This window comes from Elephas maximus, chromosome 18 (assembly GCF_024166365.1).
Source record: "Elephas maximus indicus isolate mEleMax1 chromosome 18, mEleMax1 primary haplotype, whole genome shotgun sequence".
NCBI classification, from domain to species: Eukaryota; Metazoa; Chordata; class Mammalia; order Proboscidea; family Elephantidae; genus Elephas; species Elephas maximus.
In genome coordinates, this window is record NC_064836.1 from 360464 (window position 1) to 429823 (window position 69360).

Sequence of the window (69360 nt, forward strand, 5' to 3'; positions counted from 1 at the left end):
GCTTTGGCAAGTGCCAATTGACCGCATTTGGGCAGAAAGAAAAGAGAATAGCAAGAGGCCTTTTCTCCCCGGCTGCTCTGCCAAGCCCTTCCAGCTAAAACTATGTCGTTGCTCCTCTGGAAGGATCCCTGCACCGTGACGTAGTTTTTCAGAAGAAGCCTTGCGTTTGCAAGAGCAAATGAGGAATTCGTTGCAGGAAAGAGGAAGGAAAGAAAGTTTCTCTCCTTCTGCCTGCTTTGCTCAGAGGACTGGATGAAGTCAGGGAGTTCTCCCTTTCACTGAGAAACGTGCAGGCTGCTGTTGCCTGGGCGCTCTCTTCTTTGCAAAAGAGTCTGCAGTTCCACGCTTTGAACCGTGGAAAGGCGCCGGGCTCTGCTAAGATTTCCCCCGGCGCTTCGTTTGCCCAGGGCCAAAGCGAGCCTTCACATTAGCTGAACGCTAACACTGCATACTCGTTCCACTTCCAGAACAGGGCTACCGCGAGGCAGTTCTCCGGGGGAAAACGGCCCTTCGCGAAGGGCAGATCTGTCGAGCTCATTGCGGGAAAGCGAAAGCAAAGGACGCTTTTCTCCCTCTAACTGCTTTCATCAGAGGAACGGGGGAAGTCACAGTGTTCTTTCTCTCACTGAAATACACACAATCTGACGTTGCATCTGAGCTCCGTTGCTGGCAAAGAACTGAAACGGACATACATTCCTGTGGGGAAACACAGGGCTTTGCTAGGATTTCTCTAGGCAGTCTGTTTTCCCTGGCCCTCACTGTAGCAACACTATCTCGCCAGGGCAACACTGCATGGGATTTCCTCTGCCAGGAGAGAGCTCCTGCTTTGTAGTTTGTGCTGGGAAACCTTGCTTTAGCAAGTGCCAAATGACCGCATTCGGGCAGAAAGAAAAGAGAATAGCAAGAGGCCTTTTCTCCCCGGCTGCTTTCCCAAGCCCTTCCAGCTAAAACTATGTCGTTGCTCCTCTGGAAGGATCCCTGCACCGTGACGTAGTTTTTCAGAAGAAGCCTTGCGTTTGCAAGAGCAAATGAGGAATTCGTTGCAGGAAAGAGGAAGGAAAGAAAGTTTCTCTCCTTCTGCCTGCTTTGCTCAGAGGACTGGATGAAGTCAGGGAGTTCTCCCTTTCACTGAGAAACGTGCAGGCTGCTGTTGCCTGTGCGCTCTCTTCTTTGCAAAAGAGTCTGCAGTTCCACGCTTTGAACCGTGGAAAGGCGCCGGGCTCTGCTAAGATTTCCCCCGGCGCTTCGTTTGCCCTGGGCCAAAGCGAGCCTTCACATTAGCTGAACGCTAACACTGCATACTCGTTCCACTTCCAGAACAGGGCTACCGCGAGGCAGTTCTCCGGGGGAAAACGGCCCTTCGCGAAGGGCAGATCTGTCGAGCTCATTGCGGGAAAGCGAAAGCAAAGGACGCTTTTCTCCCTCTAACTGCTTTCGTCAGAGGAACGGGGGAAGTCACAGTGTTCTTTCTCTCACTGAGATACACACAATCTGACGTTGCCTCTGAGCTCCGTTGCTGGCAAAGAACTGAAACGGACATACATTCCTGTGGGGAAACACAGGGCTTTGCTAGGATTTGTCTAGGCAGTGTGTTTTCCCTGGGCCTCACTGTAGCAACACTATCTCGCCAGGGCAACACTGCATGGGATTTCCTCTGCCAGGAGAGAGCTGCTGGTTTGTAGTTTCTGCTGGGAAACCTTGCTTTGGCAAGTGCCAATTGACCGCATTCAGGCAGAAAGAAAAGAGAACAGCAAGAGGCCTTTTTTCCCCGGCTGCTTTCCCAAGCCCTTCCAGCTCAAACTATGTCGTTGCTCCTCTGGAAGGATCCTTGCACCGCGACGTAGTTTTTCAGAAGAAGCCCTGCTTTTGCAAGAGCAAATGAGGAATTCGTTGCAGGAAAGAGGAAGGAAAGAAAGTTTCTCTCCCTCTGCCTGCTTTGCTCAGAGAACTGGATGAAGTCAGGGAGTTCTCCCTTTCACTGAGAAACGTGCGGGCTGCTTTTGCCTGTGCGCTCTCTTCTTTGCAAAAGAGTCTGCAGTTCCACGCTTTGAACCGTGGAAAGGCGCCGGGCTCTGCTAAGACTTCCCCCGGCGTTTCGTTTGCCCTGGGCCAAAGCGAGCCTTCACAATAGCTGAACGCTAACACTGCATACTCGTTCCACTTCCAGAACAGGGCTACCGCGAGGCAGTTCTCCGGGGGAAAACAGCCCTTCGCGAAGGGCAGATCTGCCGAGCTCATTGCGGGAAAGCGAAAGCAAAGGACGCTTTTCTCCCTCTAACCGCTTTCGTCAGAGGAACGGGGGAAGTCACAGTGTTCTTTCTCTCACTGAGATACACACAATCTGCCGTTGCCTCTGAGCTCCGTTGCTGGCAAAGAACTGAAACTGACATACATTCCTGTGGGGAAACACAGGGCTTTGCTAGGATTTCTCTAGGCAGTGTGATTTCCCTGGGCCTCACTGTAGCAACACTATCTCGCCAGGGCAACACTGCGTGGGATTTCCTCTTCCAAGAGAGCTGCTGCTTTGTAGTTTGTGCTGGGAAACCTTACTTTGGCAAGTGCGAATTGACCGCATTCAGGCAGAAAGACAAGAGAACAGCAAGAGGCCTTTTTTCCCCGGCTGCTTTCCCAAGCCCTTCCAGCTCAAACTATGTCGTTGCTCCTCTGGAAGGATCCTTGCACCGCGACGTAGTTTTTCAGAAGAAGCCCTGCGTTTGCAAGAGCAAAGGAGCAATTCGTTGCAGGAAAGAGGAAGGAAAGAGTTTCTCTCCCTCTGCCTGCTTTGCTCAGAGAACTGGATGAAGTCAGGGAGTTCTCCCTTTCACTGAGAAACGTGCGGGCGGCTGTTGCCTGTGCGCTCTCTTCTTTGCAAAAGAGTCTGCAGTTCCACGCTTTGAACCGTGGAAAGGCGCCGGGCTCTGCTAAGACTTCCCCCGGCGCTTCGTTTGCCCTGGGCCAAAGCGAGCCTTCACAATAGCTGAACGCTAACACTGCATACTCGTTCCACTTCCAGAACAGGGCTACCGCGAGGCAGTTCTCCGGGGGAAAACGGCCCTTCGCGAAGGGCAGATCTGCCGAGCTCATTGCGGGAAAGCGAAAGCAAAGGACGCTTTTCTCCCTCTAACCGCTTTCGTCAGAGGAACGGGGGAAGTCACAGTGTTCTTTCTCTCACTGAGATACACACAATCTGCCGTTGCCTCTGAGCTCCGTTGCTGGCAAAGAACTGAAACTGACATACATTCCTGTGGGGAAACACAGGGCTTTGCTAGGATTTCTCTAGGCAGTGTGATTTCCCTGGGCCTCACTGCAGCAACACTATCTCGCCAGGGCAACACTGCGTGGGATTTCCTCTTCCAAGAGAGCTGCTGCTTTGTAGTTTGTGCTGGGAAACCTTACTTTGGCAAGTGCGAATGGACCGCATTCAGGCAGAAAGAAAAGAGAACAGCAAGAGGCCTTTTTTCCCCGGCTGCTTTCCCAAGCCCTTCCAGCTCAAACTATGTCGTTGCTCCTCTGGAAGGATCCTTGCACCGCGACGTAGTTTTTCAGAAGAAGCCCTGCGTTTGCAAGAGCAAAGGAGCAATTCGTTGCAGGAAAGAGGAAGGAAAGAAAGTTTCTCTCCCTCTGCCTGCTTTGCTCAGAGAACTGGATGAAGTCAGGGAGTTCTCCCTTTCACTGAGAAATTTGCAGGCTGCTGTTGCCTGTGCGCTCTCTTCTTTGCAAAAGAGTCTGCAGTTCCACGCTTTGAACCGTGGAAAGGCGCCGGGCTCTGCTAAGATTTCCCCCGGCGCTTCGTTTGCCCTGGGCCAAAGCGAGCCTTCACATTAGCTGAACGCTAACACTGCATACTCGTTCCACTTCCAGAACAGGGCTACCGCGAGGCAGTTCTCCGGGGGAAAACGGCCCTTCGCGAAGGGCAGATCTGTCGAGCTCATTGCGGGAAAGCGAAAGCAAAGGACGCTTTTCTCCCTCTAACTGCTTTCGTCAGAGGAACGGGGGAAGTCACAGTGTTCTTTCTCTCACTGAGATACACACAATCTGACGTTGCATCTGAGCTCCGTTGCTGGCAAAGAACTGAAACGGACATACATTCCTGTGGGGAAACACAGGGCTTTGCTAGGATTTCTCTAGGCAGTCTGTTTTCCCTGGGCCTCACTGTAGCAACACTATCTCGCCAGGGCAACACTGCATGGGATTTCCTCTGCCAGGAGAGAGCTCCTGCTTTGTAGTTTGTGCTGGGAAACCTTGCTTTGGCAAGTGCCAATTGACCGCATTCGGGCAGAAAGAAAAGAGAATAGCAAGAGGCCTTTTCTCCCCAGCTGCTTTCCCAAGCCCTTCCACCTAAAACTATGTCGTTGCTCCTCTGGAAGGATCCCTGCACCGTGACGTAGTTTTTCAGAAGAAGCCTTGCGTTTGCAAGAGCAAATGAGGAATTCGTTGCAGGAAAGAGGAAGGAAAGAAAGTTTCTCTCCTTCTGCCTGCTTTGCTCAGAGGACTGGATGAAGTCAGGGAGTTCTCCCTTTCACTGAGAAACGTGCAGGCTGCTGTTGCCTGGGCGCTCTCTTCTTTGCAATAGAGTCTGCAGTTCCACGCTTTGAACCTTGGAAAGGCGCCGGGCTCTGCTAAGATTTCCCCCGGCGCTTCGTTTGCCCTGGGCCAAAGCGAGCCTTCACATTAGCTGAACGCTAACACTGCATACTCGTTCCACTTCCAGAACAGGGCTACCGCGAGGCAGTTCTCCGGGGGAAAACGGCCCTTCGCGAAGGGCAGATCTGTCGAGCTCATTGCGGGAAAGCGAAAGCAAAGGACGCTTTTCTCCCTCTAACTGCTTTCGTCAGAGGAACGGGGGAAGTCACAGTGTTCTTTCTCTCACTGAGATACACACAATCTGACGTTGCCTCTGAGCTCCGTTGCTGGCAAAGAACTGAAACGGACATACATTCCTGTGGGGAAACACAGGGCTTTGCTAGGATTTCTCTAGGCAGTGTGTTTTCCCTGGGCCTCACTGTAGCAACACTATCTTGCCAGGGCAACACTGCATGGGATTTCCTCTGCCAGGAGAGAGCTGCTGCTTTGTAGTTTGTGCTGGGAAACCTTGCTTTGGCAAGTGCCAATTGACCGCATTTGGGCAGAAAGAAAAGAGAATAGCAAGAGGCCTTTTCTCCCCGGCTGCTCTGCCAAGCCCTTCCAGCTAAAACTATGTCGTTGCTCCTCTGGAAGGATCCCTGCACCGTGACGTAGTTTTTCAGAAGAAGCCTTGCGTTTGCAAGAGCAAATGAGGAATTCGTTGCAGGAAAGAGGAAGGAAAGAAAGTTTCTCTCCTTCTGCCTGCTTTGCTCAGACGACTGGATGAAGTCAGGGAGTTCTCCCTTTCACTGAGAAATCTGCAGGCTTCTGTTGCCTGGGCGCTCTCTTCTTTGCAAAAGAGTCTGCAGTTCCACGCTTTGAACCGTGGAAAGGCGCCGGGCTCTGCTAAGATTTCCCCTGGCGCTTCGTTTGCCCTGGGCCAAAGCGAGCCTTCACATTAGCTGAACGCTAACACTGCATACTCGTTCCACTTCCAGAACAGGGCTACCGCGAGGCAGTTCTCCGGGGGAAAACGGCCCTTCGCGAAGGGCAGATCTGTCGAGCTCATTGCGGGAAAGCGAAAGCAAAGGACGCTTTTCTCCCTCTAACTGCTTTCGTCAGAGGAACGGGGGAAGTCACAGTGTTCTTTCTCTCACTGAGATACACACAATCTGACGTTGCCTCTGAGCTCCGTTGCTGGCAAAGAACTGAAACGGACATACATTCCTGTGGGGAAACACAGGGCTTTGCTAGGATTTCCCTAGGCAGTCTTTTTTCCCTGGGCCTCACTGTAGCAACACTATCTCGCCAGGGCAACACTGCATGGGATTTCCTCTGCCAGGAGAGAGCTGCTGCTTTGTAGTTTGTGCTGGGAAACCTTGCTTTGGCAAGTGCCAATTGACCGCATTTGGGCAGAAAGAAAAGAGAATAGCAAGAGGCCTTTTCTCCCCGGCTGCTCTGCCAAGCCCTTCCAGCTAAAACTATGTCGTTGCTCCTCTGGAAGGATCCCTGCACCGTGACGTAGTTTTTCAGAAGAAGCCTTGCGTTTGCAAGAGCAAATGAGGAATTCGTTGCAGGAAAGAGGAAGGAAAGAAAGTTTCTCTCCTTCTGCCTGCTTTGCTCAGAGGACTGGATGAAGTCAGGGAGTTCTCCCTTTCACTGAGAAATCTGCAGGCTGCTGTTGCCTGGGCGCTCTCTTCTTTGCAAAAGAGTCTGCAGTTCCACGCTTTGAACCGTGGAAAGGCGCCGGGCTCTGCTAAGATTTCCCCTGGCGCTTCGTTTGCCCTGGGCCAAAGCGAGCCTTCACATTAGCTGAACGCTAACACTGCATACTCGTTCCACTTCCAGAACAGGGCTACCGCGAGGCAGTTCTCCGGGGGAAAACGGCCCTTCGCGAAGGGCAGATCTGTCGAGCTCATTGCGGGAAAGCGAAAGCAAAGGACGCTTTTCTCCCTCTAACTGCTTTCGTCAGAGGAACGGGGGAAGTCACAGTGTTCTTTCTCTCACTGAGATACACACAATCTGACGTTGCCTCTGAGCTCCGTTGCTGGCAAAGAACTGAAACGGACATACATTCCTGTGGGGAAACACAGGGCTTTGCTAGGATTTCCCTAGGCAGTCTTTTTTCCCTGGGCCTCACTGTAGCAACACTATCTCGCCAGGGCAACACTGCATGGGATTTCCTCTGCCAGGAGAGAGCTGCTGCTTTGTAGTTTGTGCTGGGAAACCTTGCTTTGGCAAGTGCCAATTGACCGCATTTGGGCAGAAAGAAAAGAGAATAGCAAGAGGCCTTTTCTCCCCGGCTGCTCTGCCAAGCCCTTCCAGCTAAAACTATGTCGTTGCTCCTCTGGAAGGATCCCTGCACCGTGACGTAGTTTTTCAGAAGAAGCCTTGCGTTTGCAAGAGCAAATGAGGAATTCGTTGCAGGAAAGAGGAAGGAAAGAAAGTTTCTCTCCTTCTGCCTGCTTTGCTCAGAGGACTGGATGAAGTCAGGGAGTTCTCCCTTTCACTGAGAAATCTGCAGGCTGCTGTTGCCTGGGCGCTCTCTTCTTTGCAAAAGAGTCTGCAGTTCCACGCTTTGAACCGTGGAAAGGCGCCGGGCTCTGCTAAGATTTCCCCTGGCGCTTCGTTTGCCCTGGGCCAAAGCGAGCCTTCACATTAGCTGAACGCTAACACTGCATACTCGTTCCACTTCCAGAACAGGGCTACCGCGAGGCAGTTCTCCGGGGGAAAACGGCCCTTCGCGAAGGGCAGATCTGTCGAGCTCATTGCGGGAAAGCGAAAGCAAAGGACGCTTTTCTCCCTCTAACTGCTTTCGTCAGAGGAACGGGGGAAGTCACAGTGTTCTTTCTCTCACTGAGATACACACAATCTGACGTTGCCTCTGAGCTCCGTTGCTGGCAAAGAACTGAAACGGACATACATTCCTGTGGGGAAACACAGGGCTTTGCTAGGATTTCTCTAGGCAGTGTGTTTTCCCTGGGCCTCACTGTAGCAACACTATCTCGCCAGGGCAACACTGCATGGGATGTCCTCTGCCAGGAGAGAGCTGCTGCTGTGTAGTTTGTGCTGGGAAACCTTGCTTTGGCAAGTGCCAATTGACCGCATTTGGGCAGAAAGAAAAGAGAATAGCAAGAGGCCTTTTCTCCCCGGCTGCTCTGCCAAGCCCTTCCAGCTAAAACTATGTCGTTGCTCCTCTGGAAGGATCCCTGCACCGTGACGTAGTTTTTCAGAAGAAGCCTTGCGTTTGCAAGAGCAAATGAGGAATTCGTTGCAGGAAAGAGGAAGGAAAGAAAGTTTCTCTCCTTCTGCCTGCTTTGCTCAGAGGACTGGATGAAGTCAGGGAGTTCTCCCTTTCACTGAGAAATCTGCAGGCTGCTGTTGCCTGGGCGCTCTCTTCTTTGCAAAAGAGTCTGCAGTTCCACGCTTTGAACCGTGGAAAGGCGCCGGGCTCTGCTAAGATTTCCCCTGGCGCTTCGTTTGCCCTGGGCCAAAGCGAGCCTTCAGATTAGCTGAACGCTAACACTGCATACTCGTTCCACTTCCAGAACAGGGCTACCGCGAGGCAGTTCTCCGGGGGAAAACGGCCCTTCGCGAAGGGCAGATCTGTCGAGCTCATTGCGGGAAAGCGAAAGCAAAGGACGCTTTTCTCCCTCTAACTGCTTTCGTCAGAGGAACGGGGGAAGTCACAGTGTTCTTTCTCTCACTGAGATACACACAATCTGACGTTGCCTCTGAGCTCCGTTGCTGGCAAAGAACTGAAACGGACATACATTCCTGTGGGGAAACACAGGGCTTTGCTAGGATTTCTCTAGGCAGTGTGTTTTCCCTGGGCCTCACTGTAGCAACACTATCTCGCCAGGGCAACACTGCATGGGATTTCCTCTGCCAGGAGAGAGCTGCTGCTTTGTAGTTTGTGCTGGGAAACCTTGCTTTGGCAAGTGCCAATTGACCGCATTTGGGCAGAAAGAAAAGAGAATAGCAAGAGGCCTTTTCTCCCCGGCTGCTCTGCCAAGCCCTTCCAGCTAAAACTATGTCGTTGCTCCTCTGGAAGGATCCCTGCACCGTGACGTAGTTTTTCAGAAGAAGCCTTGCGTTTGCAAGAGCAAATGAGGAATTCGTTGCAGGAAAGAGGAAGGAAAGAAAGTTTCTCTCCTTCTGCCTGCTTTGCTCAGAGGACTGGATGAAGTCAGGGAGTTCTCCCTTTCACTGAGAAATCTGCAGGCTGCTGTTGCCTGGGCGCTCTCTTCTTTGCAAAAGAGTCTGCAGTTCCACGCTTTGAACCGTGGAAAGGCGCCGGGCTCTGCTAAGATTTCCCCTGGCGCTTCGTTTGCCCTGGGCCAAAGCGAGCCTTCACAATAGCTGAACGCTAACACTGCATACTCGTTCCACTTCCAGAATAGGGCTACCGCGAGGCAGTTCTTCGGGGGAAAACGGCCCTTCACGAAGGGCAGATCTGTCGAGCTCATTGCGGGAAAGCGAAAGCAAAGGACGCTTTTCTCCCTCTAACTGCTTTCGTCAGAGGAACGGGGGAAGTCACAGTGTTCTTTCTCTCACTGAGATACACACAATCTGACGTTGCCTCTGAGCTCCGTTGCTGGCAAAGAACTGAAACGGACATACATTCCTGTGGGGAAACACAGGGCTTTGCTAGGATTTCTCTAGGCAGTGTGTTTTCCCTGGGCCTCACTGTAGCAACACTATCTCGCCAGGGCAACACTGCATGGGATTTCCTCTGCCAGGAGAGAGCTGCTGCTTTGTAGTTTGTGCTGGGAAACCTTGCTTTGGCAAGTGCCAATTGACCGCATTCGGGCAGAAAGAAAAGAGAATAGCAAGAGGCCTTTTCTCCCCGGCTGCTCTGCCAAGCCCTTCCAGCTAAAACTATGTCGTTGCTCCTCTGGAAGGATCCCTGCACCGTGACGTAGTTTTTCAGAAGAAGCCTTGCGTTTGCAAGAGCAAATGAGGAATTCGTTGCAGGAAAGAGGAAGGAAAGAAAGTTTCTCTCCTTCTGCCTGCTTTGCTCAGAGGACTGGATGAAGTCAGGGAGTTCTCCCTTTCACTGAGAAATCTGCAGGCTGCTGTTGCCTTGGCGCTCTCTTCTTTGCAAAAGAGTCTGCAGTTCCACGCTTTGAACCGTGGAAAGGCGCCGGGCTCTGCTAAGATTTCCCCTGGCGCTTCGTTTGCCCTGGGCCAAAGCGAGCCTTCACATTAGCTGAACGCTAACACTGCATACTCGTTCCACTTCCAGAACAGGGCTACCGCGAGGCAGTTCTCCGGGGGAAAACGGCCCTTCGCGAAGGGCAGATCTGTCGAGCTCATTGCGGGAAAGCGAAAGCAAAGGACGCTTTTCTCCCTCTAACTGCTTTCGTCAGAGGAACGGGGGAAGTCACAGTGTTCTTTCTCTCACTGAGATACACACAATCTGCCGTTGCCTCTGAGCTCCGTTGCTGGCAAAGAACTGAAACGGACATACATTCCTGTGGGGAAACACAGGGCTTTGCTAGGATTTCTCTAGGCAGTGTGATTTCCCTGGGCCTCACTGTAGCAACACTATCTCGCCAGGGCCACACTGCGTGGGATTTCCTCTTCCAAGAGAGCTGCTGCTTTGTAGTTTGTGCTGGGAAACCTTACTTTGGCAAGTGCGAATTGACCGCATTCAGGCAGAAAGACAAGAGAACAGCAAGAGGCCTTTTTTCCCCGGCTGCTTTCCCAAGCCCTTCCAGCTCAAACTATGTCGTTGCTCCTCTGGAAGGATCCTTGCACCGCGACGTAGTTTTTCAGAAGAAGCCCTGCGTTTGCAAGAGCAAAGGAGCAATTCGTTGCAGGAAAGAGGAAGGAAAGAGTTTCTCTCCCTCTGACTGCTTTGCTCAGAGAACTGGATGAAGTCAGGGAGTTCTCCCTTTCACTGAGAAACGTGCGGGCGGCTGTTGCCTGTGCGCTCTCTTCTTTGCAAAAGAGTCTGCAGTTCCACGCTTTGAACCGTGGAAAGGCGCCGGGCTCTGCTAAGACTTCCCCCGGCGCTTCGTTTGCCCTGGGCCAAAGCGAGCCTTCACATTAGCTGAACGCTAACACTGCATACTCGTTCCACTTCCAGAACAGGGCTACCGCGAGGCAGTTCTCCGGGGGAAAACAGCCCTTCGCGAAGGGCACATCTGTCGAGCTCATTGCGGGAAAGCGAAAGCAAAGGACGCTTTTCTCCCTCTAACTGCTTTCGTCAGAGGAACGGGGGAAGTCACAGTGTTCTTTCTCTCACTGAGATACACACAATCTGACGTTGCCTCTGAGCTCCGTTGCTGGCAAAGAACTGAAACGGACATACATTCCTGTGGGGAAACACAGGGCTTTGCTAGGATTTCTCTAGGCAGTCTGTTTTCCCTGGGCCTCACTGTAGCAACACTATCTCGCCAGGGCAACACTGCATGGGATTTCCTCTGCCAGGAGAGAGCTGCTGCTTTGTAGTTTGTGCTGGGAAACCTTGCTTTGGCAAGTGCCAATTGACCGCATTTGGGCAGAAAGAAAAGAGAATAGCAAGAGGCCTTTTCTCCCCGGCTGCTCTGCCAAGCCCTTCCAGCTAAAACTATGTCGTTGCTCCTCTGGAAGGATCCCTGCACCGTGACGTAGTTTTTCAGAAGAAGCCTTGCGTTTGCAAGAGCAAATGAGGAATTCGTTGCAGGAAAGAGGAAGGAAAGAAAGTTTCTCTCCTTCTGCCTGCTTTGCTCAGACGACTGGATGAAGTCAGGGAGTTCTCCCTTTCACTGAGAAATCTGCAGGCTGCTGTTGCCTGGGCGCTCTCTTCTTTGCAAAAGAGTCTGCAGTTCCACGCTTTGAACTGTGGAAAGGCGCCGGGCTCTGCTAAGATTTCCCCTGGCGCTTCGTTTGCCCTGGGCCAAAGCGAGCCTTCACATTAGCTGAACGCTAACACTGCATACTCGTTCCACTTCCAGAACAGGGCTACCGCGAGGCAGTTCTCCGGGGGAAAACGGCCCTTCGCGAAGGGCAGATCTGTCCAGCTCATTGCGGGAAAGCGAAAGCAAAGGACGCTTTTCTCCCACTAACTGCTTTCGTCAGAGGAACGGGGGAAGTCACAGTGTTCTTTCTCTCACTGAGATACACACAATCTGACGTTGCCTCTGAGCTCCGTTGCTGGCAAAGAACTGAAACGGACATACATTCCTGTGGGGAAACACAGGGCTTTGCTAGGATTTCTCTAGGCAGTCTGTTTTCCCTGGGCCTCACTGTAGCAACACTATCTCGCCAGGGCAACACTGCATGGGATTTCCTCTGCCAGGAGAGAGCTCCTGCTTTGTAGTTTGTGCTGGGAAACCTTGCTTTGGCAAGTGCCAATTGACCGCATTCGTGCAGAAAGAAAAGAGAATAGCAAGAGGCCTTTTCTCCCCGGCTGCTTTCGCAAGCCCTTCCAGCTAAAACTATGTCGTTGCTCCTCTGGAAGGATCCCTGCACCGTGACGTAGTTTTTTAGAAGAAGCCTTGCGTTTGCAAGAGCAAATGAGGAATTCGTTGCAGGAAAGAGGAAGGCAAGAAAGTTTCTCTCCTTCTGCCTGCTTTGCTCAGAGGACTGGATGAAGTCAGGGAGTTCTCCCTTTCACTGAGAAACGTGCAGGCTGCTGTTGCCTGGGCGCTCTCTTCTTTGCAAAAGAGTCTGCAGTTCCACGCTTTGAACCGTGGAAAGGCGCCGGGCTCTGCTAAGATTTCCCCCGGCGCTTCGTTTGCCCAGGGCCAAAGCGAGCCTTCACATTAGCTGAACGCTAACACTGCATACTCGTTCCACTTCCAGAACAGGGCTACCGCGAGGCAGTTCTCCGGGGGAAAACGGCCCTTCGCGAAGGGCAGATCTGTCGAGCTCATTGCGGGAAAGCGAAAGCAAAGGACGCTTTTCTCCCTCTAACTGCTTTCATCAGAGGAACGGGGGAAGTCACAGTGTTCTTTCTCTCACTGAGATACACACAATCTGACGTTGCATCTGAGCTCCGTTGCTGGCAAAGAACTGAAACGGACATACATTCCTGTGGGGAAACACAGGGCTTTGCTAGGATTTCTCTAGGCAGTCTGTTTTCCCTGGCCCTCACTGTAGCAACACTATCTCGCCAGGGCAACACTGCATGGGATTTCCTCTGCCAGGAGAGAGCTCCTGCTTTGTAGTTTGTGCTGGGAAACCTTGCTTTAGCAAGTGCCAAATGACCGCATTCGGGCAGAAAGAAAAGAGAATAGCAAGAGGCCTTTTCTCCCCGGCTGCTTTCCCAAGCCCTTCCAGCTAAAACTATGTCGTTGCTCCTCTGGAAGGATCCCTGCACCGTGACGTAGTTTTTCAGAAGAAGCCTTGCGTTTGCAAGAGCAAATGAGGAATTCGTTGCAGGAAAGAGGAAGGAAAGAAAGTTTCTCTCCTTCTGCCTGCTTTGCTCAGAGGACTGGATGAAGTCAGGGAGTTCTCCCTTTCACTGAGAAACGTGCAGGCTGCTGTTGCCTGTGCGCTCTCTTCTTTGCAAAAGAGTCTGCAGTTCCACGCTTTGAACCGTGGAAAGGCGCCGGGCTCTGCTAAGATTTCCCCCGGCGCTTCGTTTGCCCTGGGCCAAAGCGAGCCTTCACATTAGCTGAACGCTAACACTGCATACTCGTTCCACTTCCAGAACAGGGCTACCGCGAGGCAGTTCTCCGGGGGAAAACGGCCCTTCGCGAAGGGCAGATCTGTCGAGCTCATTGCGGGAAAGCGAAAGCAAAGGACGCTTTTCTCCCTCTAACTGCTTTCGTCAGAGGAACGGGGGAAGTCACAGTGTTCTTTCTCTCACTGAGATACACACAATCTGACGTTGCCTCTGAGTTCCGTTGCTGGCAAAGAACTGAAACGGACATACATTCCTGTGGGGAAACACAGGGCTTTGCTAGGATTTGTCTAGGCAGTGTGTTTTCCCTGGGCCTCACTGTAGCAACACTATCTCGCCAGGGCAACACTGCATGGGATTTCCTCTGCCAGGAGAGAGCTGCTGGTTTGTAGTTTCTGCTGGGAAACCTTGCTTTGGCAAGTGCCAATTGACCGCATTCAGGCAGAAAGAAAAGAGAACAGCAAGAGGCCTTTTTTCCCCGGCTGCTTTCCCAAGCCCTTCCAGCTCAAACTATGTCGTTGCTCCTCTGGAAGGATCCTTGCACCGCGACGTAGTTTTTCAGAAGAAGCCCTGCTTTTGCAAGAGCAAATGAGGAATTCGTTGCAGGAAAGAGGAAGGAAAGAAAGTTTCTCTCCCTCTGCCTGCTTTGCTCAGAGAACTGGATGAAGTCAGGGAGTTCTCCCTTTCACTGAGAAACGTGCGGGCTGCTTTTGCCTGTGCGCTCTCTTCTTTGCAAAAGAGTCTGCAGTTCCACGCTTTGAACCGTGGAAAGGCGCCGGGCTCTGCTAAGACTTCCCCCGGCGTTTCGTTTGCCCTGGGCCAAAGCGAGCCTTCACAATAGCTGAACGCTAACACTGCATACTCGTTCCACTTCCAGAACAGGGCTACCGCGAGGCAGTTCTCCGGGGGAAAACAGCCCTTCGCGAAGGGCAGATCTGCCGAGCTCATTGCGGGAAAGCGAAAGCAAAGGACGCTTTTCTCCCTCTAACCGCTTTCGTCAGAGGAACGGGGGAAGTCACAGTGTTCTTTCTCTCACTGAGATACACACAATCTGCCGTTGCCTCTGAGCTCCGTTGCTGGCAAAGAACTGAAACTGACATACATTCCTGTGGGGAAACACAGGGCTTTGCTAGGATTTCTCTAGGCAGTGTGATTTCCCTGGGCCTCACTGTAGCAACACTATCTCGCCAGGGCAACACTGCGTGGGATTTCCTCTTCCAAGAGAGCTGCTGCTTTGTAGTTTGTGCTGGGAAACCTTACTTTGGCAAGTGCGAATTGACCGCATTCAGGCAGAAAGACAAGAGAACAGCAAGAGGCCTTTTTTCCCCGGCTGCTTTCCCAAGCCCTTCCAGCTCAAACTATGTCGTTGCTCCTCTGGAAGGATCCTTGCACCGCGACGTAGTTTTTCAGAAGAAGCCCTGCGTTTGCAAGAGCAAAGGAGCAATTCGTTGCAGGAAAGAGGAAGGAAAGAGTTTCTCTCCCTCTGCCTGCTTTGCTCAGAGAACTGGATGAAGTCAGGGAGTTCTCCCTTTCACTGAGAAACGTGCGGGCGGCTGTTGCCTGTGCGCTCTCTTCTTTGCAAAAGAGTCTGCAGTTCCACGCTTTGAACCGTGGAAAGGCGCCGGGCTCTGCTAAGACTTCCCCCGGCGCTTCGTTTGCCCTGGGCCAAAGCGAGCCTTCACAATAGCTGAACGCTAACACTGCATACTCGTTCCACTTCCAGAACAGGGCTACCGCGAGGCAGTTCTCCGGGGGAAAACGGCCCTTCGCGAAGGGCAGATCTGCCGAGCTCATTGCGGGAAAGCGAAAGCAAAGGACGCTTTTCTCCCTCTAACCGCTTTCGTCAGAGGAACGGGGGAAGTCACAGTGTTCTTTCTCTCACTGAGATACACACAATCTGCCGTTGCCTCTGAGCTCCGTTGCTGGCAAAGAACTGAAACTGACATACATTCCTGTGGGGAAACACAGGGCTTTGCTAGGATTTCTCTAGGCAGTGTGATTTCCCTGGGCCTCACTGCAGCAACACTATCTCGCCAGGGCAACACTGCGTGGGATTTCCTCTTCCAAGAGAGCTGCTGCTTTGTAGTTTGTGCTGGGAAACCTTACTTTGGCAAGTGCGAATTGACCGCATTCAGGCAGAAAGAAAAGAGAACAGCACGAGGCCTTTTTTCCCCGGCTGCTTTCCCAAGCCCTTCCAGCTCAAACTATGTCGTTGCTCCTCTGGAAGGATCCTTGCACCGCGACGTAGATTTTCAGAAGAAGCCTTGCGTTTGCAAGAGCAAATGAGGAATTCGTTGCAGGAAAGAGGAAGGAAAGAAAGTTTCTCTCCCTCTGCCTGCTTTGCTCAGAGAACTGGATGAAGTCAGGGAGTTCTCCCTTTCACTGAGAAACGTGCGGGCGGCTGTTGCCTGTGCGCTCTCTTCTTTGCAAAAGAGTCTGCAGTTCCACGCTTTGAACAGTGGAAAGGCGCCGGGCTCTGCTAAGACTTCCCCCGGCGCTTCGTTTGCCCTGGGCCAAAGCGAGCCTTCACAATAGCTGAACGCTAACACTGCATACTCGTTCCACTTCCAGAACAGGGCTACCGCGAGGCAGTTCTCCGGGGGAAAACGGCCCTTCGCGAAGGGCAGATCTGCCGAGCTCATTGCGGGAAAGCGAAAGCAAAGGACGCTTTTCTCCCTCTAACCGCTTTCGTCAGAGGAACGGGGGAAGTCACAGTGTTCTTTCTCTCACTGAGATACACACAATCTGCCGTTGCCTCTGAGCTCCGTTGCTGGCAAAGAACTGAAACTGACATACATTCCTGTGGGGAAACACAGGGCTTTGCTAGGATTTCTCTAGGCAGTGTGATTTCCCTGGGCCTCACTGCAGCAACACTATCTCGCCAGGGCAACACTGCGTGGGATTTCCTCTTCCAAGAGAGCTGCTGCTTTGTAGTTTGTGCTGGGAAACCTTACTTTGGCAAGTGCGAATGGACCGCATTCAGGCAGAAAGAAAAGAGAACAGCAAGAGGCCTTTTTTCCCCGGCTGCTTTCCCAAGCCCTTCCAGCTCAAACTATGTCGTTGCTCCTCTGGAAGGATCCTTGCACCGCGACGTAGTTTTTCAGAAGAAGCCCTGCGTTTGCAAGAGCAAAGGAGCAATTCGTTGCAGGAAAGAGGAAGGAAAGAAAGTTTCTCTCCCTCTGCCTGCTTTGCTCAGAGAACTGGATGAAGTCAGGGAGTTCTCCCTTTCACTGAGAAATTTGCAGGCTGCTGTTGCCTGTGCGCTCTCTTCTTTGCAAAAGAGTCTGCAGTTCCACGCTTTGAACCGTGGAAAGGCGCCGGGCTCTGCTAAGATTTCCCCCGGCGCTTCGTTTGCCCTGGGCCAAAGCGAGCCTTCACATTAGCTGAACGCTAACACTGCATACTCGTTCCACTTCCAGAACAGGGCTACCGCGAGGCAGTTCTCCGGGGGAAAACGGCCCTTCGCGAAGGGCAGATCTGTCGAGCTCATTGCGGGAAAGCGAAAGCAAAGGACGCTTTTCTCCCTCTAACTGCTTTCGTCAGAGGAACGGGGGAAGTCACAGTGTTCTTTCTCTCACTGAGATACACACAATCTGACGTTGCATCTGAGCTCCGTTGCTGGCAAAGAACTGAAACGGACATACATTCCTGTGGGGAAACACAGGGCTTTGCTAGGATTTCTCTAGGCAGTCTGTTTTCCCTGGGCCTCACTGTAGCAACACTATCTCGCCAGGGCAACACTGCATGGGATTTCCTCTGCCAGGAGAGAGCTCCTGCTTTGTAGTTTGTGCTGGGAAACCTTGCTTTGGCAAGTGCCAATTGACCGCATTCGGGCAGAAAGAAAAGAGAATAGCAAGAGGCCTTTTCTCCCCGGCTGCTTTCCCAAGCCCTTCCACCTAAAACTATGTCGTTGCTCCTCTGGAAGGATCCCTGCACCGTGACGTAGTTTTTCAGAAGAAGCCTTGCGTTTGCAAGAGCAAATGAGGAATTCGTTGCAGGAAAGAGGAAGGAAAGAAAGTTTCTCTCCTTCTGCCTGCTTTGCACAGAGGACTGGATGAAGTCAGGGAGTTCTCCCTTTCACTGAGAAACGTGCAGGCTGCTGTTGCCTGGGCGCTCTCTTCTTTGCAATAGAGTCTGCAGTTCCACGCTTTGAACCTTGGAAAGGCGCCGGGCTCTGCTAAGATTTCCCCCGGCGCTTCGTTTGCCCTGGGCCAAAGCGAGCCTTCACATTAGCTGAACGCTAACACTGCATACTCGTTCCACTTCCAGAACAGGGCTACCGCGAGGCAGTTCTCCGGGGGAAAACGGCCCTTCGCGAAGGGCAGATCTGTCGAGCTCATTGCGGGAAAGCGAAAGCAAAGGACGCTTTTCTCCCTCTAACTGCTTTCGTCAGAGGAACGGGGGAAGTCACAGTGTTCTTTCTCTCACTGAGATACACACAATCTGACGTTGCCTCTGAGCTCCGTTGCTGGCAAAGAACTGAAACGGACATACATTCCTGTGGGGAAACACAGGGCTTTGCTAGGATTTCTCTAGGCAGTCTGTTTTCCCTGGGCCTCACTGTAGCAACACTATCTCGCCAGGGCAACACTGCATGGGATTTCCTCTGCCAGGAGAGAGCTGCTGCTGTGTAGTTTGTGCTGGGAAACCTTGCTTTGGCAAGTGCCAATTGACCGCATTTGGGCAGAAAGAAAAGAGAATAGCAAGAAGCCTTTTCTCCCCGGCTGCTCTGCCAAGCCCTTCCAGCTAAAACTATGTCGTTGCTCCTCTGGAAGGATCCCTGCACCGTGACGTAGTTTTTCAGAAGAAGCCTTGCGTTTGCAAGAGCAAATGAGGAATTCGTTGCAGGAAAGAGGAAGGAAAGAAAGTTTCTCTCCTTCTGCCTGCTTTGCTCAGAGGACTGGATGAAGTCAGGGAGTTCTCCCTTTCACTGAGAAATCTGCAGGCTGCTGTTGCCTGGGCGCTCTCTTCTTTGCAAAAGAGTCTGCAGTTCCACGCTTTGAACCGTGGAAAGGCGCCGGGCTCTGCTAAGATTTCCCCTGGCGCTTCGTTTGCCCTGGGCCAAAGCGAGCCTTCACATTAGCTGAACGCTAACACTGCATACTCGTTCCACTTCCAGAACAGGGCTACCGCGAGGCAGTTCTCCGGGGGAAAACGGCCCTTCGCGAAGGGCACATCTGTCGAGCTCATTGCGGGAAAGCGAAAGCAAAGGACGCTTTTCTCCCTCTAACTGCTTTCGTCAGAGGAACGGGGGAAGTCACAGTGTTCTTTCTCTCACTGAGATACACACAATCTGACGTTGCCTCTGAGCTCCGTTGCTGGCAAAGAACTGAAACGGACATACATTCCTGTGGGGAAACACAGGGCTTTGCTAGGATTTCTCTAGGCAGTGTGTTTTCCCTGGGCCTCACTGTAGCAACACTATCTTGCCAGGGCAACACTGCATGGGATTTCCTCTGCCAGGAGAGAGCTGCTGCTTTGTAGTTTGTGCTGGGAAACCTTGCTTTGGCAAGTGCCAATTGACCGCATTTGGGCAGAAAGAAAAGAGAATAGCAAGAGGCCTTTTCTCCCCGGCTGCTCTGCCAAGCCCTTCCAGCTAAAACTATGTCGTTGCTCCTCTGGAAGGATCCCTGCACCGTGACGTAGTTTTTCAGAAGAAGCCTTGCGTTTGCAAGAGCAAATGAGGAATTCGTTGCAGGAAAGAGGAAGGAAAGAAAGTTTCTCTCCTTCTGCCTGCTTTGCTCAGACGACTGGATGAAGTCAGGGAGTTCTCCCTTTCACTGAGAAATCTGCAGGCTTCTGTTGCCTGGGCGCTCTCTTCTTTGCAAAAGAGTCTGCAGTTCCACGCTTTGAACCGTGGAAAGGCGCCGGGCTCTGCTAAGATTTCCCCTGGCGCTTCGTTTGCCCTGGGCCAAAGCGAGCCTTCACATTAGCTGAACGGTAACACTGCATACTCGTTCCACTTCCAGAACAGGGCTACCAGGAGGCAGTTCTCCGGGGGAAAACGGCCCTTCGCGAAGGGCAGATCTGTCGAGCTCATTGCGGGAAAGCGAAAGCAAAGGACGCTTTTCTCCCTCTAACTGCTTTCGTCAGAGGAACGGGGGAAGTCACAGTGTTCTTTCTCTCACTGAGATACACACAATCTGACGTTGCCTCTGAGCTCCGTTGCTGGCAAAGAACTGAAACGGACATACATTCCTGTGGGGAAACACAGGGCTTTGCTAGGATTTCTCTAGGCAGTGTGTTTTCCCTGGGCCTCACTGTAGCAACACTATCTCGCCAGGGCAACACTGCATGGGATTTCCTCTGCCAGGAGAGAGCTGCTGCTTTGTAGTTTGTGCTGGGAAACCTTGCTTTGGCAAGTGCCAATTGACCGCATTTGGGCAGAAAGAAAAGAGAATAGCAAGAGGCCTTTTCTCCCCGGCTGCTCTGCCAAGCCCTTCCAGCTAAAACTATGTCGTTGCTCCTCTGGAAGGATCCCTGCACCGTGACGTAGTTTTTCAGAAGAAGCCTTGCGTTTGCAAGAGCAAATGAGGAATTCGTTGCAGGAAAGAGGAAGGAAAGAAAGTTTCTCTCCTTCTGCCTGCTTTGCTCAGACGACTGGATGAAGTCAGGGAGTTCTCCCTTTCACTGAGAAATCTGCAGGCTGCTGTTGCCTGGGCGCTCTCTTCTTTGCAAAAGAGTCTGCAGTTCCACGCTTTGAACCGTGGAAAGGCGCCGGGCTCTGCTAAGATTTCCCCTGGCGCTTCGTTTGCCCTGGGCCAAAGCGAGCCTTCACAATAGCTGAACGCTAACACTGCATACTCGTTCCACTTCCAGAATAGGGCTACCGCGAGGCAGTTCTTCGGGGGAAAACGGCCCTTCGCGAAGGGCAGATCTGTCGAGCTCATTGCGGGAAAGCGAAAGCAAAGGACGCTTTTCTCCCTCTAACTGCTTTCGTCAGAGGAACGGGGGAAGTCACAGTGTTCTTTCTCTCACTGAGATACACACAATCTGACGTTGCCTCTGAGCTCCGTTGCTGGCAAAGAACTGAAACGGACATACATTCCTGTGGGGAAACACAGGGCTTTGCTAGGATTTCTCTAGGCAGTGTGTTTTCCCTGGGCCTCACTGTAGCAACACTATCTCGCCAGGGCAACACTGCATGGGATTTCCTCTGCCAGGAGAGAGCTGCTGCTTTGTAGTTTGTGCTGGGAAACCTTGCTTTGGCAAGTGCCAATTGACCGCATTCGGGCAGAAAGAAAAGAGAATAGCAAGAGGCCTTTTCTCCCCGGCTGCTCTGCCAAGCCCTTCCAGCTAAAACTATGTCGTTGCTCCTCTGGAAGGATCCCTGCACCGTGACGTAGTTTTTCAGAAGAAGCCTTGCGTTTGCAAGAGCAAATGAGGAACTCGTTGCAGGAAAGAGGAAGGCAAGAAAGTTTCTCTCCTTCTGCCTGCTTTGCTCAGAGGACTGGATGAAGTCAGGGAGTTTTCCCTTTCACTGAGAAACGTGCAGGCTGCTGTTGCCTGGGCGCTCTCTTCTTTGCAAAAGAGTCTGCAGTTCCACGCTTTGAACCGTGGAAAGGCGCCGGGCTCTGCTAAGATTTCCCCTGGCGCTTCGTTTGCCCTGGGCCAAAGCGAGCCTTCACATTAGCTGAACGCTAACACTGCATACTCGTTCCACTTCCAGAACAGGGCTACCGCGAGGCAGTTCTCCGGGGGAAAACGGCCCTTCGCGAAGGGCACATCTGTCGAGCTCATTGCGGGAAAGCGAAAGCAAAGGACGCTTTTCTCCCTCTAACTGCTTTCGTCAGAGGAACGGGGGAAGTCACAGTGTTCTTTCTCTCACTGAGATACACACAATCTGACGTTGCCTCTGAGCTCCGTTGCTGGCAAAGAACTGAAACGGACATACATTCCTGTGGGGAAACACAGGGCTTTGCTAGGATTTCTCTAGGCAGTCTGTTTTCCCTGGGCCTCACTGTAGCAACACTATCTCGCCAGGGCAACACTGCATGGGATTTCCTCTGCCAGGAGAGAGCTGCTGCTGTGTAGTTTGTGCTGGGAAACCTTGCTTTGGCAAGTGCCAATTGACCGCATTTGTGCAGAAAGAAAAGAGAATAGCAAGAGGCCTTTTCTCCCCGGCTGCTCTGCCAAGCCCTTCCAGCTAAAACTATGTCGTTGCTCCTCTGGAAGGATCCCTGCACCGTGACGTAGTTTTTCAGAAGAAGCCTTGCGTTTGCAAGAGCAAATGAGGAATTCGTTGCAGGAAAGAGGAAGGAAAGAAAGTTTCTCTCCTTCTGCCTGCTTTGCTCAGAGGACTGGATGAAGTCAGGGAGTTCTCCCTTTCACTGAGAAATCTGCAGGCTGCTGTTGCCTTGGCGCTCTCTTCTTTGCAAAAGAGTCTGCAGTTCCACGCTTTGAACCGTGGAAAGGCGCCGGGCTCTGCTAAGATTTCCCCTGGCGCTTCGTTTGCCCTGGGCCAAAGCGAGCCTTCACATTAGCTGAACGGTAACACTGCATACTCGTTCCACTTCCAGAACAGGGCTACCGCGAGGCAGTTCTCCGGGGGAAAACGGCCCTTCGCGAAGGGCAGATCTGTCGAGCTCATTGCGGGAAAGCGAAAGCAAAGGACGCTTTTCTCCCTCTAACTGCTTTCGTCAGAGGAACGGGGGAAGTCACAGTGTTCTTTCTCTCACTGAGATACACACAATCTGACGTTGCCTCTGAGCTCCGTTGCTGGCAAAGAACTGAAACGGACATACATTCCTGTGGGGAAACACAGGGCTTTGCTAGGATTTCCCTAGGCAGTCTGTTTTCCCTGGGCCTCACTGTAGCAACACTATCTCGCCAGGGCAACACTGCATGGGATTTCCTCTGCCAGGAGAGAGCTGCTGCTTTGTAGTTTGTGCTGGGAAACCTTGCTTTGGCAAGTGCCAATTGACCGCATTCGGGCAGAAAGAAAAGAGAATAGCAAGAGGCCTTTTCTCCCCGGCTGCTCTGCCAAGCCCTTCCAGCTAAAACTATGTCGTTGCTCCTCTGGAAGGATCCCTGCACCGTGACGTAGTTTTTCAGAAGAAGCCTTGCGTTTGCAAGAGCAAATGAGGAATTCGTTGCAGGAAAGAGGAAGGAAAGAAAGTTTCTCTCCTTCTGCCTGCTTTGCTCAGACGACTGGATGAAGTCAGGGAGTTCTCCCTTTCACTGAGAAATCTGCAGGCTGCTGTTGCCTGGGCGCTCTCTTCTTTGCAAAAGAGTCTGCAGTTCCACGCTTTGAACTGTGGAAAGGCGCCGGGCTCTGCTAAGATTTCCCCTGGCGCTTCGTTTGCCCTGGGCCAAAGCGAGCCTTCACATTAGCTGAACGCTAACACTGCATTCTCGTTCCACTTCCAGAACAGGGCTACCGCGAGGCAGTTCTCCGGGGGAAAACGGCCCTTCGCGAAGGGCAGATCTGTCGAGCTCATTGCGGGAAAGCGAAAGCAAAGGACGCTTTTCTCCCTCTAACTGCTTTCGTCAGAGGAACGGGGGAAGTCACAGTGTTCTTTCTCTCACTGAGATACACACAATCTGACGTTGCCTCTGAGCTCCGTTGCTGGCAAAGAACTGAAACGGACATACATTCCTGTGGGGAAACACAGGGCTTTGCTAGGATTTCTCTAGGCAGTCTGTTTTCCCTGGGCCTCACTGTAGCAACACTATCTCGGCAGGGCAACACTGCATGGGATTTCCTCTGCCAGGAGAGAGCTGCTGCTTTGTAGTTTGTGCTGGGAAACCTTGCTTTGGCAAGTGCCAATTGACCGCATTCGGGCAGAAAGAAAAGAGAATAGCAAGAGGCCTTTTCTCCCCGGCTGCTTTCCCAAGCCCTTCCAGCTAAAACTATGTCGTTGCTCCTCTGGAAGGATCCCTGCACCGTGACGTAGTTTTTCAGAAGAAGCCTTGCGTTTGCAAGAGCAAATGAGGAATTCGTTGCAGGAAAGAGGAAGGAAAGAAAGTTTCTCTCCTTCTGCCTGCTTTGCTCAGACGACTGGATGAAGTCAGGGAGTTCTCCGTTTCACTGAGAAATCTGCAGGCTGCTGTTGCCTGGGTGCTCTCTTCTTTGCAAAAGAGTCTGCAGTTCCACGCTTTGAACCGTGGAAAGGCGCCGGGCTCTGCTAAGATTTCCCCTGGCGCTTCGTTTGCCCTGGGCCAAAGCGAGCCTTCACATTAGCTGAACGCTAACACTGCATACTCGTTCCACTTCCAGAACAGGGCTACCGCGAGGCAGTTCTCCGGGGGAAAACGGCCCTTCGCGAAGGGCAGATCTGTCGAGCTCATTGCGGGAAAGCGAAAGCAAAGGACGCTTTTCTCCCTCTAACTGCTTTCGTCAGAGGAACGGGGGAAGTCACAGTGTTCTTTCTCTCACTGAGATACACACAATCTGACGTTGCCTCTGAGCTCCGTTGCTGGCAAAGAACTGAAACGGACATACATTCCTGTGGGGAAACACAGGGCTTTGCTAGGATTTCTCTAGGCAGTCTGTTTTCCCTGGGCCTCACTGTAGCAACACTATCTCGCCAGGGCAACACTGCATGGGATTTCCTCTGCCAGGAGAGAGCTGCTGCTTTGTAGTTTGTGCTGGGAAACCTTGCTTTGGCAAGTGCCAATTGACCGCATTTGGGCAGAAAGAAAAGAGAATAGCAAGAGGCCTTTTCTCCCCGGCTGCTCTGCCAAGCCCTTCCAGCTAAAACTATGTCGTTGCTCCTCTGGAAGGATCCCTGCACCGTGACGTAGTTTTTCAGAAGAAGCCTTGCGTTTGCAAGAGCAAATGAGGAATTCGTTGCAGGAAAGAGGAAGGAAAGAAAGTTTCTCTCCTTCTGCCTGCTTTGCTCAGACGACTGGATGAAGTCAGGGAGTTCTCCCTTTCACTGAGAAATCTGCAGGCTGCTGTTGCCTGGGCGCTCTCTTCTTTGCAAAAGAGTCTGCAGTTCCACGCTTTGAACTGTGGAAAGGCGCCGGGCTCTGCTAAGATTTCCCCTGGCGCTTCGTTTGCCCTGGGCCAAAGCGAGCCTTCACATTAGCTGAACGCTAACACTGCATTCTCGTTCCACTTCCAGAACAGGGCTACCGCGAGGCAGTTCTCCGGGGGAAAACGGCCCTTCGCGAAGGGCAGATCTGTCGAGCTCATTGCGGGAAAGCGAAAGCAAAGGACGCTTTTCTCCCTCTAACTGCTTTCGTCAGAGGAACGGGGGAAGTCACAGTGTTCTTTCTCTCACTGAGATACACACAATCTGACGTTGCCTCTGAGCTCCGTTGCTGGCAAAGAACTGAAACGGACATACATTCCTGTGGGGAAACACAGGGCTTTGCTAGGATTTCTCTAGGCAGTCTGTTTTCCCTGGGCCTCACTGTAGCAACACTATCTCGCCAGGGCAACACTGCATGGGATTTCCTCTGCCAGGAGAGAGCTGCTGCTGTGTAGTTTGTGCTGGGAAACCTTGCTTTGGCAAGTGCCAATTGACCGCATTTGTGCAGAAAGAAAAGAGAATAGCAAGAGGCCTTTTCTCCCCGGCTGCTCTGCCAAGCCCTTCCAGCTAAAACTATGTCGTTGCTCCTCTGGAAGGATCCCTGCACCGTGACGTAGTTTTTCAGAAGAAGCCTTGCGTTTGCAAGAGCAAATGAGGAATTCGTTGCAGGAAAGAGGAAGGAAAGAAAGTTTCTCTCCTTCTGCCTGCTTTGCTCAGAGGACTGGATGAAGTCAGGGAGTTCTCCCTTTCACTGAGAAATCTGCAGGCTGCTGTTGCCTTGGCGCTCTCTTCTTTGCAAAAGAGTCTGCAGTTCCACGCTTTGAACCGTGGAAAGGCGCCGGGCTCTGCTAAGATTTCCCCTGGCGCTTCGTTTGCCCTGGGCCAAAGCGAGCCTTCACATTAGCTGAACGCTAACACTGCATACTCGTTCCACTTCCAGAACAGGGCTACCGCGAGGCAGTTCTCCGGGGGAAAACGGTCCTTCGCGAAGGGCAGATCTGTCGAGCTCATTGCGGGAAAGCGAAAGCAAAGGACGCTTTTCTCCCTCTAACTGCTTTCGTCAGAGGAACGGGGGAAGTCACAGTGTTCTTTCTCTCACTGAGATACACACAATCTGACGTTGCCTCTGAGCTCCGTTGCTGGCAAAGAACTGAAACGGACATACATTCCTGTGGGGAAACACAGGGCTTTGCTAGGATTTCTCTAGGCAGTCTGTTTTCCCTGGGCCTCACTGTAGCAACACTATCTCGGCAGGGCAACACTGCATGGGATTTCCTCTGCCAGGAGAGAGCTGCTGCTTTGTAGTTTGTGCTGGGAAACCTTGCTTTGGCAAGTGCCAATTGACCGCATTCGGGCAGAAAGAAAAGAGAATAGCAAGAGGCCTTTTCTCCCCGGCTGCTTTCCCAAGCCCTTCCAGCTAAAACTATGTCGTTGCTCCTCTGGAAGGATCCCTGCACCGTGACGTAGTTTTTCAGAAGAAGCCTTGCGTTTGCAAGAGCAAATGAGGAATTCGTTGCAGGAAAGAGGAAGGAAAGAAAGTTTCTCTCCTTCTGCCTGCTTTGCTCAGACGACTGGATGAAGTCAGGGAGTTCTCCGTTTCACTGAGAAATCTGCAGGCTGCTGTTGCCTGGGTGCTCTCTTCTTTGCAAAAGAGTCTGCAGTTCCACGCTTTGAACCGTGGAAAGGCGCCGGGCTCTGCTAAGATTTCCCCTGGCGCTTCGTTTGCCCTGGGCCAAAGCGAGCCTTCACATTAGCTGAACGCTAACACTGCATACTCGTTCCACTTCCAGAACAGGGCTACCGCGAGGCAGTTCTCCGGGGGAAAACGGCCCTTCGCGAAGGGCAGATCTGTCGAGCTCATTGCGGGAAAGCGAAAGCAAAGGACGCTTTTCTCCCTCTAACTGCTTTCGTCAGAGGAACGGGGGAAGTCACAGTGTTCTTTCTCTCACTGAGATACACACAATCTGACGTTGCCTCTGAGCTCCGTTGCTGGCAAAGAACTGAAACGGACATACATTCCTGTGGGGAAACACAGGGCTTTGCTAGGATTTCTCTAGGCAGTCTGTTTTCCCTGGGCCTCACTGTAGCAACACTATCTCGCCAGGGCAACACTGCATGGGATTTCCTCTGCCAGGAGAGAGCTGCTGCTTTGTAGTTTGTGCTGGGAAACCTTGCTTTGGCAAGTGCCAATTGACCGCATTTGGGCAGAAAGAAAAGAGAATAGCAAGAGGCCTTTTCTCCCCGGCTGCTCTGCCAAGCCCTTCCAGCTAAAACTATGTCGTTGCTCCTCTGGAAGGATCCCTGCACCGTGACGTAGTTTTTCAGAAGAAGCCTTGCGTTTGCAAGAGCAAATGAGGAATTCGTTGCAGGAAAGAGGAAGGAAAGAAAGTTTCTCTCCTTCTGCCTGCTTTGCTCAGACGACTGGATGAAGTCAGGGAGTTCTCCCTTTCACTGAGAAATCTGCAGGCTGCTGTTGCCTGGGCGCTCTCTTCTTTGCAAAAGAGTCTGCAGTTCCACGCTTTGAACCGTGGAAAGGCGCCGGGCTCTGCTAAGATTTCCCCTGGCGCTTCGTTTGCCCTGGGCCAAAGCGAGCCTTCACATTAGCTGAACGCTAACACTGCATTCTCGTTCCACTTCCAGAACAGGGCTACCGCGAGGCAGTTCTCCGGGGGAAAACGGCCCTTCGCGAAGGGCAGATCTGTCGAGCTCATTGCGGGAAAGCGAAAGCAAAGGACGCTTTTCTCCCTCTAACTGCTTTCGTCAGAGGAACGGGGGAAGTCACAGTGTTCTTTCTCTCACTGAGATACACACAATCTGACGTTGCCTCTGAGCTCCGTTGCTGGCAAAGAACTGAAACGGACATACATTCCTGTGGGGAAACACAGGGCTTTGCTAGGATTTCCCTAGGCAGTCTGTTTTCCCTGGGCCTCACTGTAGCAACACTATCTCGCCAGGGCAACACTGCATGGGATTTCCTCTGCCAGGAGAGAGCTGCTGCTTTGTAGTTTGTGCTGGGAAACCTTGCTTTGGCAAGTGCCAATTGACCGCATTCGGGCAGAAAGAAAAGAGAATAGCAAGAGGCCTTTTCTCCCCGGCTGCTCTGCCAAGCCCTTCCAGCTAAAACTATGTCGTTGCTCCTCTGGAAGGATCCCTGCACCGTGACGTAGTTTTTCAGAAGAAGCCTTGCGTTTGCAAGAGCAAATGAGGAATTCGTTGCAGGAAAGAGGAAGGAAAGAAAGTTTCTCTCCTTCTGCCTGCTTTGCTCAGACGACTGGATGAAGTCAGGGAGTTCTCCCTTTCACTGAGAAATCTGCAGGCTGCTGTTGCCTGGGCGCTCTCTTCTTTGCAAAAGAGTCTGCAGTTCCACGCTTTGAACTGTGGAAAGGCGCCGGGCTCTGCTAAGATTTCCCCTGGCGCTTCGTTTGCCCTGGGCCAAAGCGAGCCTTCACATTAGCTGAACGGTAACACTGCATTCTCGTTCCACTTCCAGAACAGGGCTACCGCGAGGCAGTTCTCCGGGGGAAAACGGCCCTTCGCGAAGGGCAGATCTGTCGAGCTCATTGCGGGAAAGCGAAAGCAAAGGACGCTTTTCTCCCTCTAACTGCTTTCGTCAGAGGAACGGGGGAAGTCACAGTGTTCTTTCTCTCACTGAGATACACACAATCTGACGTTGCCTCTGAGCTCCGTTGCTGGCAAAGAACTGAAACGGACATACATTCCTGTGGGGAAACACAGGGCTTTGCTAGGATTTCTCTAGGCAGTCTGTTTTCCCTGGGCCTCACTGTAGCAACACTATCTCGCCAGGGCAACACTGCATGGGATTTCCTCTGCCAGGAGAGAGCTGCTGCTGTGTAGTTTGTGCTGGGAAACCTTGCTTTGGCAAGTGCCAATTGACCGCATTTGTGCAGAAAGAAAAGAGAATAGCAAGAGGCCTTTTCTCCCCGGCTGCTCTGCCAAGCCCTTCCAGCTAAAACTATGTCGTTGCTCCTCTGGAAGGATCCCTGCACCGTGACGTAGTTTTTCAGAAGAAGCCTTGCGTTTGCAAGAGCAAATGAGGAATTCGTTGCAGGAAAGAGGAAGGAAAGAAAGTTTCTCTCCTTCTGCCTGCTTTGCTCAGAGGACTGGATGAAGTCAGGGAGTTCTCCCTTTCACTGAGAAATCTGCAGGCTGCTGTTGCCTTGGCGCTCTCTTCTTTGCAAAAGAGTCTGCAGTTCCACGCTTTGAACCGTGGAAAGGCGCCGGGCTCTGCTAAGATTTCCCCTGGCGCTTCGTTTGCCCTGGGCCAAAGCGAGCCTTCACATTAGCTGAACGCTAACACTGCATACTCGTTCCACTTCCAGAACAGGGCTACCGCGAGGCAGTTCTCCGGGGGAAAACGGCCCTTCGCGAAGGGCAGATCTGTCGAGCTCATTGCGGGAAAGCGAAAGCAAAGGACGCTTTTCTCCCTCTAACTGCTTTCGTCAGAGGAACGGGGGAAGTCACAGTGTTCTTTCTCTCACTGAGATACACACAATCTGACGTTGCCTCTGAGCTCCGTTGCTGGCAAAGAACTGAAACGGACATACATTCCTGTGGGGAAACACAGGGCTTTGCTAGGATTTCTCTAGGCAGTCTGTTTTCCCTGGGCCTCACTGTAGCAACACTATCTCGGCAGGGCAACACTGCATGGGATTTCCTCTGCCAGGAGAGAGCTGCTGCTTTGTAGTTTGTGCTGGGAAACCTTGCTTTGGCAAGTGCCAATTGACCGCATTCGGGCAGAAAGAAAAGAGAATAGCAAGAGGCCTTTTCTCCCCGGCTGCTCTGCCAAGCCCTTCCAGCTAAAACTATGTCGTTGCTCCTCTGGAAGGATCCCTGCACCGTGACGTAGTTTTTCAGAAGAAGCCTTGCGTTTGCAAGAGCAAATGAGGAATTCGTTGCAGGAAAGAGGAAGGAAAGAAAGTTTCTCTCCTTCTGCCTGCTTTGCTCAGACGACTGGATGAAGTCAGGGAGTTCTCCCTTTCACTGAGAAATCTGCAGGCTGCTGTTGCCTGGGCGCTCTCTTCTTTGCAAAAGAGTCTGCAGTTCCACGCTTTGAACTGTGGAAAGGCGCCGGGCTCTGCTAAGATTTCCCCTGGCGCTTCGTTTGCCCTGGGCCAAAGCGAGCCTTCACATTAGCTGAACGCTAACACTGCATTCTCGTTCCACTTCCAGAACAGGGCTACCGCGAGGCAGTTCTCCGGGGGAAAACGGCCCTTCGCGAAGGGCAGATCTGTCGAGCTCATTGCGGGAAAGCGAAAGCAAAGGACGCTTTTCTCCCTCTAACTGCTTTCGTCAGAGGAACGGGGGAAGTCACAGTGTTCTTTCTCTCACTGAGATACACACAATCTGACGTTGCCTCTGAGCTCCGTTGCTGGCAAAGAACTGAAACGGACATACATTCCTGTGGGGAAACACAGGGCTTTGCTAGGATTTCTCTAGGCAGTCTGTTTTCCCTGGGCCTCACTGTAGCAACACTATCTCGCCAGGGCAACACTGCATGGGATTTCCTCTGCCAGGAGAGAGCTGCTGCTGTGTAGTTTGTGCTGGGAAACCTTGCTTTGGCAAGTGCCAATTGACCGCATTTGTGCAGAAAGAAAAGAGAATAGCAAGAGGCCTTTTCTCCCCGGCTGCTCTGCCAAGCCCTTCCAGCTAAAACTATGTCGTTGCTCCTCTGGAAGGATCCCTGCACCGTGACGTAGTTTTTCAGAAGAAGCCTTGCGTTTGCAAGAGCAAATGAGGAATTCGTTGCAGGAAAGAGGAAGGAAAGAAAGTTTCTCTCCTTCTGCCTGCTTTGCTCAGAGGACTGGATGAAGTCAGGGAGTTCTCCCTTTCACTGAGAAATCTGCAGGCTGCTGTTGCCTTGGCGCTCTCTTCTTTGCAAAAGAGTCTGCAGTTCCACGCTTTGAACCGTGGAAAGGCGCCGGGCTCTGCTAAGATTTCCCCTGGCGCTTCGTTTGCCCTGGGCCAAAGCGAGCCTTCACATTAGCTGAACGCTAACACTGCATACTCGTTCCACTTCCAGAACAGGGCTACCGCGAGGCAGTTCTCCGGGGGAAAACGGCCCTTCGCGAAGGGCAGATCTGTCGAGCTCATTGCGGGAAAGCGAAAGCAAAGGACGCTTTTCTCCCTCTAACTGCTTTCGTCAGAGGAACGGGGGAAGTCACAGTGTTCTTTCTCTCACTGAGATACACACAATCTGACGTTGCCTCTGAGCTCCGTTGCTGGCAAAGAACTGAAACGGACATACATTCCTGTGGGGAAACACAGGGCTTTGCTAGGATTTCTCTAGGCAGTCTGTTTTCCCTGGGCCTCACTGTAGCAACACTATCTCGGCAGGGCAACACTGCATGGGATTTCCTCTGCCAGGAGAGAGCTGCTGCTTTGTAGTTTGTGCTGGGAAACCTTGCTTTGGCAAGTGCCAATTGACCGCATTCGGGCAGAAAGAAAAGAGAATAGCAAGAGGCCTTTTCTCCCCGGCTGCTTTCCCAAGCCCTTCCAGCTAAAACTATGTCGTTGCTCCTCTGGAAGGATCCCTGCACCGTGACGTAGTTTTTCAGAAGAAGCCTTGCGTTTGCAAGAGCAAATGAGGAATTCGTTGCAGGAAAGAGGAAGGAAAGAAAGTTTCTCTCCTTCTGCCTGCTTTGCTCAGACGACTGGATGAAGTCAGGGAGTTCTCCGTTTCACTGAGAAATCTGCAGGCTGCTGTTGCCTGGGTGCTCTCTTCTTTGCAAAAGAGTCTGCAGTTCCACGCTTTGAACCGTGGAAAGGCGCCGGGCTCTGCTAAGATTTCCCCTGGCGCTTCGTTTGCCCTGGGCCAAAGCGAGCCTTCACATTAGCTGAACGCTAACACTGCATACTCGTTCCACTTCCAGAACAGGGCTACCGCGAGGCAGTTCTCCGGGGGAAAACGGCCCTTCGCGAAGGGCAGATCTGTCGAGCTCATTGCGGGAAAGCGAAAGCAAAGGACGCTTTTCTCCCTCTAACTGCTTTCGTCAGAGGAACGGGGGAAGTCACAGTGTTCTTTCTCTCACTGAGATACACACAATCTGACGTTGCCTCTGAGCTCCGTTGCTGGCAAAGAACTGAAACGGACATACATTCCTGTGGGGAAACACAGGGCTTTGCTAGGATTTCTCTAGGCAGTCTGTTTTCCCTGGGCCTCACTGTAGCAACACTATCTCGCCAGGGCAACACTGCATGGGATTTCCTCTGCCAGGAGAGAGCTGCTGCTTTGTAGTTTGTGCTGGGAAACCTTGCTTTGGCAAGTGCCAATTGACCGCATTTGGGCAGAAAGAAAAGAGAATAGCAAGAGGCCTTTTCTCCCCGGCTGCTCTGCCAAGCCCTTCCAGCTAAAACTATGTCGTTGCTCCTCTGGAAGGATCCCTGCACCGTGACGTAGTTTTTCAGAAGAAGCCTTGCGTTTGCAAGAGCAAATGAGGAATTCGTTGCAGGAAAGAGGAAGGAAAGAAAGTTTCTCTCCTTCTGCCTGCTTTGCTCAGACGACTGGATGAAGTCAGGGAGTTCTCCCTTTCACTGAGAAATCTGCAGGCTGCTGTTGCCTGGGCGCTCTCTTCTTTGCAAAAGAGTCTGCAGTTCCACGCTTTGAACCGTGGAAAGGCGCCGGGCTCTGCTAAGATTTCCCCTGGCGCTTCGTTTGCCCTGGGCCAAAGCGAGCCTTCACATTAGCTGAACGCTAACACTGCATTCTCGTTCCACTTCCAGAACAGGGCTACCGCGAGGCAGTTCTCCGGGGGAAAACGGCCCTTCGCGAAGGGCAGATCTGTCGAGCTCATTGCGGGAAAGCGAAAGCAAAGGACGCTTTTCTCCCTCTAACTGCTTTCGTCAGAGGAACGGGGGAAGTCACAGTGTTCTTTCTCTCACTGAGATACACACAATCTGACGTTGCCTCTGAGCTCCGTTGCTGGCAAAGAACTGAAACGGACATACATTCCTGTGGGGAAACACAGGGCTTTGCTAGGATTTCTCTAGGCAGTCTGTTTTCCCTGGGCCTCACTGTAGCAACACTATCTCGCCAGGGCAACACTGCATGGGATTTCCTCTGCCAGGAGAGAGCTGCTGCTGTGTAGTTTGTGCTGGGAAACCTTGCTTTGGCAAGTGCCAATTGACCGCATTTGTGCAGAAAGAAAAGAGAATAGCAAGAGGCCTTTTCTCCCCGGCTGCTCTGCCAAGCCCTTCCAGCTAAAACTATGTCGTTGCTCCTCTGGAAGGATCCCTGCACCGTGACGTAGTTTTTCAGAAGAAGCCTTGCGTTTGCAAGAGCAAATGAGGAATTCGTTGCAGGAAAGAGGAAGGAAAGAAAGTTTCTCTCCTTCTGCCTGCTTTGCTCAGAGGACTGGATGAAGTCAGGGAGTTCTCCCTTTCACTGAGAAATCTGCAGGCTGCTGTTGCCTTGGCGCTCTCTTCTTTGCAAAAGAGTCTGCAGTTCCACGCTTTGAACCGTGGAAAGGCGCCGGGCTCTGCTAAGATTCCCCTGGCGCTTCGTTTGCCCTGGGCCAAAGCGAGCCTTCACATTAGCTGAACGCTAACACTGCATACTCGTTCCACTTCCAGAACAGGGCTACCGCGAGGCAGTTCTCCGGGGGAAAACGGCCCTTCGCGAAGGGCAGATCTGTCGAGCTCATTGCGGGAAAGCGAAAGCAAAGGACGCTTTTCTCCCTCTAACTGCTTTCGTCAGAGGAACGGGGGAAGTCACAGTGTTCTTTCTCTCACTGAGATACACACAATCTGACGTTGCCTCTGAGCTCCGTTGCTGGCAAAGAACTGAAACGGACATACATTCCTGTGGGGAAACACAGGGCTTTGCTAGGATTTCTCTAGGCAGTCTGTTTTCCCTGGGCCTCACTGTAGCAACACTATCTCGCCAGGGCAACACTGCATGGGATTTCCTCTGCCAGGAGAGAGCTGCTGCTGTGTAGTTTGTGCTGGGAAACCTTGCTTTGGCAAGTGCCAATTGACCGCATTTGTGCAGAAAGAAAAGAGAATAGCAAGAGGCCTTTTCTCCCCGGCTGCTCTGCCAAGCCCTTCCAGCTAAAACTATGTCGTTGCTCCTCTGGAAGGATCCCTGCACCGTGACGTAGTTTTTCAGAAGAAGCCTTGCGTTTGCAAGAGCAAATGAGGAATTCGTTGCAGGAAAGAGGAAGGAAAGAAAGTTTCTCTCCTTCTGCCTGCTTTGCTCAGAGGACTGGATGAAGTCAGGGAGTTCTCCCTTTCACTGAGAAATCTGCAGGCTGCTGTTGCCTTGGCGCTCTCTTCTTTGCAAAAGAGTCTGCAGTTCCACGCTTTGAACCGTGGAAAGGCGCCGGGCTCTGCTAAGATTTCCCCTGGCGCTTCGTTTGCCCTGGGCCAAAGCGAGCCTTCACATTAGCTGAACGCTAACACTGCATACTCGTTCCACTTCCAGAACAGGGCTACCGCGAGGCAGTTCTCCGGGGGAAAACGGCCCTTCGCGAAGGGCAGATCTGTCGAGCTCATTGCGGGAAAGCGAAAGCAAAGGACGCTTTTCTCCCTCTAACTGCTTTCGTCAGAGGAACGGGGGAAGTCACAGTGTTCTTTCTCTCACTGAGATACACACAATCTGACGTTGCCTCTGAGCTCCGTTGCTGGCAAAGAACTGAAACGGACATACATTCCTGTGGGGAAACACAGGGCTTTGCTAGGATTTCTCTAGGCAGTCTGTTTTCCCTGGGCCTCACTGTAGCAACACTATCTCGGCAGGGCAACACTGCATGGGATTTCCTCTGCCAGGAGAGAGCTGCTGCTTTGTAGTTTGTGCTGGGAAACCTTGCTTTGGCAAGTGCCAATTGACCGCATTCGGGCAGAAAGAAAAGAGAATAGCAAGAGGCCTTTTCTCCCCGGCTGCTTTCCCAAGCCCTTCCAGCTAAAACTATGTCGTTGCTCCTCTGGAAGGATCCCTGCACCGTGACGTAGTTTTTCAGAAGAAGCCTTGCGTTTGCAAGAGCAAATGAGGAATTCGTTGCAGGAAAGAGGAAGGAAAGAAAGTTTCTCTCCTTCTGCCTGCTTTGCTCAGACGACTGGATGAAGTCAGGGAGTTCTCCCTTTCACTGAGAAATCTGCAGGCTGCTGTTGCCTGGGTGCTCTCTTCTTTGCAAAAGAGTCTGCAGTTCCACGCTTTGAACCGTGGAAAGGCGCCGGGCTCTGCTAAGATTTCCCCTGGCGCTTCGTTTGCCCTGGGCCAAAGCGAGCCTTCACATTAGCTGAACGCTAACACTGCATACTCGTTCCACTTCCAGAACAGGGCTACCGCGAGGCAGTTCTCCGGGGGAAAACGGCCCTTCGCGAAGGGCAGATCTGTCGAGCTCATTGCGGGAAAGCGAAAGCAAAGGACGCTTTTCTCCCTCTAACTGCTTTCGTCAGAGGAACGGGGGAAGTCACAGTGTTCTTTCTCTCACTGAGATACACACAATCTGACGTTGCCTCTGAGCTCCGTTGCTGGCAAAGAACTGAAACGGACATACATTCCTGTGGGGAAACACAGGGCTTTGCTAGGATTTCTCTAGGCAGTCTGTTTTCCCTGGGCCTCACTGTAGCAACACTATCTCGCCAGGGCAACACTGCATGGGATTTCCTCTGCCAGGAGAGAGCTGCTGCTTTGTAGTTTGTGCTGGGAAACCTTGCTTTGGCAAGTGCCAATTGACCGCATTTGGGCAGAAAGAAAAGAGAATAGCAAGAGGCCTTTTCTCCCCGGCTGCTCTGCCAAGCCCTTCCAGCTAAAACTATGTCGTTGCTCCTCTGGAAGGATCCCTGCACCGTGACGTAGTTTTTCAGAAGAAGCCTTGCGTTTGCAAGAGCAAATGAGGAATTCGTTGCAGGAAAGAGGAAGGAAAGAAAGTTTCTCTCCTTCTGCCTGCTTTGCTCAGACGACTGGATGAAGTCAGGGAGTTCTCCCTTTCACTGAGAAATCTGCAGGCTGCTGTTGCCTGGGCGCTCTCTTCTTTGCAAAAGAGTCTGCAGTTCCACGCTTTGAACCGTGGAAAGGCGCCGGGCTCTGCTAAGATTTCCCCTGGCGCTTCGTTTGCCCTGGGCCAAAGCGAGCCTTCACATTAGCTGAACGCTAACACTGCATTCTCGTTCCACTTCCAGAACAGGGCTACCGCGAGGCAGTTCTCCGGGGGAAAACGGCCCTTCGCGAAGGGCAGATCTGTCGAGCTCATTGCGGGAAAGCGAAAGCAAAGGACGCTTTTCTCCCTCTAACTGCTTTCGTCAGAGGAACGGGGGAAGTCACAGTGTTCTTTCTCTCACTGAGATACACACAATCTGACGTTGCCTCTGAGCTCCGTTGCTGGCAAAGAACTGAAACGGACATACATTCCTGTGGGGAAACACAGGGCTTTGCTAGGATTTCTCTAGGCAGTCTGTTTTCCCTGGGCCTCACTGTAGCAACACTATCTCGCCAGGGCAACACTGCATGGGATTTCCTCTGCCAGGAGAGAGCTGCTGCTGTGTAGTTTGTGCTGGGAAACCTTGCTTTGGCAAGTGCCAATTGACCGCATTTGTGCAGAAAGAAAAGAGAATAGCAAGAGGCCTTTTCTCCCCGGCTGCTCTGCCAAGCCCTTCCAGCTAAAACTATGTCGTTGCTCCTCTGGAAGGATCCCTGCACCGTGACGTAGTTTTTCAGAAGAAGCCTTGCGTTTGCAAGAGCAAATGAGGAATTCGTTGCAGGAAAGAGGAAGGAAAGAAAGTTTCTCTCCTTCTGCCTGCTTTGCTCAGAGGACTGGATGAAGTCAGGGAGTTCTCCCTTTCACTGAGAAATCTGCAGGCTGCTGTTGCCTTGGCGCTCTCTTCTTTGCAAAAGAGTCTGCAGTTCCACGCTTTGAACCGTGGAAAGGCGCCGGGCTCTGCTAAGATTTCCCCTGGCGCTTCGTTTGCCCTGGGCCAAAGCGAGCCTTCACATTAGCTGAACGCTAACACTGCATACTCGTTCCACTTCCAGAACAGGGCTACCGCGAGGCAGTTCTCCGGGGGAAAACGGCCCTTCGCGAAGGGCAGATCTGTCGAGCTCATTGCGGGAAAGCGAAAGCAAAGGACGCTTTTCTCCCTCTAACTGCTTTCGTCAGAGGAACGGGGGAAGTCACAGTGTTCTTTCTCTCACTGAGATACACACAATCTGACGTTGCCTCTGAGCTCCGTTGCTGGCAAAGAACTGAAACGGACATACATTCCTGTGGGGAAACACAGGGCTTTGCTAGGATTTCCCTAGGCAGTCTGTTTTCCCTGGGCCTCACTGTAGCAACACTATCTCGCCAGGGCAACACTGCATGGGATTTCCTCTGCCAGGAGAGAGCTGCTGCTTTGTAGTTTGTGCTGGGAAACCTTGCTTTGGCAAGTGCCAATTGACCGCATTCGGGCAGAAAGAAAAGAGAATAGCAAGAGGCCTTTTCTCCCCGGCTGCTCTGCCAAGCCCTTCCAGCTAAAACTATGTCGTTGCTCCTCTGGAAGGATCCCTGCACCGTGACGTAGTTTTTCAGAAGAAGCCTTGCGTTTGCAAGAGCAAATGAGGAATTCGTTGCAGGAAAGAGGAAGGAAAGAAAGTTTCTCTCCTTCTGCCTGCTTTGCTCAGACGACTGGATGAAGTCAGGGAGTTCTCCCTTTCACTGAGAAATCTGCAGGCTGCTGTTGCCTGGGCGCTCTCTTCTTTGCAAAAGAGTCTGCAGTTCCACGCTTTGAACTGTGGAAAGGCGCCGGGCTCTGCTAAGATTTCCCCTGGCGCTTCGTTTGCCCTGGGCCAAAGCGAGCCTTCACATTAGCTGAACGCTAACACTGCATTCTCGTTCCACTTCCAGAACAGGGCTACCGCGAGGCAGTTCTCCGGGGGAAAACGGCCCTTCGCGAAGGGCAGATCTGTCGAGCTCATTGCGGGAAAGCGAAAGCAAAGGACGCTTTTCTCCCTCTAACTGCTTTCGTCAGAGGAACGGGGGAAGTCACAGTGTTCTTTCTCTCACTGAGATACACACAATCTGACGTTGCCTCTGAGCTCCGTTGCTGGCAAAGAACTGAAACGGACATACATTCCTGTGGGGAAACACAGGGCTTTGCTAGGATTTCTCTAGGCAGTCTGTTTTCCCTGGGCCTCACTGTAGCAACACTATCTCGCCAGGGCAACACTGCATGGGATTTCCTCTGCCAGGAGAGAGCTGCTGCTGTGTAGTTTGTGCTGGGAAACCTTGCTTTGGCAAGTGCCAATTGACCGCATTTGTGCAGAAAGAAAAGAGAATAGCAAGAGGCCTTTTCTCCCCGGCTGCTCTGCCAAGCCCTTCCAGCTAAAACTATGTCGTTGCTCCTCTGGAAGGATCCCTGCACCGTGACGTAGTTTTTCAGAAGAAGCCTTGCGTTTGCAAGAGCAAATGAGGAATTCGTTGCAGGAAAGAGGAAGGAAAGAAAGTTTCTCTCCTTCTGCCTGCTTTGCTCAGAGGACTGGATGAAGTCAGGGAGTTCTCCCTTTCACTGAGAAATCTGCAGGCTGCTGTTGCCTTGGCGCTCTCTTCTTTGCAAAAGAGTCTGCAGTTCCACGCTTTGAACCGTGGAAAGGCGCCGGGCTCTGCTAAGATTTCCCCTGGCGCTTCGTTTGCCCTGGGCCAAAGCGAGCCTTCACATTAGCTGAACGCTAACACTGCATACTCGTTCCACTTCCAGAACAGGGCTACCGCGAGGCAGTTCTCCGGGGGAAAACGGCCCTTCGCGAAGGGCAGATCTGTCGAGCTCATTGCGGGAAAGCGAAAGCAAAGGACGCTTTTCTCCCTCTAACTGCTTTCGTCAGAGGAACGGGGGAAGTCACAGTGTTCTTTCTCTCACTGAGATACACACAATCTGACGTTGCCTCTGAGCTCCGTTGCTGGCAAAGAACTGAAACGGACATACATTCCTGTGGGGAAACACAGGGCTTTGCTAGGATTTCTCTAGGCAGTCTGTTTTCCCTGGGCCTCACTGTAGCAACACTATCTCGGCAGGGCAACACTGCATGGGATTTCCTCTGCCAGGAGAGAGCTGCTGCTTTGTAGTTTGTGCTGGGAAACCTTGCTTTGGCAAGTGCCAATTGACCGCATTCGGGCAGAAAGAAAAGAGAATAGCAAGAGGCCTTTTCTCCCCGGCTGCTTTCCCAAGCCCTTCCAGCTAAAACTATGTCGTTGCTCCTCTGGAAGGATCCCTGCACCGTGACGTAGTTTTTCAGAAGAAGCCTTGCGTTTGCAAGAGCAAATGAGGAATTCGTTGCAGGAAAGAGGAAGGAAAGAAAGTTTCTCTCCTTCTGCCTGCTTTGCTCAGACGACTGGATGAAGTCAGGGAGTTCTCCGTTTCACTGAGAAATCTGCAGGCTGCTGTTGCCTGGGTGCTCTCTTCTTTGCAAAAGAGTCTGCAGTTCCACGCTTTGAACCGTGGAAAGGCGCCGGGCTCTGCTAAGATTTCCCCTGGCGCTTCGTTTGCCCTGGGCCAAAGCGAGCCTTCACATTAGCTGAACGCTAACACTGCATACTCGTTCCACTTCCAGAACAGGGCTACCGCGAGGCAGTTCTCCGGGGGAAAACGGCCCTTCGCGAAGGGCAGATCTGTCGAGCTCATTGCGGGAAAGCGAAAGCAAAGGACGCTTTTCTCCCTCTAACTGCTTTCGTCAGAGGAACGGGGGAAGTCACAGTGTTCTTTCTCTCACTGAGATACACACAATCTGACGTTGCCTCTGAGCTCCGTTGCTGGCAAAGAACTGAAACGGACATACATTCCTGTGGGGAAACACAGGGCTTTGCTAGGATTTCTCTAGGCAGTCTGTTTTCCCTGGGCCTCACTGTAGCAACACTATCTCGCCAGGGCAACACTGCATGGGATTTCCTCTGCCAGGAGAGAGCTGCTGCTTTGTAGTTTGTGCTGGGAAACCTTGCTTTGGCAAGTGCCAATTGACCGCATTTGGGCAGAAAGAAAAGAGAATAGCAAGAGGCCTTTTCTCCCCGGCTGCTCTGCCAAGCCCTTCCAGCTAAAACTATGTCGTTGCTCCTCTGGAAGGATCCCTGCACCGTGACGTAGTTTTTCAGAAGAAGCCTTGCGTTTGCAAGAGCAAATGAGGAATTCGTTGCAGGAAAGAGGAAGGAAAGAAAGTTTCTCTCCTTCTGCCTGCTTTGCTCAGACGACTGGATGAAGTCAGGGAGTTCTCCCTTTCACTGAGAAATCTGCAGGCTGCTGTTGCCTGGGCGCTCTCTTCTTTGCAAAAGAGTCTGCAGTTCCACGCTTTGAACTGTGGAAAGGCGCCGGGCTCTGCTAAGATTTCCCCTGGCGCTTCGTTTGCCCTGGGCCAAAGCGAGCCTTCACATTAGCTGAACGCTAACACTGCATTCTCGTTCCACTTCCAGAACAGGGCTACCGCGAGGCAGTTCTCCGGGGGAAAACGGCCCTTCGCGAAGGGCAGATCTGTCGAGCTCATTGCGGGAAAGCGAAAGCAAAGGACGCTTTTCTCCCTCTAACTGCTTTCGTCAGAGGAACGGGGGAAGTCACAGTGTTCTTTCTCTCACTGAGATACACACAATCTGACGTTGCCTCTGAGCTCCGTTGCTGGCAAAGAACTGAAACGGACATACATTCCTGTGGGGAAACACAGGGCTTTGCTAGGATTTCTCTAGGCAGTCTGTTTTCCCTGGGCCTCACTGTAGCAACACTATCTCGCCAGGGCAACACTGCATGGGATTTCCTCTGCCAGGAGAGAGCTGCTGCTGTGTAGTTTGTGCTGGGAAACCTTGCTTTGGCAAGTGCCAATTGACCGCATTTGTGCAGAAAGAAAAGAGAATAGCAAGAGGCCTTTTCTCCCCGGCTGCTCTGCCAAGCCCTTCCAGCTAAAACTATGTCGTTGCTCCTCTGGAAGGATCCCTGCACCGTGACGTAGTTTTTCAGAAGAAGCCTTGCGTTTGCAAGAGCAAATGAGGAATTCGTTGCAGGAAAGAGGAAGGAAAGAAAGTTTCTCTCCTTCTGCCTGCTTTGCTCAGAGGACTGGATGAAGTCAGGGAGTTCTCCCTTTCACTGAGAAATCTGCAGGCTGCTGTTGCCTTGGCGCTCTCTTCTTTGCAAAAGAGTCTGCAGTTCCACGCTTTGAACCGTGGAAAGGCGCCGGGCTCTGCTAAGATTTCCCCTGGCGCTTCGTTTGCCCTGGGCCAAAGCGAGCCTTCACATTAGCTGAACGCTAACACTGCATACTCGTTCCACTTCCAGAACAGGGCTACCGCGAGGCAGTTCTCCGGGGGAAAACGGCCCTTCGCGAAGGGCAGATCTGTCGAGCTCATTGCGGGAAAGCGAAAGCAAAGGACGCTTTTCTCCCTCTAACTGCTTTCGTCAGAGGAACGGGGGAAGTCACAGTGTTCTTTCTCTCACTGAGATACACACAATCTGACGTTGCCTCTGAGCTCCGTTGCTGGCAAAGAACTGAAACGGACATACATTCCTGTGGGGAAACACAGGGCTTTGCTAGGATTTCCCTAGGCAGTCTGTTTTCCCTGGGCCTCACTGTAGCAACACTATCTCGCCAGGGCAACACTGCATGGGATTTCCTCTGCCAGGAGAGAGCTGCTGCTTTGTAGTTTGTGCTGGGAAACCTTGCTTTGGCAAGTGCCAATTGACCGCATTCGGGCAGAAAGAAAAGAGAATAGCAAGAGGCCTTTTCTCCCCGGCTGCTCTGCCAAGCCCTTCCAGCTAAAACTATGTCGTTGCTCCTCTGGAAGGATCCCTGCACCGTGACGTAGTTTTTCAGAAGAAGCCTTGCGTTTGCAAGAGCAAATGAGGAATTCGTTGCAGGAAAGAGGAAGGAAAGAAAGTTTCTCTCCTTCTGCCTGCTTTGCTCAGACGACTGGATGAAGTCAGGGAGTTCTCCCTTTCACTGAGAAATCTGCAGGCTGCTGTTGCCTGGGCGCTCTCTTCTTTGCAAAAGAGTCTGCAGTTCCACGCTTTGAACTGTGGAAAGGCGCCGGGCTCTGCTAAGATTTCCCCTGGCGCTTCGTTTGCCCTGGGCCAAAGCGAGCCTTCACATTAGCTGAACGCTAACACTGCATTCTCGTTCCACTTCCAGAACAGGGCTACCGCGAGGCAGTTCTCCGGGGGAAAACGGCCCTTCGCGAAGGGCAGATCTGTCGAGCTCATTGCGGGAAAGCGAAAGCAAAGGACGCTTTTCTCCCTCTAACTGCTTTCATCAGAGGAACGGGGGAAGTCACAGTGTTCTTTCTCTCACTGAGATACACACAATCTGACGTTGCATCTGAGCTCCGTTGCTGGCAAAGAACTGAAACGGACATACATTCCTGTGGGGAAACACAGGGCTTTGCTAGGATTTCTCTAGGCAGTCTGTTTTCCCTGGCCCTCACTGTAGCAACACTATCTCGCCAGGGCAACACTGCATGGGATTTCCTCTGCCAGGAGAGAGCTCCTGCTTTGTAGTTTGTGCTGGGAAACCTTGCTTTAGCAAGTGCCAAATGACCGCATTCGGGCAGAAAGAAAAGAGAATAGCAAGAGGCCTTTTCTCCCCGGCTGCTTTCCCAAGCCCTTCCAGCTAAAACTATGTCGTTGCTCCTCTGGAAGGATCCCTGCACCGTGACGTAGTTTTTCAGAAGAAGCCTTGCGTTTGCAAGAGCAAATGAGGAATTCGTTGCAGGAAAGAGGAAGGAAAGAAAGTTTCTCTCCTTCTGCCTGCTTTGCTCAGAGGACTGGATGAAGTCAGGGAGTTCTCCCTTTCACTGAGAAACGTGCAGGCTGCTGTTGCCTGTGCGCTCTCTTCTTTGCAAAAGAGTCTGCAGTTCCACGCTTTGAACCGTGGAAAGGCGCCGGGCTCTGCTAAGATTTCCCCCGGCGCTTCGTTTGCCCTGGGCCAAAGCGAGCCTTCACATTAGCTGAACGCTAACACTGCATACTCGTTCCACTTCCAGAACAGGGCTACCGCGAGGCAGTTCTCCGGGGGAAAACGGCCCTTCGCGAAGGGCAGATCTGTCGAGCTCATTGCGGGAAAGCGAAAGCAAAGGACGCTTTTCTCCCTCTAACTGCTTTCGTCAGAGGAACGGGGGAAGTCACAGTGTTCTTTCTCTCACTGAGATACACACAATCTGACGTTGCCTCTGAGCTCCGTTGCTGGCAAAGAACTGAAACGGACATACATTCCTGTGGGGAAACACAGGGCTTTGCTAGGATTTGTCTAGGCAGTGTGTTTTCCCTGGGCCTCACTGTAGCAACACTATCTCGCCAGGGCAACACTGCATGGGATTTCCTCTGCCAGGAGAGAGCTGCTGGTTTGTAGTTTCTGCTGGGAAACCTTGCTTTGGCAAGTGCCAATTGACCGCATTCAGGCAGAAAGAAAAGAGAACAGCAAGAGGCCTTTTTTCCCCGGCTGCTTTCCCAAGCCCTTCCAGCTCAAACTATGTCGTTGCTCCTCTGGAAGGATCCTTGCACCGCGACGTAGTTTTTCAGAAGAAGCCCTGCTTTTGCAAGAGCAAATGAGGAATTCGTTGCAGGAAAGAGGAAGGAAAGAAAGTTTCTCTCCCTCTGCCTGCTTTGCTCAGAGAACTGGATGAAGTCAGGGAGTTCTCCCTTTCACTGAGAAACGTGCGGGCTGCTTTTGCCTGTGCGCTCTCTTCTTTGCAAAAGAGTCTGCAGTTCCACGCTTTGAACCGTGGAAAGGCGCCGGGCTCTGCTAAGACTTCCCCCGGCGTTTCGTTTGCCCTGGGCCAAAGCGAGCCTTCACATTAGCTGAACGCTAACACTGCATACTCGTTCCACTTCCAGAACAGGGCTACCGCGAGGCAGTTCTCCGGGGGAAAACAGCCCTTCGCGAAGGGCAGATCTGCCGAGCTCATTGCGGGAAAGCGAAAGCAAAGGACGCTTTTCTCCCTCTAACCGCTTTCGTCAGAGGAACGGGGGAAGTCACAGTGTTCTTTCTCTCACTGAGATACACACAATCTGCCGTTGCCTCTGAGCTCCGTTGCTGGCAAAGAACTGAAACTGACATACATTCCTGTGGGGAAACACAGGGCTTTGCTAGGATTTCTCTAGGCAGTGTGATTTCCCTGGGCCTCACTGTAGCAACACTATCTCGCCAGGGCAACACTGCGTGGGATTTCCTCTTCCAAGAGAGCTGCTGCTTTGTAGTTTGTGCTGGGAAACCTTACTTTGGCAAGTGCGAATTGACCGCATTCAGGCAGAAAGACAAGAGAACAGCAAGAGGCCTTTTTTCCCCGGCTGCTTTCCCAAGCCCTTCCAGCTCAAACTATGTCGTTGCTCCTCTGGAAGGATCCTTGCACCGCGACGTAGTTTTTCAGAAGAAGCCCTGCGTTTGCAAGAGCAAAGGAGCAATTCGTTGCAGGAAAGAGGAAGGAAAGAGTTTCTCTCCCTCTGCCTGCTTTGCTCAGAGAACTGGATGAAGTCAGGGAGTTCTCCCTTTCACTGAGAAACGTGCGGGCGGCTGTTGCCTGTGCGCTCTCTTCTTTGCAAAAGAGTCTGCAGTTCCACGCTTTGAACCGTGGAAAGGCGCCGGGCTCTGCTAAGACTTCCCCCGGCGCTTCGTTTGCCCTGGGCCAAAGCGAGCCTTCACAATAGCTGAACGCTAACACTGCATACTCGTTCCACTTCCAGAACAGGGCTACCGCGAGGCAGTTCTCCGGGGGAAAACGGCCCTTCGCGAAGGGCAGATCTGCCGAGCTCATTGCGGGAAAGCGAAAGCAAAGGACGCTTTTCTCCCTCTAACCGCTTTCGTCAGAGGAACGGGGGAAGTCACAGTGTTCTTTCTCTCACTGAGATACACACAATCTGCCGTTGCCTCTGAGCTCCGTTGCTGGCAAAGAACTGAAACTGACATACATTCCTGTGGGGAAACACAGGGCTTTGCTAGGATTTCTCTAGGCAGTGTGATTTCCCTGGGCCTCACTGCAGCAACACTATCTCGCCAGGGCAACACTGCGTGGGATTTCCTCTTCCAAGAGAGCTGCTGCTTTGTAGTTTGTGCTGGGAAACCTTACTTTGGCAAGTGCGAATTGACCGCATTCAGGCAGAAAGAAAAGAGAACAGCACGAGGCCTTTTTTCCCCGGCTGCTTTCCCAAGCCCTTCCAGCTCAAACTATGTCGTTGCTCCTCTGGAAGGATCCTTGCACCGCGACGTAGATTTTCAGAAGAAGCCCTGCGTTTGCAAGAGCAAATGAGGAATTCGTTGCAGGAAAGAGGAAGGAAAGAAAGTTTCTCTCCCTCTGCCTGCTTTGCTCAGAGAACTGGATGAAGTCAGGGAGTTCTCCCTTTCACTGAGAAACGTGCGGGCGGCTGTTGCCTGTGCGCTCTCTTCTTTGCAAAAGAGTCTGCAGTTCCACGCTTTGAACAGTGGAAAGGCGCCGGGCTCTGCTAAGACTTCCCCCGGCGCTTCGTTTGCCCTGGGCCAAAGCGAGCCTTCACAATAGCTGAACGCTAACACTGCATACTCGTTCCACTTCCAGAACAGGGCTACCGCGAGGCAGTTCTCCGGGGGAAAACGGCCCTTCGCGAAGGGCAGATCTGCCGAGCTCATTGCGGGAAAGCGAAAGCAAAGGACGCTTTTCTCCCTCTAACCGCTTTCGTCAGAGGAACGGGGGAAGTCACAGTGTTCTTTCTCTCACTGAGATACACACAATCTGCCGTTGCCTCTGAGCTCCGTTGCTGGCAAAGAACTGAAACTGACATACATTCCTGTGGGGAAACACAGGGCTTTGCTAGGATTTCTCTAGGCAGTGTGATTTCCCTGGGCCTCACTGCAGCAACACTATCTCGCCAGGGCAACACTGCGTGGGATTTCCTCTTCAAAGAGAGCTGCTGCTTTGTAGTTTGTGCTGGGAAACCTTACTTTGGCAAGTGCGAATGGACCGCATTCAGGCAGAAAGAAAAGAGAACAGCAAGAGGCCTTTTTTCCCCGGCTGCTTTCCCAAGCCCTTCCAGCTCAAACTATGTCGTTGCTCCTCTGGAAGGATCCTTGCACCGCGACGTAGTTTTTCCGAAGAAGCCCTGCGTTTGCAAGAGCAAAGGAGCAATTCGTTGCAGGAAAGAGGAAGGAAAGAAAGTTTCTCTCCCTCTGCCTGCTTTGCTCAGAGAACTGGATGAAGTCAGGGAGTTCTCCCTTTCACTGAGAAATTTGCAGGCTGCTGTTGCCTGTGCGCTCTCTTCTTTGCAAAAGAGTCTGCAGTTCCACGCTTTGAACCGTGGAAAGGCGCCGGGCTCTGCTAAGATTTCCCCCGGCGCTTCGTTTGCCCTGGGCCAAAGCGAGCCTTCACATTAGCTGAACGCTAACACTGCATACTCGTTCCACTTCCAGAACAGGGCTACCGCGAGGCAGTTCTCCGGGGGAAAACGGCCCTTCGCGAAGGGCAGATCTGTCGAGCTCATTGCGGGAAAGCGAAAGCAAAGGACGCTTTTCTCCCTCTAACTGCTTTCGTCAGAGGAACGGGGGAAGTCACAGTGTTCTTTCTCTCACTGAGATACACACAATCTGACGTTGCATCTGAGCTCCGTTGCTGGCAAAGAACTGAAACGGACATACATTCCTGTGGGGAAACACAGGGCTTTGCTAGGATTTCTCTAGGCAGTCTGTTTTCCCTGGGCCTCACTGTAGCAACACTATCTCGCCAGGGCAACACTGCATGGGATTTCCTCTGCCAGGAGAGAGCTCCTGCTTTGTAGTTTGTGCTGGGAAACCTTGCTTTGGCAAGTGCCAATTGACCGCATTCGGGCAGAAAGAAAAGAGAATAGCAAGAGGCCTTTTCTCCCCGGCTGCTTTCCCAAGCCCTTCCACCTAAAACTATGTCGTTGCTCCTCTGGAAGGATCCCTGCACCGTGACGTAGTTTTTCAGAAGAAGCCTTGCGTTTGCAAGAGCAAATGAGGAATTCGTTGCAGGAAAGAGGAAGGAAAGAAAGTTTCTCTCCTTCTGCCTGCTTTGCACAGAGGACTGGATGAAGTCAGGGAGTTCTCCCTTTCACTGAGAAACGTGCAGGCTGCTGTTGCCTGGGCGCTCTCTTCTTTGCAATAGAGTCTGCAGTTCCACGCTTTGAACCTTGGAAAGGCGCCGGGCTCTGCTAAGATTTCCCCCGGCGCTTCGTTTGCCCTGGGCCAAAGCGAGCCTTCACATTAGCTGAACGCTAACACTGCATACTCGTTCCACTTCCAGAACAGGGCTACCGCGAGGCAGTTCTCCGGGGGAAAACGGCCCTTCGCGAAGGGCAGATCTGTCGAGCTCATTGCGGGAAAGCGAAAGCAAAGGACGCTTTTCTCCCTCTAACTGCTTTCGTCAGAGGAACGGGGGAAGTCACAGTGTTCTTTCTCTCACTGAGATACACACAATCTGACGTTGCCTCTGAGCTCCGTTGCTGGCAAAGAACTGAAACGGACATACATTCCTGTGGGGAAACACAGGGCTTTGCTAGGATTTCTCTAGGCAGTGTGTTTTCCCTGGGCCTCACTGTAGCAACACTATCTCGCCAGGGCAACACTGCATGGGATTTCCTCTGCCAGGAGAGAGCTGCTGCTGTGTAGTTTGTGCTGGGAAACCTTGCTTTGGCAAGTGCCAATTGACCGCATTTGGGCAGAAAGAAAAGAGAATAGCAAGAGGCCTTTTCTCCCCGGCTGCTCTGCCAAGCCCTTCCAGCTAAAACTATGTCGTTGCTCCTCTGGAAGGATCCCTGCACCGTGACGTAGTTTTTCAGAAGAAGCCTTGCGTTTGCAAGAGCAAATGAGGAATTCGTTGCAGGAAAGAGGAAGGAAAGAAAGTTTCTCTCCTTCTGCCTGCTTTGCTCAGAGGACTGGATGAAGTCAGGGAGTTCTCCCTTTCACTGAGAAATCTGCAGGCTGCTGTTGCCTGGGCGCTCTCTTCTTTGCAAAAGAGTCTGCAGTTCCACGCTTTGAACCGTGGAAAGGCGCCGGGCTCTGCTAAGATTTCCCCTGGCGCTTCGTTTGCCCTGGGCCAAAGCGAGCCTTCACATTAGCTGAACGCTAACACTGCATACTCGTTCCACTTCCAGAACAGGGCTACCGCGAGGCAGTTCTCCGGGGGAAAACGGCCCTTCGCGAAGGGCAGATCTGTCGAGCTCATTGCGGGAAAGCGAAAGCAAAGGACGCTTTTCTCCCTCTAACTGCTTTCGTCAGAGGAACGGGGGAAGTCACAGTGTTCTTTCTCTCACTGAGATACACACAATCTGACGTTGCCTCTGAGCTCCGTTGCTGGCAAAGAACTGAAACGGACATACATTCCTGTGGGGAAACACAGGGCTTTGCTAGGATTTCTCTAGGCAGTGTGTTTTCCCTGGGCCTCACTGTAGCAACACTATCTTGCCAGGGCAACACTGCATGGGATTTCCTCTGCCAGGAGAGAGCTGCTGCTTTGTAGTTTGTGCTGGGAAACCTTGCTTTGGCAAGTGCCAATTGACCGCATTTGGGCAGAAAGAAAAGAGAATAGCAAGAGGCCTTTTCTCCCCGGCTGCTCTGCCAAGCCCTTCCAGCTAAAACTATGTCGTTGCTCCTCTGGAAGGATCCCTGCACCGTGACGTAGTTTTTCAGAAGAAGCCTTGCGTTTGCAAGAGCAAATGAGGAATTCGTTGCAGGAAAGAGGAAGGAAAGAAAGTTTCTCTCCTTCTGCCTGCTTTGCTCAGACGACTGGATGAAGTCAGGGAGTTCTCCCTTTCACTGAGAAATCTGCAGGCTTCTGTTGCCTGGGCGCTCTCTTCTTTGCAAAAGAGTCTGCAGTTCCACGCTTTGAACCGTGGAAAGGCGCCGGGCTCTGCTAAGATTTCCCCTGGCGCTTCGTTTGCCCTGGGCCAAAGCGAGCCTTCACGTTAGCTGAACGGTAACACTGCATACTCGTTCCACTTCCAGAACAGGGCTACCGCGAGGCAGTTCTCCGGGGGAAAACGGCCCTTCGCGAAGGGCAGATCTGTCGAGCTCATTGCGGGAAAGCGAAAGCAAAGGACGCTTTTCTCCCTCTAACTGCTTTCGTCAGAGGAACAGGGGAAGTCACAGTGTTCTTTCTCTCACTGAGATACACACAATCTGACGTTGCCTCTGAGCTCCGTTGCTGGCAAAGAACTGAAACGGACATACATTCCTGTGGGGAAACACAGGGCTTTGCTAGGATTTCTCTAGGCAGTGTGTTTTCCCTGGGCCTCACTGTAGCAACACTATCTCGCCAGGGCAACACTGCATGGGATTTCCTCTGCCAGGAGAGAGCTGCTGCTTTGTAGTTTGTGCTGGGAAACCTTGCTTTGGCAAGTGCCAATTGACCGCATTTGGGCAGAAAGAAAAGAGAATAGCAAGAGGCCTTTTCTCCCCGGCTGCTCTGCCAAGCCCTTCCAGCTAAAACTATGTCGTTGCTCCTCTGGAAGGATCCCTGCACCGTGACGTAGTTTTTCAGAAGAAGCCTTGCGTTTGCAAGAGCAAATGAGGAATTCGTTGCAGGAAAGAGGAAGGAAAGAAAGTTTCTCTCCTTCTGCCTGCTTTGCTCAGAGGACTGGATGAAGTCAGGGAGTTCTCCCTTTCACTGAGAAATCTGCAGGCTGCTGTTGCCTGGGCGCTCTCTTCTTTGCAAAAGAGTCTGCAGTTCCACGCTTTGAACCGTGGAAAGGCGCCGGGCTCTGCTAAGATTTCCCCTGGCGCTTCGTTTGCCCTGGGCCAAAGCGAGCCTTCACAATAGCTGAACGCTAACACTGCATACTCGTTCCACTTCCAGAATAGGGCTACCGCGAGGCAGTTCTTCGGGGGAAAACGGCCCTTCACGAAGGGCAGATCTGTCGAGCTCATTGCGGGAAAGCGAAAGCAAAGGACGCTTTTCTCCCTCTAACTGCTTTCGTCAGAGGAACGGGGGAAGTCACAGTGTTCTTTCTCTCACTGAGATACACACAATCTGACGTTGCCTCTGAGCTCCGTTGCTGGCAAAGAACTGAAACGGACATACATTCCTGTGGGGAAACACAGGGCTTTGCTAGGATTTCTCTAGGCAGTGTGTTTTCCCTGGGCCTCACTGTAGCAACACTATCTCGCCAGGGCAACACTGCATGGGATTTCCTCTGCCAGGAGAGAGCTGCTGCTTTGTAGTTTGTGCTGGGAAACCTTGCTTTGGCAAGTGCCAATTGACCGCATTCGGGCAGAAAGAAAAGAGAATAGCAAGAGGCCTTTTCTCCCCGGCTGCTCTGCCAAGCCCTTCCAGCTAAAACTATGTCGTTGCTCCTCTGGAAGGATCCCTGCACCGTGACGTAGTTTTTCAGAAGAAGCCTTGCGTTTGCAAGAGCAAATGAGGAACTCGTTGCAGGAAAGAGGAAGGCAAGAAAGTTTCTCTCCTTCTGCCTGCTTTGCTCAGAGGACTGGATGAAGTCAGGGAGTTTTCCCTTTCACTGAGAAACGTGCAGGCTGCTGTTGCCTGGGCGCTCTCTTCTTTGCAAAAGAGTCTGCAGTTCCACGCTTTGAACCGTGGAAAGGCGCCGGGCTCTGCTAAGATTTCCCCTGGCGCTTCGTTTGCCCTGGGCCAAAGCGAGCCTTCACATTAGCTGAACGCTAACACTGCATACTCGTTCCACTTCCAGAACAGGGCTACCGCGAGGCAGTTCTCCGGGGGAAAACAGCCCTTCGCGAAGGGCACATCTGTCGAGCTCATTGCGGGAAAGCGAAAGCAAAGGACGCTTTTCTCCCTCTAACTGCTTTCGTCAGAGGAACGGGGGAAGTCACAGTGTTCTTTCTCTCACTGAGATACACACAATCTGACGTTGCCTCTGAGCTCCGTTGCTGGCAAAGAACTGAAACGGACATACATTCCTGTGGGGAAACACAGGGCTTTGCTAGGATTTCTCTAGGCAGTCTGTTTTCCCTGGGCCTCACTGTAGCAACACTATCTCGCCAGGGCAACACTGCATGGGATTTCCTCTGCCAGGAGAGAGCTGCTGCTTTGTAGTTTGTGCTGGGAAACCTTGCTTTGGCAAGTGCCAATTGACCGCATTTGTGCAGAAAGAAAAGAGAATAGCAAGAGGCCTTTTCTCCCCGGCTGCTCTGCCAAGCCCTTCCAGCTAAAACTATGTCGTTGCTCCTCTGGAAGGATCCCTGCACCGTGACGTAGTTTTTCAGAAGAAGCCTTGCGTTTGCAAGAGCAAATGAGGAATTCGTTGCAGGAAAGAGGAAGGAAAGAAAGTTTCTCTCCTTCTGCCTGCTTTGCTCAGAGGACTGGATGAAGTCAGGGAGTTCTCCCTTTCACTGAGAAATCTGCAGGCTGCTGTTGCCTTGGCGCTCTCTTCTTTGCAAAAGAGTCTGCAGTTCCACGCTTTGAACCGTGGAAAGGCGCCGGGCTCTGCTAAGATTTCCCCTGGCGCTTCGTTTGCCCTGGGCCAAAGCGAGCCTTCACATTAGCTGAACGCTAACACTGCATACTCGTTCCACTTCCAGAACAGGGCTACCGCGAGGCAGTTCTCCGGGGGAAAACGGCCCTTCGCGAAGGGCAGATCTGTCGAGCTCATTGCGGGAAAGCGAAAGCAAAGGACGCTTTTCTCCCTCTAACTGCTTTCGTCAGAGGAACGGGGGAAGTCACAGTGTTCTTTCTCTCACTGAGATACACACAATCTGACGTTGCCTCTGAGCTCCGTTGCTGGCAAAGAACTGAAACGGACATACATTCCTGTGGGGAAACACAGGGCTTTGCTAGGATTTCCCTAGGCAGTCTGTTTTCCCTGGGCCTCACTGTAGCAACACTATCTCGCCAGGGCAACACTGCATGGGATTTCCTCTGCCAGGAGAGAGCTGCTGCTTTGTAGTTTGTGCTGGGAAACCTTGCTTTGGCAAGTGCCAATTGACCGCATTCGGGCAGAAAGAAAAGAGAATAGCAAGAGGCCTTTTCTCCCCGGCTGCTCTGCCAAGCCCTTCCAGCTAAAACTATGTCGTTGCTCCTCTGGAAGGATCCCTGCACCGTGACGTAGTTTTTCAGAAGAAGCCTTGCGTTTGCAAGAGCAAATGAGGAATTCGTTGCAGGAAAGAGGAAGGAAAGAAAGTTTCTCTCCTTCTGCCTGCTTTGCTCAGAGGACTGGATGAAGTCAGGGAGTTCTCCCTTTCACTGAGAAATCTGCAGGCTGCTGTTGCCTTGGCGCTCTCTTCTTTGCAAAAGAGTCTGCAGTTCCACGCTTTGAACCGTGGAAAGGCGCCGGGCTCTGCTAAGATTTCCCCTGGCGCTTCGTTTGCCCTGGGCCAAAGCGAGCCTTCACATTAGCTGAACGCTAACACTGCATACTCGTTCCACTTCCAGAACAGGGCTACCGCGAGGCAGTTCTCCGGGGGAAAACGGCCCTTCGCGAAGGGCAGATCTGTCGAGCTCATTGCGGGAAAGCGAAAGCAAAGGACGCTTTTCTCCCTCTAACTGCTTTCGTCAGAGGAACGGGGGAAGTCACAGTGTTCTTTCTCTCACTGAGATACACACAATCTGACGTTGCCTCTGAGCTCCGTTGCTGGCAAAGAACTGAAACGGACATACATTCCTGTGGGGAAACACAGGGCTTTGCTAGGATTTCCCTAGGCAGTCTGTTTTCCCTGGGCCTCACTGTAGCAACACTATCTCGCCAGGGCAACACTGCATGGGATTTCCTCTGCCAGGAGAGAGCTGCTGCTTTGTAGTTTGTGCTGGGAAACCTTGCTTTGGCAAGTGCCAATTGACCGCATTCGGGCAGAAAGAAAAGAGAATAGCAAGAGGCCTTTTCTCCCCGGCTGCTCTGCCAAGCCCTTCCAGCTAAAACTATGTCGTTGCTCCTCTGGAAGGATCCCTGCACCGTGACGTAGTTTTTCAGAAGAAGCCTTGCGTTTGCAAGAGCAAATGAGGAATTCGTTGCAGGAAAGAGGAAGGAAAGAAAGTTTCTCTCCTTCTGCCTGCTTTGCTCAGACGACTGGATGAAGTCAGGGAGTTCTCCCTTTCACTGAGAAATCTGCAGGCTGCTGTTGCCTGGGCGCTCTCTTCTTTGCAAAAGAGTCTGCAGTTCCACGCTTTGAACTGTGGAAAGGCGCCGGGCTCTGCTAAGATTTCCCCTGGCGCTTCGTTTGCCCTGGGCCAAAGCGAGCCTTCACATTAGCTGAACGCTAACACTGCATTCTCGTTCCACTTCCAGAACAGGGCTACCGCGAGGCAGTTCTCCGGGGGAAAACGGCCCTTCGCGAAGGGCAGATCTGTCGAGCTCATTGCGGGAAAGCGAAAGCAAAGGACGCTTTTCTCCCTCTAACTGCTTTCGTCAGAGGAACGGGGGAAGTCACAGTGTTCTTTCTCTCACTGAGATACACACAATCTGACGTTGCCTCTGAGCTCCGTTGCTGGCAAAGAACTGAAACGGACATACATTCCTGTGGGGAAACACAGGGCTTTGCTAGGATTTCTCTAGGCAGTCTGTTTTCCCTGGGCCTCACTGTAGCAACACTATCTCGGCAGGGCAACACTGCATGGGATTTCCTCTGCCAGGAGAGAGCTGCTGCTTTGTAGTTTGTGCTGGGAAACCTTGCTTTGGCAAGTGCCAATTGACCGCATTCGGGCAGAAAGAAAAGAGAATAGCAAGAGGCCTTTTCTCCCCGGCTGCTTTCCCAAGCCCTTCCAGCTAAAACTATGTCGTTGCTCCTCTGGAAGGATCCCTGCACCGTGACGTAGTTTTTCAGAAGAAGCCTTGCGTTTGCAAGAGCAAATGAGGAATTCGTTGCAGGAAAGAGGAAGGAAAGAAAGTTTCTCTCCTTCTGCCTGCTTTGCTCAGACGACTGGATGAAGTCAGGGAGTTCTCCGTTTCACTGAGAAATCTGCAGGCTGCTGTTGCCTGGGTGCTCTCTTCTTTGCAAAAGAGTCTGCAGTTCCACGCTTTGAACCGTGGAAAGGCGCCGGGCTCTGCTAAGATTTCCCCTGGCGCTTCGTTTGCCCTGGGCCAAAGCGAGCCTTCACATTAGCTGAACGCTAACACTGCATACTCGTTCCACTTCCAGAACAGGGCTACCGCGAGGCAGTTCTCCGGGGGAAAACGGCCCTTCGCGAAGGGCAGATCTTTCGAGCTCATTGCGGGAAAGCGAAAGCAAAGGACGCTTTTCTCCCTCTAACTGCTTTCGTCAGAGGAACGGGGGAAGTCACAGTGTTCTTTCTCTCACTGAGATACACACAATCTGACGTTGCCTCTGAGCTCCGTTGCTGGCAAAGAACTGAAACGGACATACATTCCTGTGGGGAAACACAGGGCTTTGCTAGGATTTCTCTAGGCAGTCTGTTTTCCCTGGGCCTCACTGTAGCAACACTATCTCGCCAGGGCAACACTGCATGGGATTTCCTCTGCCAGGAGAGAGCTGCTGCTTTGTAGTTTGTGCTGGGAAACCTTGCTTTGGCAAGTGCCAATTGACCGCATTTGGGCAGAAAGAAAAGAGAATAGCAAGAGGCCTTTTCTCCCCGGCTGCTCTGCCAAGCCCTTCCAGCTAAAACTATGTCGTTGCTCCTCTGGAAGGATCCCTGCACCGTGACGTAGTTTTTCAGAAGAAGCCTTGCGTTTGCAAGAGCAAATGAGGAATTCGTTGCAGGAAAGAGGAAGGAAAGAAAGTTTCTCTCCTTCTGCCTGCTTTGCTCAGAGGACTGGATGAAGTCCGGGAGTTCTCCCTTTCACTGAGAAATCTGCAGGCTGCTGTTGCCTGGGCGCTCTCTTCTTTGCAAAAGAGTCTGCAGTTCCACGCTTTGAACCGTGGAAAGGGGCCGGGCTCTGCTAAGATTTCCCCTGGCGCTTCGTTTGCCCTGGGCCAAAGCGAGCCTTCACATTAGCTGAACGCTAACACTGCATACTCGTTCCACTTCCAGAACAGGGCTACCGCGAGGCAGTTCTCCGGGGGAAAACGGCCCTTCGCGAAGGGCAGATCTGTCGAGCTCATTGCGGGAAAGCGAAAGCAAAGGACGCTTTTCTCCCTCTAACTGCTTTCGTCAGAGGAACGGGGGAAGTCACAGTGTTCTTTCTCTCACTGAGATACACACAATCTGACGTTGCCTCTGAGCTCCGTTGCTGGCAAAGAACTGAAACGGACATACATTCCTGTGGGGAAACACAGGGCTTTGCTAGGATTTCTCTAGGCAGTCTGTTTTCCCTGGGCCTCACTGTAGCAACACTATCTCGCCGGGGCAACACTGCATGGGATTTCCTCTGCCAGGAGAGAGCTGCTGCTGTGTAGTTTGTGCTGGGAAACCTTGCTTTGGCAAGTGCCAATTGACCGCATTCGGGCAGAAAGAAAAGAGAATAGCAAGAGGCCTTTTCTCCCCGGCTGCTTTCCCAAGCCCTTCCAGCTAAAACTATGTCGTTGCTCCTCTGGAAGGATCCCTGCACCGTGACGTAGTTTTTCAGAAGAAGCCTTGCGTTTGCAAGAGCAAATGAGGAATTCGTTGCAGGAAAGAGGAAGGAAAGAAAGTTTCTCTCCTTCTGCCTGCTTTGCTCAGAGGACTGGATGAAGTCAGGGAGTTCTCCCTTTCACTGAGAAATCTGCAGGCTGCTGTTGCCTTGGCGCTCTCTTCTTTGCAAAAGAGTCTGCAGTTCCACGCTTTGAACCGTGGAAAGGCGCCGGGCTCTGCTAAGATTTCCCCTGGCGCTTCGTTTGCCCTGGGCCAAAGCGAGCCTTCACATTAGCTGAACGCTAACACTGCATACTCGTTCCACTTCCAGAACAGGGCTACCGCGAGGCAGTTCTCCGGGGGAAAACGGCCCTTCGCGAAGGGCAGATCTGTCGAGCTCATTGCGGGAAAGCGAAAGCAAAGGACGCTTTTCTCCCTCTAACTGCTTTCGTCAGAGGAACGGGGGAAGTCACAGTGTTCTTTCTCTCACTGAGATACACACAATCTGACGTTGCCTCTGAGCTCCGTTGCTGGCAAAGAACTGAAACGGACATACATTCCTGTGGGGAAACACAGGGCTTTGCTAGGATTTCCCTAGGCAGTCTGTTTTCCCTGGGCCTCACTGTAGCAACACTATCTCGCCAGGGCAACACTGCATGGGATTTCCTCTGCCAGGAGAGAGCTGCTGCTTTGTAGTTTGTGCTGGGAAACCTTGCTTTGGCAAGTGCCAATTGACCGCATTCGGGCAGAAAGAAAAGAGAATAGCAAGAGGCCTTTTCTCCCCGGCTGCTCTGCCAAGCCCTTCCAGCTAAAACTATGTCGTTGCTCCTCTGGAAGGATCCCTGCACCGTGACGTAGTTTTTCAGAAGAAGCCTTGCGTTTGCAAGAGCAAATGAGGAATTCGTTGCAGGAAAGAGGAAGGAAAGAAAGTTTCTCTCCTTCTGCCTGCTTTGCTCAGACGACTGGATGAAGTCAGGGAGTTCTCCCTTTCACTGAGAAATCTGCAGGCTGCTGTTGCCTGGGCGCTCTCTTCTTTGCAAAAGAGTCTGCAGTTCCACGCTTTGAACTGTGGAAAGGCGCCGGGCTCTGCTAAGATTTCCCCTGGCGCTTCGTTTGCCCTGGGCCAAAGCGAGCCTTCACATTAGCTGAACGCTAACACTGCATTCTCGTTCCACTTCCAGAACAGGGCTACCGCGAGGCAGTTCTCCGGGGGAAAACGGCCCTTCGCGAAGGGCAGATCTGTCGAGCTCATTGCGGGAAAGCGAAAGCAAAGGACGCTTTTGTCCCTCTAACTGCTTTCGTCAGAGGAACGGGGGAAGTCACAGTGTTCTTTCTCTCACTGAGATACACACAATCTGACGTTGCCTCTGAGCTCCGTTGCTGGCAAAGAACTGAAACGGACATACATTCCTGTGGGGAAACACAGGGCTTTGCTAGGATTTCTCTAGGCAGTCTGTTTTCCCTGGGCCTCACTGTAGCAACACTATCTCGCCAGGGCAACACTGCATGGGATTTCCTCTGCCAGGAGAGAGCTGCTGCTTTGTAGTTTGTGCTGGGAAACCTTGCTTTGGCAAGTGCCAATTGACCGCATTCGGGCAGAAAGAAAAGAGAATAGCAAGAGGCCTTTTCTCCCCGGCTGCTTTCCCAAGCCCTTCCAGCTAAAACTATGTCGTTGCTCCTCTGGAAGGATCCCTGCACCGTGACGTAGTTTTTCAGAAGAAGCCTTGCGTTTGCAAGAGCAAATGAGGAATTCGTTGCAGGAAAGAGGAAGGAAAGAAAGTTTCTCTCCTTCTGCCTGCTTTGCTCAGACGACTGGATGAAGTCAGGGAGTTCTCCGTTTCACTGAGAAATCTGCAGGCTGCTGTTGCCTGGGTGCTCTCTTCTTTGCAAAAGAGTCTGCAGTTCCACGCTTTGAACCGTGGAAAGGCGCCGGGCTCTGCTAAGATTTCCCCTGGCGCTTCGTTTGCCCTGGGCCAAAGCGAGCCTTCACATTAGCTGAACGCTAACACTGCATACTCGTTCCACTTCCAGAACAGGGCTACCGCGAGGCAGTTCTCCGGGGGAAAACGGCCCTTCGCGAAGGGCAGATCTGTCGAGCTCATTGCGGGAAAGCGAAAGCAAAGGACGCTTTTCTCCCTCTAACTGCTTTCGTCAGAGGAACGGGGGAAGTCACAGTGTTCTTTCTCTCACTGAGATACACACAATCTGACGTTGCCTCTGAGCTCCGTTGCTGGCAAAGAACTGAAACGGACATACATTCCTGTGGGGAAACACAGGGCTTTGCTAGGATTTCTCTAGGCAGTCTGTTTTCCCTGGGCCTCACTGTAGCAACACTATCTCGCCAGGGCAACACTGCATGGGATTTCCTCTGCCAGGAGAGAGCTGCTGCTTTGTAGTTTGTGCTGGGAAACCTTGCTTTGGCAAGTGCCAATTGACCGCATTTGGGCAGAAAGAAAAGAGAATAGCAAGAGGCCTTTTCTCCCCGGCTGCTCTGCCAAGCCCTTCCAGCTAAAACTATGTCGTTGCTCCTCTGGAAGGATCCCTGCACCGTGACGTAGTTTTTCAGAAGAAGCCTTGCGTTTGCAAGAGCAAATGAGGAATTCGTTGCAGGAAAGAGGAAGGAAAGAAAGTTTCTCTCCTTCTGCCTGCTTTGCTCAGAGGACTGGATGAAGTCCGGGAGTTCTCCCTTTCACTGAGAAATCTGCAGGCTGCTGTTGCCTGGGCGCTCTCTTCTTTGCAAAAGAGTCTGCAGTTCCACGCTTTGAACCGTGGAAAGGGGCCGGGCTCTGCTAAGATTTCCCCTGGCGCTTCGTTTGCCCTGGGCCAAAGCGAGCCTTCACATTAGCTGAACGCTAACACTGCATACTCGTTCCACTTCCAGAACAGGGCTACCGCGAGGCAGTTCTCCGGGGGAAAACGGCCCTTCGCGAAGGGCAGATCTGTCGAGCTCATTGCGGGAAAGCGAAAGCAAAGGACGCTTTTCTCCCTCTAACTGCTTTCGTCAGAGGAACGGGGGAAGTCACAGTGTTCTTTCTCTCACTGAGATACACACAATCTGACGTTGCCTCTGAGCTCCGTTGCTGGCAAAGAACTGAAACGGACATACATTCCTGTGGGGAAACACAGGGCTTTGCTAGGATTTCTCTAGGCAGTCTGTTTTCCCTGGGCCTCACTGTAGCAACACTATCTCGCCGGGGCAACACTGCATGGGATTTCCTCTGCCAGGAGAGAGCTGCTGCTGTGTAGTTTGTGCTGGGAAACCTTGCTTTGGCAAGTGCCAATTGACCGCATTCGGGCAGAAAGAAAAGAGAATAGCAAGAGGCCTTTTCTCCCCGGCTGCTTTCCCAAGCCCTTCCAGCTAAAACTATGTCGTTGCTCCTCTGGAAGGATCCCTGCACCGTGACGTAGTTTTTCAGAAGAAGCCTTGCGTTTGCAAGAGCAAATGAGGAATTCGTTGCAGGAAAGAGGAAGGAAAGAAAGTTTCTCTCCTTCTGCCTGCTTTGCTCAGAGGACTGGATGAAGTCAGGGAGTTCTCCCTTTCACTGAGAAATCTGCAGGCTGCTGTTGCCTTGGCGCTCTCTTCTTTGCAAAAGAGTCTGCAGTTCCACGCTTTGAACCGTGGAAAGGCGCCGGGCTCTGCTAAGATTTCCCCTGGCGCTTCGTTTGCCCTGGGCCAAAGCGAGCCTTCACATTAGCTGAACGCTAACACTGCATACTCGTTCCACTTCCAGAACAGGGCTACCGCGAGGCAGTTCTCCGGGGGAAAACGGCCCTTCGCGAAGGGCAGATCTGTCGAGCTCATTGCGGGAAAGCGAAAGCAAAGGACGCTTTTCTCCCTCTAACTGCTTTCGTCAGAGGAACGGGGGAAGTCACAGTGTTCTTTCTCTCACTGAGATACACACAATCTGACGTTGCCTCTGAGCTCCGTTGCTGGCAAAGAACTGAAACGGACATACATTCCTGTGGGGAAACACAGGGCTTTGCTAGGATTTCTCTAGGCAGTCTGTTTTCCCTGGGCCTCACTGTAGCAACACTATCTCGCCAGGGCAACACTGCATGGGATTTCCTCTGCCAGGAGAGAGCTGCTGCTTTGTAGTTTGTGCTGGGAAACCTTGCTTTGGCAAGTGCCAATTGACCGCATTCGGGCAGAAAGAAAAGAGAATAGCAAGAGGCCTTTTCTCCCCGGCTGCTTTCCCAAGCCCTTCCAGCTAAAACTATGTCGTTGCTCCTCTGGAAGGATCCCTGCACCGTGACGTAGTTTTTCAGAAGAAGCCTTGCGTTTGCAAGAGCAAATGAGGAATTCGTTGCAGGAAAGAGGAAGGAAAGAAAGTTTCTCTCCTTCTGCCTGCTTTGCTCAGACGACTGGATGAAGTCAGGGAGTTCTCCGTTTCACTGAGAAATCTGCAGGCTGCTGTTGCCTGGGTGCTCTCTTCTTTGCAAAAGAGTCTGCAGTTCCACGCTTTGAACCGTGGAAAGGCGCCGGGCTCTGCTAAGATTTCCCCTGGCGCTTCGTTTGCCCTGGGCCAAAGCGAGCCTTCACATTAGCTGAACGCTAACACTGCATACTCGTTCCACTTCCAGAACAGGGCTACCGCGAGGCAGTTCTCCGGGGGAAAACGGCCCTTCGCGAAGGGCAGATCTGTCGAGCTCATTGCGGGAAAGCGAAAGCAAAGGACGCTTTTCTCCCTCTAACTGCTTTCGTCAGAGGAACGGGGGAAGTCACAGTGTTCTTTCTCTCACTGAGATACACACAATCTGACGTTGCCTCTGAGCTCCGTTGCTGGCAAAGAACTGAAACGGACATACATTCCTGTGGGGAAACACAGGGCTTTGCTAGGATTTCTCTAGGCAGTCTGTTTTCCCTGGGCCTCACTGTAGCAACACTATCTCGCCAGGGCAACACTGCATGGGATTTCCTCTGCCAGGAGAGAGCTGCTGCTTTGTAGTTTGTGCTGGGAAACCTTGCTTTGGCAAGTGCCAATTGACCGCATTTGGGCAGAAAGAAAAGAGAATAGCAAGAGGCCTTTTCTCCCCGGCTGCTCTGCCAAGCCCTTCCAGCTAAAACTATGTCGTTGCTCCTCTGGAAGGATCCCTGCACCGTGACGTAGTTTTTCAGAAGAAGCCTTGCGTTTGCAAGAGCAAATGAGGAATTCGTTGCAGGAAAGAGGAAGGAAAGAAAGTTTCTCTCCTTCTGCCTGCTTTGCTCAGAGGACTGGATGAAGTCCGGGAGTTCTCCCTTTCACTGAGAAATCTGCAGGCTGCTGTTGCCTGGGCGCTCTCTTCTTTGCAAAAGAGTCTGCAGTTCCACGCTTTGAACCGTGGAAAGGGGCCGGGCTCTGCTAAGATTTCCCCTGGCGCTTCGTTTGCCCTGGGCCAAAGCGAGCCTTCACATTAGCTGAACGCTAACACTGCATACTCGTTCCACTTCCAGAACAGGGCTACCGCGAGGCAGTTCTCCGGGGGAAAACGGCCCTTCGCGAAGGGCAGATCTGTCGAGCTCATTGCGGGAAAGCGAAAGCAAAGGACGCTTTTCTCCCTCTAACTGCTTTCGTCAGAGGAACGGGGGAAGTCACAGTGTTCTTTCTCTCACTGAGATACACACAATCTGACGTTGCCTCTGAGCTCCGTTGCTGGCAAAGAACTGAAACGGACATACATTCCTGTGGGGAAACACAGGGCTTTGCTAGGATTTCTCTAGGCAGTCTGTTTTCCCTGGGCCTCACTGTAGCAACACTATCTCGCCAGGGCAACACTGCATGGGATTTCCTCTGCCAGGAGAGAGCTGCTGCTTTGTAGTTTGTGCTGGGAAACCTTGCTTTGGCAAGTGCCAATTGACCGCATTTGTGCAGAAAGAAAAGAGAATAGCAAGAGGCCTTTTCTCCCCGGCTGCTCTGCCAAGCCCTTCCAGCTAAAACTATGTCGTTGCTCCTCTGGAAGGATCCCTGCACCGTGACGTAGTTTTTCAGAAGAAGCCTTGCGTTTGCAAGAGCAAATGAGGAATTCGTTGCAGGAAAGAGGAAGGAAAGAAAGTTTCTCTCCTTCTGCCTGCTTTGCTCAGAGGACTGGATGAAGTCAGGGAGTTCTCCCTTTCACTGAGAAATCTGCAGGCTGCTGTTGCCTTGGCGCTCTCTTCTTTGCAAAAGAGTCTGCAGTTCCACGCTTTGAACCGTGGAAAGGCGCCGGGCTCTGCTAAGATTTCCCCTGGCGCTTCGTTTGCCCTGGGCCAAAGCGAGCCTTCACATTAGCTGAACGCTAACACTGCATACTCGTTCCACTTCCAGAACAGGGCTACCGCGAGGCAGTTCTCCGGGGGAAAACGGCCCTTCGCGAAGGGCAGATCTGTCGAGCTCATTGCGGGAAAGCGAAAGCAAAGGACGCTTTTCTCCCTCTAACTGCTTTCGTCAGAGGAACGGGGGAAGTCACAGTGTTCTTTCTCTCACTGAGATACACACAATCTGACGTTGCCTCTGAGCTCCGTTGCTGGCAAAGAACTGAAACGGACATACATTCCTGTGGGGAAACACAGGGCTTTGCTAGGATTTCCCTAGGCAGTCTGTTTTCCCTGGGCCTCACTGTAGCAACACTATCTCGCCAGGGCAACACTGCATGGGATTTCCTCTGCCAGGAGAGAGCTGCTGCTTTGTAGTTTGTGCTGGGAAACCTTGCTTTGGCAAGTGCCAATTGACCGCATTCGGGCAGAAAGAAAAGAGAATAGCAAGAGGCCTTTTCTCCCCGGCTGCTCTGCCAAGCCCTTCCAGCTAAAACTATGTCGTTGCTCCTCTGGAAGGATCCCTGCACCGTGACGTAGTTTTTCAGAAGAAGCCTTGCGTTTGCAAGAGCAAATGAGGAATTCGTTGCAGGAAAGAGGAAGGAAAGAAAGTTTCTCTCCTTCTGCCTGCTTTGCTCAGAGGACTGGATGAAGTCAGGGAGTTCTCCCTTTCACTGAGAAATCTGCAGGCTGCTGTTGCCTTGGCGCTCTCTTCTTTGCAAAAGAGTCTGCAGTTCCACGCTTTGAACCGTGGAAAGGCGCCGGGCTCTGCTAAGATTTCCCCTGGCGCTTCGTTTGCCCTGGGCCAAAGCGAGCCTTCACATTAGCTGAACGCTAACACTGCATACTCGTTCCACTTCCAGAACAGGGCTACCGCGAGGCAGTTCTCCGGGGGAAAACGGCCCTTCGCGAAGGGCAGATCTGTCGAGCTCATTGCGGGAAAGCGAAAGCAAAGGACGCTTTTCTCCCTCTAACTGCTTTCGTCAGAGGAACGGGGGAAGTCACAGTGTTCTTTCTCTCACTGAGATACACACAATCTGACGTTGCCTCTGAGCTCCGTTGCTGGCAAAGAACTGAAACGGACATACATTCCTGTGGGGAAACACAGGGCTTTGCTAGGATTTCCCTAGGCAGTCTGTTTTCCCTGGGCCTCACTGTAGCAACACTATCTCGCCAGGGCAACACTGCATGGGATTTCCTCTGCCAGGAGAGAGCTGCTGCTTTGTAGTTTGTGCTGGGAAACCTTGCTTTGGCAAGTGCCAATTGACCGCATTCGGGCAGAAAGAAAAGAGAATAGCAAGAGGCCTTTTCTCCCCGGCTGCTCTGCCAAGCCCTTCCAGCTAAAACTATGTCGTTGCTCCTCTGGAAGGATCCCTGCACCGTGACGTAGTTTTTCAGAAGAAGCCTTGCGTTTGCAAGAGCAAATGAGGAATTCGTTGCAGGAAAGAGGAAGGAAAGAAAGTTTCTCTCCTTCTGCCTGCTTTGCTCAGACGACTGGATGAAGTCAGGGAGTTCTCCCTTTCACTGAGAAATCTGCAGGCTGCTGTTGCCTGGGCGCTCTCTTCTTTGCAAAAGAGTCTGCAGTTCCACGCTTTGAACTGTGGAAAGGCGCCGGGCTCTGCTAAGATTTCCCCTGGCGCTTCGTTTGCCCTGGGCCAAAGCGAGCCTTCACATTAGCTGAACGCTAACACTGCATTCTCGTTCCACTTCCAGAACAGGGCTACCGCGAGGCAGTTCTCCGGGGGAAAACGGCCCTTCGCGAAGGGCAGATCTGTCGAGCTCATTGCGGGAAAGCGAAAGCAAAGGACGCTTTTCTCCCTCTAACTGCTTTCGTCAGAGGAACGGGGGAAGTCACAGTGTTCTTTCTCTCACTGAGATACACACAATCTGACGTTGCCTCTGAGCTCCGTTGCTGGCAAAGAACTGAAACGGACATACATTCCTGTGGGGAAACACAGGGCTTTGCTAGGATTTCTCTAGGCAGTCTGTTTTCCCTGGGCCTCACTGTAGCAACACTATCTCGGCAGGGCAACACTGCATGGGATTTCCTCTGCCAGGAGAGAGCTGCTGCTTTGTAGTTTGTGCTGGGAAACCTTGCTTTGGCAAGTGCCAATTGACCGCATTCGGGCAGAAAGAAAAGAGAATAGCAAGAGGCCTTTTCTCCCCGGCTGCTTTCCCAAGCCCTTCCAGCTAAAACTATGTCGTTGCTCCTCTGGAAGGATCCCTGCACCGTGACGTAGTTTTTCAGAAGAAGCCTTGCGTTTGCAAGAGCAAATGAGGAATTCGTTGCAGGAAAGAGGAAGGAAAGAAAGTTTCTCTCCTTCTGCCTGCTTTGCTCAGACGACTGGATGAAGTCAGGGAGTTCTCCGTTTCACTGAGAAATCTGCAGGCTGCTGTTGCCTGGGTGCTCTCTTCTTTGCAAAAGAGTCTGCAGTTCCACGCTTTGAACCGTGGAAAGGCGCCGGGCTCTGCTAAGATTTCCCCTGGCGCTTCGTTTGCCCTGGGCCAAAGCGAGCCTTCACATTAGCTGAACGCTAACACTGCATACTCGTTCCACTTCCAGAACAGGGCTACCGCGAGGCAGTTCTCCGGGGGAAAACGGCCCTTCGCGAAGGGCAGATCTGTCGAGCTCATTGCGGGAAAGCGAAAGCAAAGGACGCTTTTCTCCCTCTAACTGCTTTCGTCAGAGGAACGGGGGAAGTCACAGTGTTCTTTCTCTCACTGAGATACACACAATCTGACGTTGCCTCTGAGCTCCGTTGCTGGCAAAGAACTGAAACGGACATACATTCCTGTGGGGAAACACAGGGCTTTGCTAGGATTTCTCTAGGCAGTCTGTTTTCCCTGGGCCTCACTGTAGCAACACTATCTCGCCAGGGCAACACTGCATGGGATTTCCTCTGCCAGGAGAGAGCTGCTGCTTTGTAGTTTGTGCTGGGAAACCTTGCTTTGGCAAGTGCCAATTGACCGCATTTGGGCAGAAAGAAAAGAGAATAGCAAGAGGCCTTTTCTCCCCGGCTGCTCTGCCAAGCCCTTCCAGCTAAAACTATGTCGTTGCTCCTCTGGAAGGATCCCTGCACCGTGACGTAGTTTTTCAGAAGAAGCCTTGCGTTTGCAAGAGCAAATGAGGAATTCGTTGCAGGAAAGAGGAAGGAAAGAAAGTTTCTCTCCTTCTGCCTGCTTTGCTCAGAGGACTGGATGAAGTCCGGGAGTTCTCCCTTTCACTGAGAAATCTGCAGGCTGCTGTTGCCTGGGCGCTCTCTTCTTTGCAAAAGAGTCTGCAGTTCCACGCTTTGAACCGTGGAAAGGGGCCGGGCTCTGCTAAGATTTCCCCTGGCGCTTCGTTTGCCCTGGGCCAAAGCGAGCCTTCACATTAGCTGAACGCTAACACTGCATACTCGTTCCACTTCCAGAACAGGGCTACCGCGAGGCAGTTCTCCGGGGGAAAACGGCCCTTCGCGAAGGGCAGATCTGTCGAGCTCATTGCGGGAAAGCGAAAGCAAAGGACGCTTTTCTCCCTCTAACTGCTTTCGTCAGAGGAACGGGGGAAGTCACAGTGTTCTTTCTCTCACTGAGATACACACAATCTGACGTTGCCTCTGAGCTCCGTTGCTGGCAAAGAACTGAAACGGACATACATTCCTGTGGGGAAACACAGGGCTTTGCTAGGATTTCTCTAGGCAGTCTGTTTTCCCTGGGCCTCACTGTAGCAACACTATCTCGCCGGGGCAACACTGCATGGGATTTCCTCTGCCAGGAGAGAGCTGCTGCTGTGTAGTTTGTGCTGGGAAACCTTGCTTTGGCAAGTGCCAATTGACCGCATTCGGGCAGAAAGAAAAGAGAATAGCAAGAGGCCTTTTCTCCCCGGCTGCTTTCCCAAGCCCTTCCAGCTAAAACTATGTCGTTGCTCCTCTGGAAGGATCCCTGCACCGTGACGTAGTTTTTCAGAAGAAGCCTTGCGTTTGCAAGAGCAAATGAGGAATTCGTTGCAGGAAAGAGGAAGGAAAGAAAGTTTCTCTCCTTCTGCCTGCTTTGCTCAGAGGACTGGATGAAGTCAGGGAGTTCTCCCTTTCACTGAGAAATCTGCAGGCTGCTGTTGCCTTGGCGCTCTCTTCTTTGCAAAAGAGTCTGCAGTTCCACGCTTTGAACCGTGGAAAGGCGCCGGGCTCTGCTAAGATTTCCCCTGGCGCTTCGTTTGCCCTGGGCCAAAGCGAGCCTTCACATTAGCTGAACGCTAACACTGCATACTCGTTCCACTTCCAGAACAGGGCTACCGCGAGGCAGTTCTCCGGGGGAAAACGGCCCTTCGCGAAGGGCAGATCTGTCGAGCTCATTGCGGGAAAGCGAAAGCAAAGGACGCTTTTCTCCCTCTAACTGCTTTCGTCAGAGGAACGGGGGAAGTCACAGTGTTCTTTCTCTCACTGAGATACACACAATCTGACGTTGCCTCTGAGCTCCGTTGCTGGCAAAGAACTGAAACGGACATACATTCCTGTGGGGAAACACAGGGCTTTGCTAGGATTTCCCTAGGCAGTCTGTTTTCCCTGGGCCTCACTGTAGCAACACTATCTCGCCAGGGCAACACTGCATGGGATTTCCTCTGCCAGGAGAGAGCTGCTGCTTTGTAGTTTGTGCTGGGAAACCTTGCTTTGGCAAGTGCCAATTGACCGCATTCGGGCAGAAAGAAAAGAGAATAGCAAGAGGCCTTTTCTCCCCGGCTGCTCTGCCAAGCCCTTCCAGCTAAAACTATGTCGTTGCTCCTCTGGAAGGATCCCTGCACCGTGACGTAGTTTTTCAGAAGAAGCCTTGCGTTTGCAAGAGCAAATGAGGAATTCGTTGCAGGAAAGAGGAAGGAAAGAAAGTTTCTCTCCTTCTGCCTGCTTTGCTCAGACGACTGGATGAAGTCCGGGAGTTCTCCCTTTCACTGAGAAATCTGCAGGCTGCTGTTGCCTGGGCGCTCTCTTCTTTGCAAAAGAGTCTGCAGTTCCACGCTTTGAACTGTGGAAAGGCGCCGGGCTCTGCTAAGATTTCCCCTGGCGCTTCGTTTGCCCTGGGCCAAAGCGAGCCTTCACATTAGCTGAACGCTAACACTGCATTCTCGTTCCACTTCCAGAACAGGGCTACCGCGAGGCAGTTCTCCGGGGGAAAACGGCCCTTCGCGAAGGGCAGATCTGTCGAGCTCATTGCGGGAAAGCGAAAGCAAAGGACGCTTTTGTCCCTCTAACTGCTTTCGTCAGAGGAACGGGGGAAGTCACAGTGTTCTTTCTCTCACTGAGATACACACAATCTGACGTTGCCTCTGAGCTCCGTTGCTGGCAAAGAACTGAAACGGACATACATTCCTGTGGGGAAACACAGGGCTTTGCTAGGATTTCTCTAGGCAGTCTGTTTTCCCTGGGCCTCACTGTAGCAACACTATCTCGCCAGGGCAACACTGCATGGGATTTCCTCTGCCAGGAGAGAGCTGCTGCTTTGTAGTTTGTGCTGGGAAACCTTGCTTTGGCAAGTGCCAATTGACCGCATTCGGGCAGAAAGAAAAGAGAATAGCAAGAGGCCTTTTCTCCCCGGCTGCTTTCCCAAGCCCTTCCAGCTAAAACTATGTCGTTGCTCCTCTGGAAGGATCCCTGCACCGTGACGTAGTTTTTCAGAAGAAGCCTTGCGTTTGCAAGAGCAAATGAGGAATTCGTTGCAGGAAAGAGGAAGGAAAGAAAGTTTCTCTCCTTCTGCCTGCTTTGCTCAGACGACTGGATGAAGTCAGGGAGTTCTCCGTTTCACTGAGAAATCTGCAGGCTGCTGTTGCCTGGGTGCTCTCTTCTTTGCAAAAGAGTCTGCAGTTCCACGCTTTGAACCGTGGAAAGGCGCCGGGCTCTGCTAAGATTTCCCCTGGCGCTTCGTTTGCCCTGGGCCAAAGCGAGCCTTCACATTAGCTGAACGCTAACACTGCATACTCGTTCCACTTCCAGAACAGGGCTACCGCGAGGCAGTTCTCCGGGGGAAAACGGCCCTTCGCGAAGGGCAGATCTGTCGAGCTCATTGCGGGAAAGCGAAAGCAAAGGACGCTTTTCTCCCTCTAACTGCTTTCGTCAGAGGAACGGGGGAAGTCACAGTGTTCTTTCTCTCACTGAGATACACACAATCTGACGTTGCCTCTGAGCTCCGTTGCTGGCAAAGAACTGAAACGGACATACATTCCTGTGGGGAAACACAGGGCTTTGCTAGGATTTCTCTAGGCAGTCTGTTTTCCCTGGGCCTCACTGTAGCAACACTATCTCGCCAGGGCAACACTGCATGGGATTTCCTCTGCCAGGAGAGAGCTGCTGCTTTGTAGTTTGTGCTGGGAAACCTTGCTTTGGCAAGTGCCAATTGACCGCATTTGGGCAGAAAGAAAAGAGAATAGCAAGAGGCCTTTTCTCCCCGGCTGCTCTGCCAAGCCCTTCCAGCTAAAACTATGTCGTTGCTCCTCTGGAAGGATCCCTGCACCGTGACGTAGTTTTTCAGAAGAAGCCTTGCGTTTGCAAGAGCAAATGAGGAATTCGTTGCAGGAAAGAGGAAGGAAAGAAAGTTTCTCTCCTTCTGCCTGCTTTGCTCAGAGGACTGGATGAAGTCCGGGAGTTCTCCCTTTCACTGAGAAATCTGCAGGCTGCTGTTGCCTGGGCGCTCTCTTCTTTGCAAAAGAGTCTGCAGTTCCACGCTTTGAACCGTGGAAAGGGGCCGGGCTCTGCTAAGATTTCCCCTGGCGCTTCGTTTGCCCTGGGCCAAAGCGAGCCTTCACATTAGCTGAACGCTAACACTGCATACTCGTTCCACTTCCAGAACAGGGCTACCGCGAGGCAGTTCTCCGGGGGAAAACGGCCCTTCGCGAAGGGCAGATCTGTCGAGCTCATTGCGGGAAAGCGAAAGCAAAGGACGCTTTTCTCCCTCTAACTGCTTTCGTCAGAGGAACGGGGGAAGTCACAGTGTTCTTTCTCTCACTGAGATACACACAATCTGACGTTGCCTCTGAGCTCCGTTGCTGGCAAAGAACTGAAACGGACATACATTCCTGTGGGGAAACACAGGGCTTTGCTAGGATTTCTCTAGGCAGTCTGTTTTCCCTGGGCCTCACTGTAGCAACACTATCTCGCCGGGGCAACACTGCATGGGATTTCCTCTGCCAGGAGAGAGCTGCTGCTGTGTAGTTTGTGCTGGGAAACCTTGCTTTGGCAAGTGCCAATTGACCGCATTCGGGCAGAAAGAAAAGAGAATAGCAAGAGGCGTTTTCTCCCCGGCTGCTTTCCCAAGCCCTTCCAGCTAAAACTATGTCGTTGCTCCTCTGGAAGGATCCCTGCACCGTGACGTAGTTTTTCAGAAGAAGCCTTGCGTTTGCAAGAGCAAATGAGGAATTCGTTGCAGGAAAGAGGAAGGAAAGAAAGTTTCTCTCCTTCTGCCTGCTTTGCTCAGAGGACTGGATGAAGTCAGGGAGTTCTCCCTTTCACTGAGAAATCTGCAGGCTGCTGTTGCCTTGGCGCTCTCTTCTTTGCAAAAGAGTCTGCAGTTCCACGCTTTGAACCGTGGAAAGGCGCCGGGCTCTGCTAAGATTTCCCCTGGCGCTTCGTTTGCCCTGGGCCAAAGCGAGCCTTCACATTAGCTGAACGCTAACACTGCATACTCGTTCCACTTCCAGAACAGGGCTACCGCGAGGCAGTTCTCCGGGGGAAAACGGCCCTTCGCGAAGGGCAGATCTGTCGAGCTCATTGCGGGAAAGCGAAAGCAAAGGACGCTTTTCTCCCTCTAACTGCTTTCGTCAGAGGAACGGGGGAAGTCACAGTGTTCTTTCTCTCACTGAGATACACACAATCTGACGTTGCCTCTGAGCTCCGTTGCTGGCAAAGAACTGAAACGGACATACATTCCTGTGGGGAAACACAGGGCTTTGCTAGGATTTCTCTAGGCAGTCTGTTTTCCCTGGGCCTCACTGTAGCAACACTATCTCGCCAGGGCAACACTGCATGGGATTTCCTCTGCCAGGAGAGAGCTGCTGCTTTGTAGTTTGTGCTGGGAAACCTTGCTTTGGCAAGTGCCAATTGACCGCATTCGGGCAGAAAGAAAAGAGAATAGCAAGAGGCCTTTTCTCCCCGGCTGCTTTCCCAAGCCCTTCCAGCTAAAACTATGTCGTTGCTCCTCTGGAAGGATCCCTGCACCGTGACGTAGTTTTTCAGAAGAAGCCTTGCGTTTGCAAGAGCAAATGAGGAATTCGTTGCAGGAAAGAGGAAGGAAAGAAAGTTTCTCTCCTTCTGCCTGCTTTGCTCAGAGGACTGGATGAAGTCCGGGAGTTCTCCCTTTCACTGAGAAATCTGCAGGCTGCTGTTGCCTGGGCGCTCTCTTCTTTGCAAAAGAGTCTGCAGTTCCACGCTTTGAACCGTGGAAAGGGGCCGGGCTCTGCTAAGATTTCCCCTGGCGCTTCGTTTGCCCTGGGCCAAAGCGAGCCTTCACATTAGCTGAACGCTAACACTGCATACTCGTTCCACTTCCAGAACAGGGCTACCGCGAGGCAGTTCTCCGGGGGAAAACGGCCCTTCGCGAAGGGCAGATCTGTCGAGCTCA